General features: G+C 37.0%; 4 protein-coding genes and 1 pseudogene across 4 annotated transcripts; 4 read left to right on the top strand and 1 right to left on the bottom strand.

Annotated features, from left to right (window-relative positions):
- Positions 1-18,091: 18,091 nt before the first annotated feature.
- LOC121258783 lies at positions 18,092-21,144 on the top strand. Its single transcript, XM_041160321.1, has 4 exons — positions 18,092-18,179; positions 18,288-19,148; positions 19,235-19,904; positions 20,163-21,144. The coding sequence occupies exons 1-4, from the start codon at positions 18,092-18,094 to the stop codon at positions 21,142-21,144; spliced, it is 2,601 nt and encodes an 866-aa protein (XP_041016255.1).
- An 848-nt stretch (positions 21,145-21,992) lies between these two features.
- LOC121258782 lies at positions 21,993-22,616 on the top strand. Its single transcript, XM_041160320.1, has 2 exons — positions 21,993-22,146; positions 22,258-22,616. Exons 1-2 carry the CDS (start codon positions 21,993-21,995, stop codon positions 22,614-22,616), a joined length of 513 nt encoding a protein of 170 aa, XP_041016254.1.
- Positions 22,617-39,688: 17,072 nt separating this feature from the next.
- Positions 39,689-45,214, top strand: LOC121257309 (phosphate transporter PHO1 homolog 1). The gene is made up of 14 exons (XM_041158274.1): positions 39,689-40,008; positions 40,142-40,439; positions 40,801-41,215; positions 41,352-41,400; positions 41,494-41,565; positions 41,869-41,998; positions 42,754-42,874; positions 42,983-43,232; positions 43,346-43,450; positions 43,556-43,600; positions 43,719-43,871; positions 43,989-44,267; positions 44,626-44,762; positions 44,897-45,214. Exons 1-14 carry the CDS (start codon positions 39,784-39,786, stop codon positions 44,985-44,987), a joined length of 2,370 nt encoding a protein of 789 aa, XP_041014208.1. The 5' UTR covers positions 39,689-39,783; the 3' UTR covers positions 44,988-45,214.
- Positions 45,215-46,587: 1,373 nt separating this feature from the next.
- Positions 46,588-51,276, top strand: LOC121257308. Its single transcript, XM_041158273.1, has 4 exons — positions 46,588-46,797; positions 46,931-47,054; positions 50,088-50,216; positions 51,038-51,276. Exons 1-4 carry the CDS (start codon positions 46,643-46,645, stop codon positions 51,143-51,145), a joined length of 516 nt encoding a protein of 171 aa, XP_041014207.1. The 5' UTR covers positions 46,588-46,642; the 3' UTR covers positions 51,146-51,276.
- A 1,739-nt stretch (positions 51,277-53,015) lies between these two features.
- LOC121258780 lies at positions 53,016-69,541 on the bottom strand (annotated as a pseudogene).
- Between the last annotated feature and the right edge of the window lie 2,548 nt (positions 69,542-72,089).

Raw genomic sequence — 72,089 nt, 5'->3', positions numbered from 1 at the left:
ATCAGTGTCCTTTTACATGTTAAAACAAGAACTTTTTTGGACTTTCGCTACTTGAGGCTTGGATTAAGCATGAAGCTCTTTCACTCCACTATGCTCTATTATCACATGCATGGTTTTTTATTCAAAATAAACCAGAGTTTGTCCCAATATCTAACTCTAACACTAATTAGCTAAGAGTACTAAAGACTATGGCCATGAAAAGAAGGAAATCCCAAAAGATGAAAAAAAATTAGGAAAATGTACCTATCGGATTGGAGGTTGAACGGAAGAGAGCCGGAAGACGGCACCAGAAATGCCTTGCGAACTGGATGTCGGTGGACGTCTGATAGGTTCGTCGGAGGAAATGAAGGCACATACTTTCTTCGTGAGGGTTGGGGATTTTCGAGTTCTAACTCTGTAGAGAAAATGAGTAGTAGGGGGATGTTGGGTTGAGTAGCAGGGAAGAGAAGGGGGATGTTGGGCGGGAGATGACTTGGGTTGTTTTTTTTTTTTTTTTTTTCTTTTTTTAATACACTTGGCATGCCACGTATAGTGGAAAGAAAAAGGGGTAAAAATGAGTGATAAACGTAGCATTACTCATTGGTGAATTAATCTATTCATGTCGTCATGCATGTACAGAAACCAGCAGGCTAGGGTCGGTCCTATTGATATTACCCTTTTGGGACAGATCTATTCAGTTTTTGCCTTATCTTGATGGGTTAATGATAGCCAGCCATGCATGTATTATTGATCATCTTTTCGCCAGCTTTGACTGCAATCTTTCATTTCTGTCAATTTTGCATCATGTCTTTTATTGTGCAAGCATGTCATGTCCTCTAGAAGAAATATTGTACCAAGTTATTCACGTCTTTTTTTCCGTAGAAATTATATTATATATATATATATATATGTAATACAATCGTGGAGTACTGCATAAGCGCTGTATAATCTTTTTAAAAAAATATAGTTTATTATTAAAAAATTAATTTTTTTATGTAGATCAGTATCTACTCATATTTAAAAGGATTGTGCAGTATTTATAAACTCTACAATTATAAATATCATTTCTCATTTATAATATATATAGATTGACCTCCAACCACTAGGTCGGATATGAGGTGCCCAAAAGTCAGATTAATTGGGTTAATTAATTCAGGCATATTGATCTGAGCCCCGAGTAGTGACCGAATATGAGGAGGGATAAATATACCTTCTCTAACTAGGTATAATAATGGGCCAATGCCGGCCTCATGCATGGCGTGCGGGAACCAAAAATGCTATTATTATAACCTTTTACAACCTTTTACATAACTTTTGTCTTCAATAGAAGGTATTTTGTAAAAGAACGATTTCATAAAAATAAATTTATAAATAGATATAGTTTGATATGATACGTTAAATTAATAAGTGACTTTTATTGTAAAATAAATCTAGCATATTATATATAAAATCATGTCAGTTCAATTGGATCTCTTTGTACCTATAGAGAATGATATTTGTAGTCATAGATCAGTGTGCAAGTGTTGCACATTCCTTTTAACAAAAATGAATAAATATAGAACTCATATATATGAAAAAATTAAATTAATTTTAATGGTAGACTATATTTTTTTTAAAAAAGAGTGTAGACACTTACACAATCCATAATTGATTATTCAGTACTTCTCTTTGTAAAATATGGTATGCCTATAATTAAAGATGTCATCGGTTTTCATAAAATGAAAAAAAATTTACCTCTTCACGAAAGAATAACTGCTAGTACTCATGAAAAACTAGATCACGAAATCTTTCCATCGCGAAAAGAAATTGAAAGAAATAAAAAAAAAAAAAAAAAAAAACGCAATCTTTCTGCCCAAGGCTCTTTATATATTTCAAAAAAAAAATTATACTCATCATTATCACACACAATACTTATTTTTATTTCTTTTATTTTTTTCTCTTATCATATGTGTGGTATATAGATGATGAGTATAATAATTCAATTAATTTAAGAAGAATAAAAAAAAAGTATAATATGTGAAAATGATGAGTAGTAAAACTCATTCCAAAAACACTTTCCGTACTCACTGTACTCATAATTAGTTTTTTTAACAGGACCATAATTTTTTATCTTAGTAGAAAAAATTCAATAACCCATATTGTGTGTGGATAAAAGAATTAAAATATCTTGATTTAAAGTCTATTGATTTTAGAATTTATTATTTGGAAGGATTTTAAAATGATTAGATCATTTGGACTTCATTGTAATCTATTTGGTAGAATGATTTGAATTCTCTTTTGTAAATACAACCTGAATTAATCCAAGATTTTAATTTTATTTCAACTTAATTTATTCAAACCCAAATCCAAACTACTTAATGTTGCGTTTGATTGCAAGACTCAACTGAGTTCAATTTAATTTTAAGTTAGATCTAACATTTAACTCTCAAATTATTAAATTCATCTCAATTCAAAACCTCCTTACACATGAGATTCATAACCTTTTTTAACTTAACACATCTTTATACATGAGACCCACAACTTTTTTTTTTCAACTTTCTATAAAAAGTATTAAATTTATCTTAATATTCAAATATACTTTAAATTCAATTTAGATGGGTCTTATATAATTTTATCCACTACTCAACTTACTACTATTCATAAATAACAGAACTCAGTTCAACATTCAAACGCAGCCTTAAACTTTAGTTTATATCGGGATTTGGATTTTAAAGGCTCAAATCCAAATCTTTCCTTCGAAATCCATCTATATTCTAAATGTTAGAATGCACAGCGGAAAAGTACCTCAAGCTCAGCTTAAAGAATTGCTCCACAAGTTTTTCCAGATTGATAAACTCCAAGCGTTTCCTCTTAGTGGCGAAAGTGTACTACGTAGTATGGAACTAGAGTAACACTTACAAATCCACAGCCTAAATATTTTATCAAGAGAGAACAAAAAGAGAGAGAGTCTTTTTCTATTTTTTTTAGATGGGTACACAAAACACAATTGAGGAGGACTATATATAGTCCTCCTATGCACGGCTGGCCTTAAAGGCCAGCCTTCAATAGTCTTGTGTAACGCATGGCTTTAAGCCATGCGTTACACGAGATACGTTACAAGTAACGCATGGCTTAAAGCCATGCGTTACCTAGCAGGAGGGGTCAGCCCCACGTGGGCGCCCCCCAACTAATATCTCCCACTCGCACACAGTGGGCATGACCCCAGGTCAGCATCTCTCTAATGTTCTCAATCTTGTTCATACAAATAAATAGGCCGTGCGACCACCAAGCACAATTGTAGAAAGGAGGGAGTACATACACCAAATCTCTCCCAGAGAAGACCAGCATAGTAACATCCCTAAGTGTCTGGTCATGTCCTAGACTTATTCGATCGCATCAAGATCAAGCATTTTCGAACCCTCTTGAGTTTTTTTAAAAAAAAAAAACTCAGAACAATGCTTGACTACCTCCATATATTTCAATGTGTTCACAACCTTTAGCCGCTACCAAGATGTAGCGTCATTTGTATGACGTCAGCAAACACTATCGAAGATACGATATCGAATAGTCTTCCCTTTACACTCATATCACTCAATTTTGGTCGAACTGCTTTCCCAACAATGCCTCTTTAGACCGTATCAATCATGGCCATAGACAGCATGTCAAAGTAGCAAACATCACAACCTCCATCTCGTGACATAGTCAAAAGTAAAGGACATTTTTAAAGAAATGAGACTCACACAGTGAGAAAGAGGGAAATATTTTACTCACTTACTCATATGGTCGTATAAGCACATATAGTATGAAACACATGCTACGGTGGATTTCTCTTTCTCAAAGAGCATATGTCTATATCAACACCGTACAGATCTTAGTCTAGCCGCTCCTTAAGCGTCTAACCCGAATTCCTCAATTTGCACGTCTCCAAGGCGTCAAAGAGGAATTCGCATCTGGCTTACTACAGGTTACATGGATGGTAGGGTAACCCATGCATAGTCCTATCAATGGACCTCATCTTAGCTCCCACTAAGGCGACATAACTTTGTGTCAACCAACTTATTCCTTTGGACAAGTACCTAGGGACACAATGTCTCATCTCTACTCGCTACTTAAGCGCTAGAGGCGATCGCTCGTGTGAGTGAGCCGATCTAAGCCTGTTGACATATCTTGTGTATGTGTATTAAAAACAATACGATAAAGACAAGAACTGAATCATATTGTATTAATATCCCAAAGGAAATGTTACATATTTATGTCATTTGAAACACAAATTACATTTATAGTCTACGCAGTCCTAGATTCCTAACATGAGCCTCGAAGACATCTCTTGCTATAGGCTTCGTTAAGGGATCAGCAACCATGCGACTCGTAGAAAGATGTTTCAGAACCACTTCCTTTTGCGCTATCATGTCTCTGATGTAGTGATATCTGATATCTATGTGTTTGGTTCTTCCATGATACTTTGAGTCCTTAGCATATGCGAGAGCTGCCATGCTGTCACAGAATATTGTCACCGGATCTGAAGTATCCGTGCCAATGTCTAAATGCTTGAGGAACCTCCGTAACCAAACAGCTTCTTGAACTGCTGCAGAACAAGCTATGTATTCTGCCTCCATGGTGGATAAAGCTATACAGGGTTGTTTCTTGCTGCTCCACGTAATGGTGCCTTGGTTGAGCAGAAAGACATACCCGGTGGTTGATTTGCGCTCATCTAGGTCGCTGCCCCAATCGGCATCACTGTAACCTCTTAGCTGCAAATCTGAACCCTGATAGCACAGCACATAGTCCGCAGTTCCCTTGAGATATCGCATAATCCTTTTGACCGCTTTCCAGTGAGCTAGTCCGGGGTTTGATTGGAATCTACTCACTAAGTCAACTGCATAGCATATGTCAGATCGAGTACACATCATTGCGTACATCAGACTACCCACAGCATTAGCATAAGGGACACGAGCCATCTTTTCCTTTTCTTTTTGAGTCTTAGGATACATCACTTTAGACAAGTTCTCGCTCCTTGCAACAGGGGTGTCAATGGGTTTACATCCATTCATTAGGAAGCGCTCGAGGACTTTCTTTATGTAAGTCTGTTGAGACAAACACAAAAGTCTCTTTGAGCGATCTCTGTAGATCTTAACTCCCAAAATGTATTCTGCTTCACCCATATCCTTCATCTCAAAATTGAAGGATAACCACTCTTTTGTGGCGACTATCAACCCTTTATTATTTCCAGCTAGTAGTATGTCGTCAACATATAATGACAACATAATGAAACTCTTCTTAGACCTTTTGACATAAACACAATGATCCTCTGTGATCATCGTAAACCCATTCGAGAGAATGGCTCGATGGAATCTGAGGTACCATTGTCTAGATGATTGCTTTAGGCCATATATAGATCGTTTGAGCTTGCACACTTTGCGCTCTTGACCTTTGACCACAAAACCAGTTGGTTGATCCATATAGATCTCATCATCTAGTTCTCCATTGAGAAATACTGTCTTAACGTCCATCTGGTAGAGTTCCAAATCCATGTTTGCTACTATAGCTAGAATCAGGCGAATTGAGGCAAACCTCACCACTGGTGAAAAAGTCTCCTCATAGTCTATACCTTCCTGTTGGGTATATCCTTTCGCCACTAAGCGAGCTTTGTACTTATCTATTGATCCATCCGACTTGCGTTTGACCTTAAGAACCCATTTGTTCCCAATAGTCTTACGTCCTATTGGTAGATCAACCAGATCCCAGACCTGGTTAATCTTCATAGACTCAATCTCATCATTAAGAGCTTTCATCCACTCATCTTTTGTAGAAGATGAGAGAGCCTCATAAATTGTCCTAGGCTCGTCATCATCATGCGGAGCTACCATAAAAGCTTCCCCTTCAATCTCAAAACGACGACGGGGAATACTTTCGCGTGTGCTTCTACGCGGCTGAGGTTGTTGTGATTGATTGACAAGTGATGTGCTCCCACTCGGATTCAAATAATTTGTAGGAGCTTGAAGAATTTCTTCCTCATTCTCAACTAAATTCCTTGGAGCACTTTTTTCTTGTTCTACAATCTCATGAAGTTCTAAACTCCTATCAACCTCACCTCTACTTGGAAACTCATCTTCAATGAAATCCACATCTCGTGACTCAATCTCAGTCACACTTCCATCAGATTGTTCACCTATTAATACATACCCTTTAGAGTGTTCTGAGTACCTTATAAAGATACACTTCTTCCCTCTAGGGCCTAACTTCCCATACTTATGAGAAAGATTGTGAACAAAACCCGTTGAACCCCATGGCCGCAAGTTACTCAAATTGGGTTTCTCGCCGGTCCATAGTTCATATGGGGTGGAAGTTACTGATTTGGAGGGCACTCGGTTAAGGATGTAGGCAGCAGTCAAAAGTGCATCCCCCAAAAAGAAATTGGTAGGTTTGCTTGCGCCATCATTGACCTAACCATCTCAAGCAGTGTTCGATTTCTCCTTTCCGCCACGCCATTTTGCTGGGGCGTATTCGGCATTGTCAACTGTCTTTTGATTCCTTTTTCATCACAGAGCCTTTTAAATTGCTCAGAGAGATATTCTCGTCCTCGGTCAGTTCTTAGAGCTTTTAAACTCTTGTCTAACTGATTCTCAACCATTCTTAGATATCGCCTAAAGCATTCCAATGCTTCAGACTTATGGGAGATTAAGTAGACATGACCATAACGTGAAAAATCATCTATAAATGTGATGAAGTAGACACCTCCGTGTCTTGCCCTCACACTCATTGGACCACAAATGTCTGAGTGGACTAATTGCAGTGGAAAAGATGCCCTTGTGGCTTTTCCAAACGGTTTTCTCTTAGCTTTTCCCATTAGACAATGTTCACATGTGGGTAAGATGACCTTAGCGAGTTGCCTATAAGGCCTTCTCTAGCTAACCTAGTCATTCTATCTTGCCCTATATGGCCAAGCCTAGCATGCCATTTATATGAATCCAAATTATCAGATGTAGAAAGAAAAGCAATTGACTCATTTATATTTGAATAATCTAAATTCAATATCATAAAACCGTCTTGTAGAAAAGCATTGCCATAAAACACATGACCCAAATAAAAGGAAACATAATTGTTTTCAAATACAATACGAAAACCAAGTCTTAATAGAGTGACTACAGAAAGTAAGTTTCGTCGGATCTCGGGAGCGTATAGCACATTGTGAAGGAAAAGAGTGCGGCCACCCCGCAAGTCTAGCTTGTAGGTACCAAGTCCCAGTACCTCAACGCTAGCTCCATTCCCCACCTTGATATCACGACTCCTAGCTGGAATCCGGCGATACTCAACAAATCCAATTCTATCTCGCGCTATGTGTTCGGTCGCTCCTGAATCAACAGTCCACACAGGATAGGAGTGAGCAACCATCACATGGCTAGTTACAAAAACAATGCGAGAAAAGTCAGAGTGTACCTTCTTCGGCTCAGTGCAGTCACGAGCGAAGCGGCCATTCTTTCCACAGTTGAAGCACTCTAATTTCGACTTGTTCTTCCCGCGCTTGCCCCTCTTGCTGCGCTGAGAAGTTCCTGACACCTTCTTAATTTGTCCAGCAGCTACTCCATTCTTAGACTTCTTGCGCTTAGGCCTTGATGCCTTACGCGAACCAGAATCAGCCACATAGGCCGTGTGATTGGGCTTGGCAGCCTCTAGGCGCTCAGCCTCCAATCCCAAGTGACGCAAGACATCATCAAAGTCTTTGATATTCTCGTTATGCGTCAGGTTCTGGCTCATATTCTCCCAAGAATTCGGCAGTGATCTTATCACTGCCTGGACTTGCTGTTCATCAGTCAGGTTGTTTCCTGCCGACTTAAGTTCGCGGATCATGGTTGACATAGCCCTAAGATGCTGCTTCATCGTGTGGTCAGAGCGCATCTTATAGGAGTCAAATCTCATGGTTAACCCACGCAACCTAGTGGCTGAAGTTCCACCAAACTTCAACTTCAAAGCCTCCCATATGCTTTGGGCAGTGTCATAGATCTCGAACTCACATATTAGATCATTGTGCATGCTGCTTAACATTATTATGCGCGCGCACCGACTTTTCTTAGCCCATTGAGTATAGGCTAGTTGATCTATTTTGTGTTGTTCCGATGTCCCTTCCCCGGGCTCAGTAAGGGAGTGAGATAAGGCCTCCAAGACCTCTTGCTCATCTGAAACATATTGGATCTTGCGATGCCAAATGTCGTAGTTCTCCCCATCCAATTTCTCCCCTTTGTTTAAATCGGCAACTATACTCTTGGATGCCATTTCACTACAATACGTAAAGAAGGGATATTACACACACACCTAAGAAATCTGCTGCGTCTATCCAAGTTAAAAAAAATAATTTAGACATGTCGCAAGATCGAAAAATCGCTAGGCTTCAGAATCATCTCTTGCGCCACAATATCCAATTATTAAATTTTTAACCTAATTTCCGCGCAAATTCAAAAAAAATATGGGAGAATTAATCATAATTCTCAACCATACTCCCACTATCTTAAGTAGTCATCTAGTCCTAGTCACATGTAAAGACATAACCTACTAAAATCGCAGTAACCTTTTGGGTCAGTCTACAAGGACAGCTACTCCAACCACAGTAACTTGTTGGGCCAGTCTACAAAGATGGTTCATATAAGACCATTACAGTCCATTTTTCTTGTTCCATCAGTGCATTTACAGTTCTTACTGGGGTCACTGTGGTCTTTTGGCTATACAGTGCATTTACAGTTCTTACTGGGGTCACTGCAAATTTTTTTTCAGTCTATCATCTACACTGACATTTCTAACTAAGACTACTTAGTGGGAATTTTCTATTTTTATCAATAAAGACTAATGTATAAACATGCAAGCTTAACATTCATAGATGATAAAAATAATCACATATCCACATGTTCAATTCACATATACATGTTATCACATTTAATATAACAAATTAAATAAAAGATCACATGTAATATAACATAATAAAAAAAATAGCATGAATATAACTATATATTCACATGTGATTACATTTAATCTAAAAACAATTAAATAAAAAATCACATTTAATGTAACAAAATTTCATCCCCTCATTTTATTTTCTGTTTTAAAAAAAATGGGCTAGAACAAAGTTGGGCTTTAAAAAAAATGCCCAGTAAAAAAAATGTTGGGCCAAGCCCAGCCCATATTTAAAAAGAAGGAAAAGAAAAAAAAAAAAAAAAAAGGAAGAGTGGGCCGGGCCATGAGGGCCAAGCCCAACCCATGGAAATCAGATGACCTAATGGTCATCTTCTTCCTCCCATTCGGCTACTGTTCACGTGAACAGTAGCAGTTCGAAGCAGCACGCCCTGGAGCCTCCCACGCAGCACCGCAGGCGGCGGAAGTGATCGGTCCAAGCAGCAGGGTGCTGCCGACCACCTCGCCAGTGCGCGCTGCGCCTCCGTGGTGCGGGCAGCACCTCTCTGGTGCGCGCAGCACCGCGGGGGTGCGCGCAGCACCGCGCTGGTGCTCGCAGCACCGCGCAGGTGCGCGCAGCACCACTGCGTTGGTGCTCGCAGCACCACCTGCTGCGCCTTTTTTTTTTTTTTTTTTAACAGAAAAAAAAGGGGATAAAAAAAAAACACCATACAAATCTCAAGCATATGCGAGAAAAAAAATAAAACTGGAAGCAATTCAAAAAATAGCTCTGATACCAATGTTAGAATGCACAGCAGAAAAGTACCTCAAGCTCAGCTTAAAGAATTGCTCCACAAGTTTTTCCAGATTGATAAACTCCAAGCGTTTCCTCTTAGTGGCGAAAGTGTACTACGTAGTATGGAACTAGAGTAACACTTACAAATCCACAGCCTAAATATTTTATCAAGAGAAAACAAAAAGAGAGAGTTTTTTTCTATTTTTTTTAGATGGGTACACAAAACACAATTGAGGAGGTATAGTCCTCCTCTGCACGGCTGGCCTTAAAGGCCAGCCTTCAATAGTCTTGTGTAAGCCATGCGTTACACGAGATACGTTACAAGTAACGCATAAGCCTCTCTCTTTTCAAGATATTAGCCTAAATTTGTTTGTAATTACGTTTGAGATCCAAACAGATAGGAGCAGGGCAAACCTTTGTTATTTGACAACTGTCTTTTTCTATTGAAACCTTTTAATGGTTTGACACTGCCAAAGAATATGTGCTTTGATCATGAGAGTTTCTAGATTCAATTACATAATTCACCACCGGTATGTATGAATCGAGAAACGGGTAATCAAATTGCAGCATCAATCGGCTTTGTGAAGGAGATAGACATTAGAGATGATGGGATTGGCAGGGGTAATTTTCTCAGAGTCAAGATTGAAATTAATATTAGGAAGCCGCTGTCAAGGGGGAGAACTGTTAATCTTATGGGGAAGAGAATGTGGATTCCGATTCGGTAAGAGAAGCTTCCTCAAATGTGTTTCTCTTGTGGAAAACTAGTGCATGGTTCATCTGGGTGCAGCGGGATTGGTGTGCGAAATTCACAGAGTAGCAGTGAGAAAAATCAATTTGGAGTTTGGCTCAAAGCAAGCTCGACCCCAAGAAGAAGGTATAATGATAGTCATCACGGAGCTGACCAAAGGAAAACAGGAGATAGTAATCGGGAAGCACATCATTGGAGGTTTGATCGAGGGGGATCGGTGAATTCAGAAAATGCTCTGGTACAGGCCGGCGACACCACAAGTAGGGAGGATTCCGACAGAAGTGAAACGGAAGGTGTTAATCAAGGGAATTCAAACTTGTATTTGAAAGTGTGACATATCACAAAGTATTTGAGAAAAAAGATGAACAACAACCTTATCCTGGGCTAGGTAAAAGCACATATTTGAACTTAGCGGCAAATAAGGAAGTGGGTTTTGGTTTTTTCGCTGAAGTGGATAAAGGGGGTAAAGTGGATATGGATCAATCAAATAATATGAATAAAGGGGCTTTGGACTTATCAACTGCAATAGTGGGCTCGAGGGCCCAACAGGAAGTTGTTGATGGAAATAATAGTGTTAACTACCATGAACTACAAAACCTCATGGAAGTTAGGAAGCATATTGGCAAAGCAGATAAGGGGAAGGCTCTGCAAGGAAGTGGAAGAGGAGAGTAATAAAGGTAATAATTCTGCTAGTTTGTTGAGTTCTGGTCACAAACACAAGTTGTTGGATGTAGAGGAAGACTATTTAGAGCCTAAAGGTTCTAAAAAAGGGAAATTTGATAATGCTGAAGATGTTAACACAATAACTCATATAATAGCGGTGGCTGCAAGTCAGCCCTACCAAGTATTATGAAAACATTAAACTGGAATTGGCAGGAGCTTGGGAATCCCTAGACAGTTTATGAACTTTGTCATTTGGTAAAGGACAATAAACCCCAAATAGTTTTTCTTATAGAGACCAAATTGTTTGCTTGCAAGATGGATGGTATAAAAAATAGATTGAATTTTGATGGATGTTTCGTAGTAAATCCAGTGGGAAGAAGTTGGGGTTGGTATTACTATGGAATGCAAATGTGGATATAGAGATTGTTAACTACTCTCCGCATCACATTCACTCTAAAGTAGCTTGTCAAAAGAAAAATACACATTGGTGTCTCACGGTTTTTATGGTCACCCTAATATGAATAAGAGAAAGGAAATGTGAGGTTTATTGTTGATGCTAAAGCAACATGTTGAACAAACTTGGTGTGTGATTAAAGGTGTTCAACTAGATCCGGATCCGGATATCCGACCATAACCGGATCCGGATGCTAAAATCGGGCAGTTTTCCGTCCGGATTAATCCGGATTTAATCAGGGCGGGTAACCGGATTCAATCTGGATATCTGGATTGTAATCGAATATCCGTATAACCGGATTTAATCCGGATCTGGGTTATAACCGGATAAATCCGGTTTTAATCTTTTATTTAAAAAAAAAAAGACTTTAAAACTTAACAAAATGTTTTTATAGCACTTTTTTAAAAAAAAAAAAAATTCTGATATGCTTAAATTATCCAGATTTTTAAAAAAGATAATTTAAACACTTTTTAAAATATTTTTATAAAAAAAATAAATTAACAAACAAAATAAATAAAAATGCAAAATAAATAATATTGTTGTAACATCACAATGCAAAACATAAATTTATAAAAAATAAAATAAATAATAATACATCACAACTAATTAACTAAAACATAAATTTACAAAAAACAAAAAAATAATAATACATCACAACTAATTAAACGTAAACATAAATTTACAAAAAACAAAAGAAATAATAATACATCACAACTAATTAAACTAAAACATAAATTTATAAAGAACAAAAGAAATAAATTTACAAAGATCAAAATGCATTAGTCTTCACATCTTGAATATGGAATAGGGGGAAACATTGATTTCTTTCACCTTGACCTGGTGATGCCATTTTGGGAAATTTTCTACTAGACTGAGTCTCCATAAGCTACCAACAACATCAATTGCAACAGATAAATGAAAACTATAATGATTAGAAACAATAAGTAAAAAAAAAAAAAGAGAATAAAACAATATGTAGCCATGTTTGTTTCAGTTTCCATCCTCCCCTTTGGAAAGTCCATGCAACTCCAAACAACATGATCTTACTTTCTCTCAAAATACCGAAGTATTACAATTATTCATGCAACACAATCCCAACACCAACTAATAATCACCTGTGGAGTATTTTGTTCCTGGAATCTTTGTCCTCTGAAAGGTGCCAAGCCAGTACCAGGTCTCACCATGACAACAGGAAGTGAATGATCAGCTGGTAACTTGAAATTAGATTATCGAATAAAAATAAGAGCCCAGCTACAACCATGGCTCTTCTCCTGAGGTATTGCATTCTGTTCTCATTCAAGATGATAGATGTTAAATATTTAAACCTAAGTTGTGCTACTAGACATGATGCATGTTATACAATTAGCACATTATCAGGGAGCACAGAAGAAAGAGCCATATGACGGGTATTCACAACTAATTATCACCTTCATCTAGGTTGAACACACTCCTTTATGAATTCTACCAATGGGAGTTGGACCATAAACTAAAGCACAGGTCACATGAACTCGATGGGACATAAGTCTGGACCAAATATGGGAAGCAGTATTGTTAGTTGAAGCTCTATGTTAAGTTATAAACCAGCCTTGGAGTATCATAAGTGGGAAGACTAATATACCTAGGAGAGGATGAGATTGAATAATAACAGGGCTACAATTGAGGCGCCATTGTTGCAAAAAAAAAAAAAAAACCAAGAGGAGGCTTTGTTGATGGGAACTCAGCCATTACCTCTAGGAGACTTCTCTGACTTCCAACAACCCATTTGGAATAGTCATCCTGGAAATTAAAAGCATGTTAAGCATTGACAAGAATACAACATAAGAAAGATAGGAGACAAGAACAAAAAGGAAAAAAAGTACAACTTGCATTTTTTCATTTCATATAAACCAAACAAACAGAAGGAAAAATAATATAAGCCAAACAAACAGAGTATTGCATAAAACAATGATTAAAACTTGCCTTTTTTCATTTCATACATGAATTGAATAGAAAAAGCCTCCTCTTTCTTCTAGTACACTCTCAGATTCATGTTCCATGACTGGCTCATACTACAAATATTAAATGCACAAAGCAGTTTCATATATGTGAAAATTCTTAAGCACAATATCAATTCCAATGAATTATTACAAAAATAAAGGGAACCTTAAGAAGAGGGTTAAGTTGAAGTTGAAATTGCTTAAGTTGCTGAAGTTGAAGGAAGAGGGTTACCTTAAACAGAAAAAAATGTAGAGGTTAAGTTAAATGGATAAATTAATAATAAAAAATTAAACTTAACAAATAAAAGTGTTTACCTTTGATGTCAACCCATTCTACATGATCCTCCACCTTCCAAGAACTAAGTGGTTCACAAGTTAACCAATTTTGCGTGCAAATTAGTGCTTGGACAGTCTCCGGCGCTAATGAGTTTCGGTATGGATCTATTACATGCCCACCGGTGCTGAATGCGGACTCGAATGCGACGGTGGAAATAGGGATGCCCAATACATCACGTGCGATCTCTGCTAGGATGGGATATCTAAATGATTTCTTCTTCCACCAATCCAAAATATCAAACTCGGGTACTTTTGATTCAATCACATCCGAAAAATAACTATCCATATCCGAGCTAAGTACTGAACTGTTTTACTTCTCAAGATATTGCTCTAGAGCTGTATCAAAATCTTCACAATCCAGGTCATCACCAATAATACTTGAGGAACTTCTATGGGCCATATTTGATCTTCCACTACCTAGCCCATGAAACTTGTGGTATTGCTCAATCGATTCATGAGCAATCTTACGTTGGCCTCAATTCTATCTCCGCATTCATCCCCTTTACACATTTTTAACCAATATGACAAGGCTGTAATCTTATATCGAGGGTCAAGGACAAAATCTACATAAAAAATCATGTTCATCCTATCTATTTTCCCCCAATATTTATCAAACTTAAGTTTCATAGTAGATGTCATCCTCATCAGCATATCATCCTCACTCTGACCCATGTTATTCAAAGTGTTCTCAATTGTACAAATTTATTGAAATAACATATTAGAGGTCACATACAATGAGCCAGAGATTTTCAAAGTGGCATCATAAAAAAATTTTAGAAACTTAATAAAAATACGAGCCATTTGCCAATCTTTAAACGAAAGTGCCAAAAGCTGTGACTCCTTCACTCTCATTAGTACAAAAGCTCTTTCATATTTTTCAGCAGTACTAAGCATTAGGTATGTTAAGTTCCATCGAGTAGGAACATCTAGACATAGCATTTTTTCACACACAATATTCAGCTCATTTGCATATGTTTTAAACATATCAAGCCTTGCCCGTGAGGACCTCACAAATCTTATTGTTTCTCTAATCTTATTTACAGCATCATGAATAATTTTTAAACCATCAGATACAATGAGGTTTAAAATATGTGCAGCACATCGCACATGTATGAACTCGCCTCTCAAAATTGTGAACTCATTATCTCTTATGTTCCTCCTCACATGATCAATAGCAACATCATTAGAGGAGGCATTAGCCTTGGTGATCGTACAAAGGCGATTAATCTCCCAATCCACCAAGCAAGACTCTAATATCCAAGCAATGATCTCACTCCTGTGATTAGAAATCTTGAAAAACATTATAATTTTCTTATGTAATACCCAATTTTGATCAATATAATGGTATGTAACACAAGTATAATTCTTGTTTTGCACCGATGTCCATATATCAGTGGTCAAACAAACTCTTTGACTGCTCAATAATGCCTTCAACCTTTGCTTCTCCTCTTTGTATAAACCAATACACTCTTTTTGGAAGGTGGTTCAGGATGGCAAGGTGTGTCTAGGCTCTAAATAATCCAAAAGTTTAACAAATGCCAGATGCTCTCAAATAATTCCAAAAAGTACATAATTTCTCTTTTTTTGTTCTCTCTTATGAAAGTATTTAGGCGGTCGATTTGTTGAGTATTACTCTAGTTTATTTTACGTAGTATACTTCACCACCAAGAAGAGATGCTTGAGGTTTGTTGGATTATTTATTCAGACTAAATAAACTTGTAGAACAACTTAATAAGTTGTACTTGAGATATTCCTCTGTGTTCTCTAACATAAAGCAACTACCATTTTTGTGAGATCCATAAAATCTTGTGTTTATAATTTATTTTAAAAGTGTGTTATTTTTTTTATATTATTTATTTTGGTGTGTTTTATTATGGGTTTTTATTTTCCTTATTATTTATTTATTTAAATTTATATTATGATATTTTTGGTGTGTTTTTATTTTGGGCTTTTTAATTTGTTATTATTTTGCTGGACTCTGTGTGTGTGTGTTTTTCATTGTGGGCCGTGGGTGTGTGAGTTTGGTGAGCTGGTTCCAACCCAGCCTTGTGAGTGAAGCCCAGCCCGTGCGGCCCGTGAGAACCCAGCCCCCCGACATATCAATACGGCGCCGTTTTGGGTCAAGGAAATTTAGGGTTTTATCCTTTTCTCCTTTGGCGCCGCACTACTTCATCTTCTTCCCTCTTATTTCTTCTTCTTCCTTCTTCTATTTTCTTCTTCTTCCTCCATGCAGCAGCTGCCGACGCCATTCGGGCCTTTGTCACGCAATTCAGCCGCAAGCCACTACCTCCATCTTCCACTTTCTTCTCAGTGTTGTTCGGCTAGGGACTCCGAATGCTCGCTGTCAAGCCGTAGCTTCACACGGCCACCACTACCTTCCACCTAAAGCTTTCATGGTTGTCCCGTGTCCAGCTGTTGTCCAACCTTCATCTGCTGTCAATCCACCTTTTCTCCACGCAACCCGCACTGCCACGCAATCCCTCCATAGCTTACACTTCGGTTTTCTCTTCCGTGATGTTCCCCCCCCTTGTAACTCAAACCGCCATATTTGGTCTATAAATAGGCCACGGCTTCGGCAAATAAAATCCCCCGAGAATCCTTATCTTCCACTTGTTTCTCTTGTGTTTATTGTTTCGTGTTGTGAATTTTGGTGGTTAGATTTGAGAGTTTGAGGAGTTGTGCCGTGCTCTGTTTGTTCTTAAAATTGTGAAAAACTCAATCAGTTTGTTTTGGTAATTGTTTGGAATTTCCGTGTGTTGAGTTTCTCAAGTTTTATTTCGTAGATCGATTTCTTTTGAGAGAAAACCCACTAGATAAGCCATTGTTTGATTCTTGAAAATTCACTGTTGCCGCCGTTGAGCCGCCACTTTGAGCAAACGCTCTTTCGCTTGATCTTTTAGAATTTCCTAACTTCGTGTGTATGTAATTTCCCAATTTTTATTAATAAAGTTGTTGTAATTGTATTTTGTAAACTGTCATTTCTGTTGTAACTGTTGATTGTAATGATCTGTTGGATTTGGGCCATGGGCCGTTAAAGCGTTGGGTCATAAGTATTGTAATTGTTGGAATTGGGCCTTAGGCTGGTTTGGAGGACGGGGTTTGACTTGTTTTGTGAAATGGTGAAATTGTAAATGAAGGATTAATTTTATAAATGAATTGTATATTCCTATTAAATGATTGAACTGTATATTTATGGTTTTTATTAAAATGTGCTGTGATGTTACGTGGTCTGTTGCATTGGTTACTGAATATGTGGATGTGTGTGTATCACGACCCCAAGCAGAGATGGGGTATTATCTCGGTGGAGCTCCTCTCGTCACTCGGGAACGTAACTGACTGACGTGACATCTCCTGAGTTGTCGCAGGGTGACGACAGGAACGGACGAGACGGTAACGCTCTCGTACCGATTCCGTGACCTTTTGGCTGGTGAGGTTAGAGGATGTTTGGCCATGTACGCGCTGGGCACGGAACTGGGCATCACTCGTTACGAAGTCTCATGCACGGACGTTACCCGTGATATGACGAAGAGAGCCAGGGTGTGCAGACGGTCCATAAGGGAGATCGTAGTGCATGCGTAATTTCATAATAAATATGATTGGGACCAAAAAATAGGATTTTTGGTGTAAGTATAAAAATGGTATTTTTTGAGAAATTGAATGTGGGTTGTTATTCTGTCCGTATGGGGACGCGTGATTATATAAATATGTTTTAAATCTCTTGGATGTTGTTTTGGTTAATTACTTGCTGAGATGTCATAATCTCATTGTGATGTTTTACCCTAAGGTTCTATTTTATGGTGCCGTAGAGTTTGACGCAGAGCCCGAGTATGAACCTGAAGGACCGACTCTGCCAGAAGCTTAAGTTGCTGATATGTTGTTCAGCGTTTTGGGATTTGTTTCCCTTATGTTATTTGTTTTCTTTAAATTATTTGTTGGAAGACTGTAAAATTCTTGTAAAGTTATTTTACTACTTTTTGAACAATTCTGGTACTTAATAAAGAAAGACCTTTTTATTTTCTCCGCTGTGAATATTATTGTGTACATTTATTGCATGTTGTACTCACTTTGAGCACTGGTCGTTGGGGTGCGTGATCCGTGTGGTCATCATCCCAGTGTCACGAACTCCACAAAAATAACACGTAGGGGTCGAGGGCGCCACAGGTGGTATCAGAACGGTCTGGCTCTGGGTAAAACCGTATAAATACCTAGGTACAGTACCAGGAAATTTTATTGTAATTTAAAAATATCGAGTTTTAAAAAGACACGTTTTTATTAGAAAGATGGACCGATTAGGAATGCCACATCCGGAACCTGAGACTGACTTGTCTCGTACTGATGGGAATCTCGCCATGGCTAGAGCTTTAACCCGTATGACATAATTTCTTCAACAGAATTTTCCGCTGCAAAGGGAGCAACAAAACGGTTGTCCGTACGAACGCTTTTTAGCTCATAGGACCCCTGCTTTTTCTTGACAAGAGGATCCACTTCGTGCTGGAAGGTGGATTAGTGATCTCGAAAAGACATTTGAGATTTGTGGGTGTACTGAAACTCTGAAGGTGTTATACGCAAGTTACCTGTTGCAAGGTGACGCGATTGCTTGGTGGGGGACCAAGCGGGAGCTTCTGGAAATGGAGTTGGGATCAATTGCAGCGGTATCTTGGCCGCGGTTTAAAAAGGAATTCAATGATCATTTCTTCCCGAACACTATGAGGAAACAAAAGGCACGAGAGTTTAATAATTTAGGGCAAGGGGAGATGACGGTCGAGCAGTATGCCTGGAAGTTTATAGAACTCGGGAAGTTTGCTACACATTTGATTGCTACAGAGGAGATGCGGATCGAGCGATTTCAGGAGGGTCTACGGCGAGAGATCCGTAGACAGGTTGCTTGTTTGCAAATTCTGACTTTTCAACAATTAGTGGAGGTTGCTTCGATTGCAGAGCGGGAGTTTATTGATCCTGTTGCTGCTCCAATTGGGCAAAAGAGAAGAGTTTTTGGGGAAGGAAGTAGTTCGAGGTCTGCACCTAAGTTTATTTCCAGGACTGGGGCCCGACCGCAGATGGCCACCGGAGTACGAATGGGGGGTCGAGCGCCAGTATGTGGCAAATGCAATAGGTCGCATGTCGACGAATGCCATATGTCTGGGATTCAGTGTTTCAGATGCGGGCAAACGGGACATCTTGCTCGCAGCTGCCTTACCATGATGCAGGCGAACCGAGGCGGTTACCGTGGTGGGAGGATTACCCCAAGACCAACTGTTCAAGCTAGGGTCTACGCAGTGACACCTGGTGAGGTAGATGATGAAGCTCAGGAAACCCAAAATGCTGGAGTCATCACAGGTATAGATTTCTGTCCAATCATTTGAAGTTACTTTACTGGGTGTTTTGTTTTGTTAGATTTAATTGGTAGTTTTAAATCATTTTAGGTAGAGTTCGACTGTATGATTATTATGCTTGCACTTTGTTTGACTTGGGAGCATCTCAGTCGTTCATTTCTGCCACGTTTGCATGGATGTGCAACCTGGTCTTTAAACCTTTATCGCAGTCTTTGGTAGTGAAGTTACCAAATGGGAAAACTGTGTGGTGTTCGAAGGTTACCCTAGGTTGTCCTCTGGTTATTAATGGAATGACTCTTAAGGCAGATTTGATAAGGTTTAAATTACTTGAGTTTGACATTATTTTAGGAATAGATTGGTTATATCAGTATTTCGTCAGCATTAATTGTCGTAGTCGGATTGTTAGTTTCCAACTACCTGGGGGAAAGTATTTAGAGTTTGCAGAAAGTAAGATAAAGGCGAAACCTGCAGTTATATCTGCCATTCAAGCAAGCAGGGACTTAGCAAATGGGGCAGATGCCTTCTTGGTTCATGTGATGTCTGTAATTTCGGAGAAGAAATCTTTAGCAGATATTTTGATTGTGAGGGAGTTCTCTGATGTGTTTGTAGATGATTTGCCTAGCTTACCACCTGTTCGTGATTTGGAGTTCGCCATTGATCTAGAATCCGGTGCGGCACCACTTCATAAGGTCCCGTACCGAATGGCGCCAACGGAATTAAAAGAGCTGAAAAGTCAATTGCAGGAACTGGTAGATAAGGGGTTTATTCAGCCTAGTGTTTCACCTTGGGGAGCACCAGTGCTATTTGTTAAAAAGAAGGATGGTACCCTTAGAATGTGTATAGATTACCGAGAGCTCAATAAAGTAACCATTAAGAATAAGTACCCCCTACCTCGAATTGATGATTTATTCGATCAACTTCAAGGTGCTACTACTTTTTCAAAAATTGACTTAAAATCAGGATACTATCAATTGAGGATAAAGGATCAGGATATACCTAAGACTGCCTTTAGATCTAGGTATGGGCATTATGAGTTTAAAATGATGCCGTTTGGATTAGCAAATGCCCCTGCAGCATTTATGGATATGATGAATAGAGTATTCCGACCCTATCTAGATTCCTTTGTGATAGTTTTTATTGATGATATTTTGGTTTATTCTCGAGAACTGGAAGAGCACGCCAGTCATCTTCGATTGGTTTTGGGTAAGTTAAGAGATCATCAACTCTTTGCAAATCTGAACAATTGTGAATTTTGGTTGGATGAGATTAAATTTCTTGGTCATGTTATGTCCCGGGATGGAGTAGCAGTTGATCCAAGTAAGGTCGAAGCTGTATTGGCATGGCCACGTCCTTCAACGGTGCGCGAAATTCGAAGTTTCTTGGGACTTGCTGGTTATTATCGCAGGTTTGTGGAAGGCTTTGCTCGATTGTCTGGACCTCTCACTACTCTTACCAGAAAAAATGTGGAGTTTGTTTGGTCCAACAAATGCGAGAAGAGTTTTCAGGAGCTAAAGAAAAGGTTAACTACATCGCCTGTGTTGGCACTTTCGGAACCTCATAAGCCGTTCGTGGTTTTTAGTGATGCTTCCAAATTTGGTTTGGGATGTGTTCTTATGCAGGAGGGAAGAGTTGTGGCGTATGCATCCCACCAACTGAAGGATCATGAGAAGAATTATCCTACGCACGACTTGGAGTTAGCAGCTGTGGTTTTCGCTCTCAAAATTTGGCGGTACTATTTATATGGTGAGACTTGTGAAATTTACACTGATCATAAGAGCCTTAAACATCTTTTCTCGCAGAAAAATCTTAACATGAGACAGAGGAGATGGTTAGAGTTAATCAGTGATTATCAGTGTGAGATTAAGTACCACCAAGGAAAAGCAAATCTGGTTGCAGATGCACTAAGTCGGAAGTCTTATTCAGTTGATGAGGCTGAGTTATCAGGGTTAGACTCTCTCCTTTTTGAAATAAGGAGACTTCTTGCTGCGAGTTCACAGTAGGAAGAGGTGTTGACTTCAATTCATGATATCCGAGTTCTTGATTTTGAGGAGTTGAAGGCTCTATAGGAAAAGGACTCTAAGTTGTTAGATATTAAAGAAAGAGTCAAGAAGTCACAAGGACCCGCACATTTCAGTCTAAGCAGAGATGACATTCTTTTATTCCGTAATCGTAGGGTGATTCCTACAGATTCAGAATTTAAAGAAATAATCTTGGCTGAGGCCCATTCAGCGCCTTATTCAGTTCATCCTGGAAGTACAAAAATGTACCAAGACTTGAAGAAAAGTTTTTGGTGGGAGGGAATGAAAAGAGACATTGCTTTGTTTATTACAAAATGTACAACTTGTCGGCAGGTTAAAGCTGAGCAACAGAGGCCCGCTGGCTATCTTCAACCACTCCCTATTCCTTAGTGGAAATGGGACGACATCGCAATGGATTTTGTAATTGGTCTACCAATGACGCCTAGTGGGAAGAATTCAATCTGGATTATTATTGATCGGTTGACCAAGAGCGCCCATTTCTTACCTATTTCTAACACTGATACTTTGGGAGCTTTGACTCGGATATATGTCAAGGAAATTGTGCGTCTTCATGGAATACCCAAGAGTATAGTGTCAGATAGGGACCACGATTCACGTCTCACTTTTGGAAAAGTTTGCAGACAGCTTTAGGCACCAAGTTGAATTTCAGCAATGCTTATCATGCTCAAACTGACGGCCAATCAGAACGCACTGTTTAGACCCTTGAGGATATGTTGCGAGCTTGTGTTTTGGATTTTAAGGGAAGTTGGGAAAATCATCTGTCGCTTATAGAGTTTGCTTATAATAACAGTTTTCAAGCGACTATCCAAATGGCCCCTTATAAAGCTCTTTATGGGAGAAAGTGCAGATCTCCTTTATTTTGGGATGATGTTGGCGAAGGGAACCTACTTGGACCAGAGATTATTCAGGAAATGAGGAATCATGTTCGAGTTATAAGAGACAAGATGGCAGCTGCACAGAGTCGTTAGAAAAGCTATTCGGACACGAGGAGAAGAGATCTATTATTTGAGGAAGGTGATTGGGTGTACCTCAAAGTTTCTCTAATGAAAGGCGTTAAGCGTTTTGGTAAAAAAGGGAAACTTAGTCCGAGATATGTTGGCCCTTTTCAGATTCTGGAGAAGGTTGGACCAGTTGCTTATCGTATTACCTTGCCAGAATATTTTGGAGAGATTCATGATGTTTTCCACGTGTCGTCATTAAAGAAGAGCTTTGGTCAGCAGGAGCCACTTTTCGTTGATCCAGGGAGCATTCAACTCCGGCCTGATCTCACATATGAAGTTGTGCCAACTCAGATCTTGGACAGGAAGGAGCAACAATTGAGATCCAAGTCGATACCTCTAGTTATGGTATCTTGTGGAGATCCTTTAGCCCAGGATTTTTCGTGGGAGAGAGAGGCAGACATGAGAAAGTTCTACCCTTACTTGTTCGGGTAGTTTTGAATGTTTGTTTTCTTTCTCAAGTTTGTTTAGAGTTTTGTATTGTATTTTGTTTCGGAATCAATAAAGGAACTTGGCAATTTCTAGGACGAAATTTCTTTTAAGGGGGGAGGTTGTGAGATCCATAAAATCTTGTGTTTATAATTTATTTTAAAAGTGTGTTATTTTTTTTATATTATTTATTTTGGTGTGTTTTATTCTGGGTTTTTATTTTCCTTATTATTTATTTATTTATGTTATTTTAATTGTGTTATTTAAATTTATATTATGATATTTTTGGGGTGTTTTTATTTTGGGCTTTTTAATTTGTTATTATTTTGCTGGACTGTGTGTGTGTGTTTTTCATTGTGGGCCGTGGGTGTGTGAGTTTGGTGAGCTAGTTCCAACCCAGCCTTGTGAGTGAAGCCCAGCCCGTGCGGCCCGTGAGAACCCAGCCCCCCCACTTATCAATACGGCGCCGTTTTGGGTCAAGGAAATTTAGGGTTTTATCCTTTTCTCCTTTGGCGCCGCACTACTTCATCTTCTTCCCTCTTATTTCTTCTTCTTCCTTCTTCTATTTTCTTTTTCTTCCTCCACGCAGCAGCTGCGACGCCATTCAGCCCTTTGTCACGCAATTCAGCCGCAAGCCACTACCTCCATCTTCCACTTTCTTCTCGGTGTCGTTCGGCTAGGGACTCTGAATGCTCGCTGTCAAGCCGTAGCTTCACACGACCACCACCACCTCCCACCTCAAGCTTTCATGGTTGTCCCGTGTCCAGTTGTTGTCCAACCTTCATCTGCTGTCAATCCACCTTTTCCCCACGCAACCCGCACTGCCACGCAATCCCTCCATAGCTTATACTTCGGTTTTCTCTTCCGTGATGTTCCCCCCCGTGTGCCTCGAATCGCCATACTTGGCCTATAAATAGGCCACGGCTTCTGCAAATAAAATCCCCCCGAGAATCCTTATCTTCCTCTTGTTTCTCTTGTGTTTTTTGTTTCGTGTTGTGAATTTTGGTGGTTAGATCCGAGAGTTTGAGGAGTTGTGCCGTGCTCTGTTTGTTCTTAAAATTGTGAAAAACTCAATCGGTTTGTTTTGGTAATTGTTTGGAGTTTCCGTGTGTTGAGTTTCTCAAGTTTTATTTCGTAGATCGATTTCTTTTGAGAGAAAACCCACTAGATAAGCCATTGTTTGATTCTTGAAAATTCACTGTTGCCGCCGTTGAGCCGCCACTTTGAGCAAACGCTCTTTCGCTTGATCTTTTAGAATTTCCTAACTTCGTGTGTACGTAATTTCCCAATTTTTATTAATAAAGTTGTTGTAATTGTATTTTGTAAACTGTCATTTCTGTTGTAACTGTTGATTGTAATGATCTGTTGGATTTGGGCCATGGGCCGTTAAAGCGTTGGGTCATAAGTATTGTAATTGTTGGAATTGGGCCTTGGGCTGGTTTGGAGGACGGGATTTGACTTGTTTTGTGAAATGGTGAAATTGTAAATAAAGGATTAATTTTATAAATGAATTGTATATTCCTATTAAATGATTGAACTGTATATTTATGGTTTTTATTAAAATGTGCTGTGATGTTACGTGGTCTGTTGCATTGGTTACTGAATATGTGGATGTGTGTGTATCACGACCCCAAGCCGAGATGGGGTATTATCTCGGTGGAGCTCCTCTAGTCACTCGGGAACGTAACTGACTGACGTGACATCTCCTGAGTTGTCGCAGGGTGACGACAGGAACGGACGAGACGGTAACGCTCTCGTACCGATTCCGTGACCTTTTGGCTGGTGAGGTTAGAGGATGTTTGGCCATGTACGCGCTGGGCACGGAACTGGGCATCACTCGTTACGAAGTCTCATGCACGGACGTTACCCGTGATATGACGAAGAGAGCCAGGGTGTGCAGACGGTCCATAAGGGAGATCGTAGTGCATGCGTAATTTCATAATAAATATGATTGGGACCAAAAAATAGGATTTTTGGTGTAAGTATAAAAATGGTATTTTTTGAGAAATTGAATGTGGGTTGTTATTCTGTCCGTATGGGGACGCGTGGTTATATAAATATGTTTTAAATCTCTTGGATGTTGTTTTGGTTAATTACTTGCTGAGATGTCATAATCTCATTGTGATGTTTTACCCTAAGGTTCTATTTTATGGTGCCGTAGAGTTTGACGCAGAGCCCGAGTATGAACCTGAAGGACCGACTCTGCCAGAAGCTTAAGTTGCTGATATGTTGTTTAGCGTTTTGGGATTTGTTTCCCTTATGTTATTTGTTTTCTTTAAATTATTTGTTGGAAGACTGTAAAATTCTTGTAAAGTTATTTTACTACTTTTTGAACAATTCTGGTACTTAATAAAGAAAGACCTTTTTATTTTCTCCGCTGTGAATATTATTGTGTACATTTATTGCATGTTGTACTCACTTTGAGCACTGGTCGTTGGGGTGCGTGATCCGTGTGGTCATCATTCCAGTGTCATGAACTCCACAAAAATAACACGTAGGGGTCGAGGGCGCCACAATATTTTTGCCAATATTTTTCCAATAATCAAATCAATTAAGAGTGTCAAACAACAGATAAATAACCCAATTACCAGATAATGACAAAATAGTCCCACGTGCATGCATGCACGCACCTCCTTTGCTGAGACTATTAGACACAATATTATTATAAAATTCCCACAAGCTAATATTTAATTAAGGAAATGAAATTAAAAACAATGAAAATTAAAAGAATGCTTAATGAATAATCCAACTAGATTTGCTTAAACATGCATGATGGATTAATTAGTCCTCCTAATTAATACATATATCATTCAAGTTCATGATTCTTGTGCTTGCTCAGCCATGCATGGATAATGCAGGGGTACCTGATTTACTATTCTAGTGGATGGCTGATGCATGCTTAATCGATTATTCTCTACGTATACGCCACTAAACTAATTAATTTCTGGCTGCGATCGATCGATCGAATTATTATAGGCTCTCGAATCCATTATTTCAGACAACCCATCCAATAGGCAGCAAGATATATAAATTAATGGAGTTATGATCACGTTTTAAATTATAACATGCAATGCATCCATCAGCAAAAGCTAGCCACGTCGATCGGCTAGCTCTGTAGTGGGTGTTTTTCTAATTACACATGAGCGGTGCTACAGTCACCGAAAACATGTTCTCAATAGTTCATTTTATTTTTTTATTTTTCTGTTCATTTTTTTCGTAGATATTATTTTAATTATCATAAATATTTTTTAAAAAATAAAAAATTCACAACATCATTAAAAAAAAATTTCTTTAATCATTAAATAAAAAAAAAGAATAAAAAAAGAACAAGATTTCAGAAGAAATGTTCGGGACTCATTTTCGAGATCCCAAACATTTCTCATTATACAATCGCAAGAGATTTAAGATTAAAGATCACGCAAGATAATTAACCTCATTAGAACATGCTCAAATAGATGGCAATCTGCAAGAGATCAAGCTGATTCTTATCCAGCTGATTATTTTTTGTCTGATAATTCGTACGTACGTACACGAAACCATTACATGATGAAGCATGCACCACGCATGCATGCAGATAAACATAATCTTTCTGCAGATTATAATTAATTAATGTTGTCATTTGCCGATTGATCATGCAGTATACGATCGAGAAAGAGTCAAAGTTGCCAACCCCATTTTCCAAGATGAGGCTATTCATTTTAGAAAATACTAAACGTAGTTAAGAAAAAATTTATAAAAAATTTATTTTTCTACGTGTCAATTATTGATATACTGAAAATTATAAAATTTAAAATTTTAATTTTAAAAGAAAACTAACGAAATAAGTTTTGTAAATAAAAGTATAAGTAAAACTGTAAGTACATGTAACACTACTTATTCATTTTTAATCCGTCTAGCTATTCCTATATATATATATAGCCGTATTGGAAAGTGTTTATTAACCAAGATGCATGGAAATTTTTCACCAAACTATGTACACATGATCTGTTTACAAGGTTGGATTAATATTCCGGTTTTTTTATGTTAGTGTTTGAGAATTTCTTTTTCTAATTTGAGATTATTTAAGAAAATTTTTAAGTCATATTTAGACTTTATAGCACAGTTTTAAATTTCGTACCGTACCGGCCGGTACGGCCGAAATTTTTCGTTTCGGCCGTCCGGCCGGTACAGGTACTATACCTGTTCCGTACCGGCCAAAATACCGGCCGTACCGGCCGGTACCGGTCATACCGGCCTAAATTTCGGCCTGTACCGGCCTATATTTCGGCCGGTACCGGCCGATATTTCGGCCTGTGTTTTTTTTTTTTTTTTTTTTCGTTTTTTCAAACTACAAACTTATTTTTTAACCCTCAATTCAGACTAGACTATTTATAATTTATATATATATGTATTTGTATATAATTTATTTATATATAGACTATTATTTTAGAATATAATTTATATATATATTTATATATATAATTTATTTATAGATCGACTATCCCGAAATATTATCCCGAAACGCTACCCCGAAACGGTACCGGTACCGAAATATTTCGTTCCAGTGCCTTGACCGGTACGGTGTCCGGTACGGTATTCAAAACATTGCTTTATAGTACTTTAAAAAGCGCCGGAAGTTGAGGATCAGATGCATGCTGGCCGTCATGATTCTCCTGTTCCCAGCAAGAACTTATTGTGACAAACATGCTGCATGCATATAATATACTATACTTCAGAGTGCCACGAGATCATGATCATTATCCTTTTTCCTTCATGACCAACAATATTCATGATCCGGCCTATAAGGTGGTGAGTTTAAAGTTTTTGTATTCATTGTCCTCTAAAAGCTTATCATGTTACATGGACTCAGTACTTTATATATCTATCATTCTTCCGATTTTGAAATATTTTAAGATCAGAAATCTTTGATCGTGAATCTTTATATATATAAATACATATATATTATTCTAAAGGGTGTGATCACCAAACAGTGTACCATTTGAAATGTTATCCTCTAACATGGTGATGATTCCCATGAGGGGTGATGTTTAAGGAAGTGTCAATGGACATAACATTTTGATTTAATCAAAGGTTGTGTCACTTCTTAAAGTTGTGACATTTGGGTTACATTGGTTTACCAATGGTTGTGCCCTTTTACAATAAGATGTGTCACTCCTTAAGGTTGTGACCTTTGGGTTACCATTGGTTAATCAATAGATGCGTCATTTGCCAACCGGTGCATGATGGCCTATAAATAGGAGTCATTGGTGCACAAATGAAAGTACTCAATTCCCTTTGTTCATTACCAACTTGTGGGACAAATACCCTCACGAGAGTGTCACCATATTCTCATAATTCCGCTTCCGTTTGTTATTTATTTCTCTTCAGTAGTATCGGAGCTTGGTCATGTCAGAGAGAATTTTATCACGCATTACGAAGACGATAAATAGGCAAGTGCTTAGTTTGGCAACCACACTTGCATATTTTAATCATATTCGTTTGCTTGAAAATCTTAGAGAGAAACTTTTTCAGATCACGGTGGGGGGTCTAGAGTACACTGGTAATCTTCAAAATCTTGTAAATTGTTACTGTTTTGAAGAAAATTATTGGCATTATTTTACACAAAGAAATAGTGATTTAAATAGCCCATTTACACACACTGTCACTGTTTCGGCCGGTCGCCGGGGCCCCTCACCGCCGACGGACTTCGTGGACCTCGGGAGCATGTCGGAGTCTTCGTCACCGGCCACCAACTGGTCGGACAGAAGTGAAGACACGAGCTTCATTGTCTTTGGAACGCTCCTGCGCAAGGTTGAAGACAACCCAGGATGAAACGGTACCGTTTCGTCCAACTGTCATCAAATTCAAAACGGTGGGGGACTAAACGATAGTGTCGTTCAGCCAAGGGAGGATAAAACAGACAAAAATGACATTGTCGTTTTGCCCGTTTCTGAAGAAAGATCTCTGGAGCCAAGCCACCAAGCCGTTCTCTGAGTTGAGATTCAAGCCGATTCCTGAGCCGAGTCGCGGACCGAGCTGTTGACCAAGCTGTTGACCGAGCCGTTGACCAAGCTGTCGACTCTCAATTTTCTCCAGAACCCGGTTTGAACCGGTTTACTCGGTTTCCCTGAACCGGTTCGTGACAGATTTGCTCAATCGGGCCGTTCGAGATCATTTCAAGCTCGATTTGGTCCGTTCAAAAGCCGTTGTGCTCCAAATTTCAAGCCAAAACATTACAAAGCACCTGTTGATCGAAATTATCGCAAAAAATTATTTGAAAAAGGTGAAACGTCAAGAAAAGGTCGTGGATATCCTCTATCGGGGCGTCAATTTCATTATTCTCCTTATATAAAATATAATAGGAGAATTTCTAAGCTGCCACCTTGGATTAAATCCAAGGGTTATTATTACTATTAAGTTTGTAATAGTTTTAATTTTTCATAGTTGAATTATAGTATTTAAATAGTACACATTTATTATTTCTACATTCTTCTTGTTGATTAATTTTTTAAGGTTTATTATTTATGGCATCGAAAAAAAGTATTGATCCCTTGGGGATAGAAAAACTGAATGGAAGAAATTTTCGGGTCTGGAAAAAGGCATATAACTTTTCTTCTAACCCATGAAAAGACCTTATATACATTAACAACACCAAAGCCATGCGAAGAAATTGTAAAAAATGATGAAAGTGAAAGTGGGAGTGGCGTTTCAAATAAAGATAAATGGATAGAACACAATGCATGGGCAAAAGCTTTAATTTTGCATTTCATAAGTGATCACATTATTCCTCTATTTGAAGACTATGAAACTGCTAAAGAAATTATGGATATAGTTGAAGCAAAATATGGTTTAAGGTTGGATACTTTTATACAGTTATTATTGGATAAGTATAACTGGACTTTCATGAAAGAGAATGATGATATTGGCGATCATGTATTTCAAATGGAGTTAATTGCAAAAGAATTACATGATGCTAGTCATCCTCTCAATGATAAAATGCTAGTTACAACAATACTAAATAGTCTTCCTTCATCTTGGGATCACATTGTTACTTCTTTGACACACAGTGAAAATGAAGTAACAATGATATCGCTTCCAGTACTTTTAGTACTTGAATGAGAAATAATGAAAAGAAGGAATAAAAATAGTGAATCATTTAATTTATTGATGGTTCAGGACAAACGTTCTACACAGAACAAAATGAAGTCAAAACAGTTTAAGAAAAAGAAATGGTTAAAAAGGAAACAGAATAAACCATTTTCTGGAAACTGTTTTAAGTGTGGAAAAAATGGGCATTACAAATCACAATGTCCTTATAAAGGAAAAGCACAAGAAAGTAAGGAAATTGTGATGACAGTTTCAGAAGTAATACTAGTGGAACCAGCATCAGATTCATGGTGGGTTAACTTAGCTACAACAAGATATATATGCAAGAACAAAGACATGTTTGTCAAACTTGAAGATAAACAAACAGGAAAGCACAGAGTGTACATGGGCAACAATACATACTGCGATGTCTCATGTAAATTCAAAGTAAATGATTCTGTTATTTTACTTAGTGATATTTTATATGTTCCTAGTATTCGTAGGAATTTAGTATCAGTGCCTGTACTATATCAGAAAGGCTACACAGTTGAGTTTAAGTCTGGAACCATTGTAATAAGTAAGGGCAATGTATCAGTGAAAGGTGTGAAAGATCACAATATATATGTACTGAATGTTAATATTAATAAAGTACCTATTTCTGAGTATTTAAATGTGTCTAGAGATTGTGCATATTTATGGCATTTAAGATTAGGTCATATAAATAAAAATAAAATGCTCAGAATGTGTAAAAGTAGATTAATACCACAAATAAACTCAGATAAATTTGATATATGTGAACCATGTATCAAAGGAAAAATGAGTAGTAAATCTTTTTCAAAAAGTTAGAAATCCATGGATTTACTAGAAATTATACATTCTGATGTTTGTGGACCTTTTAAAACGAAAACCCATAGAGGAATTGAGTACTTTATTACTTTCACTGATGATTATAAGATATGGGCATATCTACTTACTCAAGCATAAATCTAAAGCAATTGAGAAGTTTAAAGAATTTAAATTAGAAGTAGAAACCCAGTTGGGTAGACCCATTAAAAGTTTGAATAGTGATAGAGGAGAAGAATTTGAAGCTTTAGATAATTTCTACAAATTGAATGGTATAAGACACATTTATACTATGCCATATAAACCTCAACAGAATGACATTGCAGAAAGGAGAAATAGAACTCTATTGGATATGGTGTGATCGATGATGGCATATGCTGAACTACCAATACATTTTTGGGGTGAAACATTATCGACTGCTATATATATATTGAATAGAGTTGAAACTAAAGCAAAACCTCTTACACCTTACGAGTTTTGGACGTGACATAAACTAGACTTAAGTAAGCTCAAAGTGTGGGGTTGTAAGGCACAAGTGCTTATCACAAGGTCACTAAGGGATAAATTAAAAAGTAAAACCTGAGAATGCAGATTTATTGGGTATGTAGAAAATAGAAGTGACTACAGATTTTATCATTCTGAAAGAGGATTGATAGAAAGTAGGGATGCCGTTTTCTTAAAAAATACGAACCTTATTACTCCGGTTGATCAGATAGATTTATTAAATGATTTAGAGAATCAACAGATCTCCATAGAGTCTGACAATGAAAATTTTGATATTATTCAAATCCAGAATAATAAAAATAAAAGAAAGTCAGATGAAAATCAATCTTCAGATATTGATGTTGGAGACAGTGGGAGTAAAAGATCCAGAAGACCATCAATATTATTTCAAGATCATTATGCACTAAATACCAGTTTGAAAAATTTAGATAATGATCTTGAAAATTTTTCTGAGGCCGTCAATAATATTGATTCAGATAAATGGTTTGAGGTCATGAAAGATGAAATAGAATCAATAAACAAAAATAATGTTTGGGAGTTAACAGATCTTCTAAAAGATAGAAAAGCTATTGGCTGTAAATGGATTCTCAGAATAAAATTTAAAATTGATGGTAGTTTGGAAAGGTACAAATCAAGGTTAGTGGCCAAGGGATATACTCAACAACCACGTGTAAACTTTGTGGATACATATTTGCCTGTGGCGAAGTTCACATCCGTAAGGATCATCATGTCCATTGTTGCCAGTATGAATTTGGAATTACATCAGTTAGATGTAAAAACAACTTTTTCTCAATAGTGAATTAAAAGAAGATATATTTATGATTCAACTAGAAGGATTCCAAATTAAAGGACATGAAGAGAAAGTCTACAGGTTGAGGAAGTCACTGTATGGACTTAAGCAATCTTCAAGACAATGGTACTTGAAATTTCACCAAGCCATTTTGGAAATGGGATATGAAATGAGTCCACTAGATCATTGTGTATACATATGGAAAAATGATAATAAATTCACATTATTATCATTATATGTTGATAATATATTACTAGCAGATAATTGTCTAGATATGATGCATGAAATAAAAGAATTCTTGAAATGAAAGACATGGGTGAAACCGCCTATGTTCTTGGTATAAGAATTTCTAGAAATAGAAATTCAAATCTATTGTATTTAGATCAAGAAAAATATCTAGAAAAAGTGCTTAAAAGATTTGGTATTATAAATTATAAATCTTTAAGTACGTCTGTTTGCACAGCTCATACTTTAAATAAAAGTATGTGCCCAAAAGATAAGGAGGAAATAAGTAAAATGCTTAAAGTTCCCTATGCTCAAGCTGTAGGAAGCCTCATGTATGCAATGACAAGTACCAGACCAGATATTTTTCATGTAGTAGGATTGGTAAGTAGATTTCAATCCAATCGAGGTAAAGAACATTGGCAAGCAGTGAAGCGTATATTAAGATATTTACAAGGTACTAAAAATTTGAAATTATGCTTTGGAAATAGTGATCTAGAATTAATCGGCTATAGTGATGCTGATTTTAAAAGTGATATAGATGATAGAAAATCTATAACTGGATATATATTTCTATTTGGTGGAACAACAGTTTTTTGGTTAAGTAAGAAATAAGGCTGTGTTGCTAAGTCTACTATGGAAGCAGAGTATATTGCTTGTAGTACTGCAGTGAGTAATGCGGTGTGGATAAAACGCTTTGTTGAAAGCTTGAATTTGGGTACATCCACAGAACCAATCAATGTGTTTTGTGATAATCAGTCTGCCATTTTTTTGATAAAAAGTGGAACACAGAGTTTCAAGGGAAAACACATTGATGTGCATTATCACTATATTTTAGATATAGTGAAAATATGTGAGGTCAATGTTAATTTTATTTTCTCGACTGAAATGGTAGCAGATCCGATGACCAAAGGTTTATCTCTGGAGAAATTTAGAGAATATGTGACTAGAATAGGATTGAGAGAAACCTAGGTGAAGCAATCTCATGGTCGACATACATAACTTAGCAAATTCTAGGCGTAGAAAATTGGAGTTATGGTAATACTCAAATGAAAATTTTGGTCATTTGTAAAGTCATTGATAAGGTGATCAAGAAAAACCTCAGGAATGGCCTTAGGGTGAGTACTTGACAAAATTTCAGTGCAGGATGATTAACCAAGTAAAAGGTTGATCATGGCAAAGTCGCTGATAAGGTGATTAAGAAAAGACTCAGGTGAGTAAGTACTTAACGAAAATTCAGTGCCACTCACTAAAATTTTAGTGAAGTGTGATTTGATTACCCAAATAAATGGCTAATCATTTGCAAAGTTGTTGATAAGGTAATTAGGGAAAACCTCAGGAATAGCCTCTAGAGGAAGTACTTAACAAAAATTCAGCGCAAGTCGATACATGTGTTATGTATTCGACTGAAGTCGTCAATTGTGACAGAGGAATGAATAATTGATCCAATCACGAGATATGGATCAATTAATCTAGTCATGGAGAATTGATGCCATTCACTAATTTTTTTTTAGTGAAATGAAGTCACCCTAATATGTGATCATTGGGAGCACATATGGTAAAAGGTGCAGTCAGATAAGATAATGACAAAAAAGGTGTGCACGTAGAGACTTGTCATACTCTGACGCCGATCTGCAAGAGTAGCAGATGAGAGTTGAGTTGTGGAAAGCTTATATTGGTATCAAGGTAAAATACTCAACTGGATCATCACCGTTTTGTGTGATCAAGTGGGAGATATTATTCTAAGGGGTGTGATCACCAAACAGTGTACCCCTTGGAATGATATCCTCTAACATAGTGATGGTTTCCATGAGGGGTGGTGTTTAAGGAAGTGTCAATAGACACAACCTTTTGATTTAGTCAAAAGGTTGTGTCACTTCTTAAGGTTGTGATATTTAGATTACCATTAGTTTACCAATAGTTGTGCCATTTCACAATAGAATGTGTCACTCCTTAAGATTGTGACTTTTGAGTTACCATTAGTTAATCAATAGATGTACCCTTTGCCAATCGGTGCATGATGGCTTATAAATAGGGGTCATTGGTGCACAAATGAAAGCACTCAATTTCCTTTATTCATCACCAACTTGTGAGATAAATACCTTCACAGGAGTGTCACCATATTCTCATAATTCCGCTTCCGTTTATTATTTATTTCTCTTCAATATATGCATTGGTTATGTCCAGCCAGCCCTTGATGATCTTTACCTAATAATCTACAGTAGATTCTTGTCGTTTAAATAGAAAACAAGAACAGAAGATGACGAAACAAATCTAAGTGACTGTTCATATCAAAAACATTTATTCTGATTCGCTTGACCATACTGTGTTTTAATTAATAAAGTCCTAGACTAGTCTTAGTATAGATGCATGAGACATATTATTTAAGTGATCACTGTTCCCTAGTATTTTAAACATGAATTAATTTCTTGGAGACTAGGAACCTAGCTAGCTACCATGAAAGCTACAGGCATGATTTAAGGGAATTTTCGAATTAAAAAGTATACAACTTTAAGAACGTACAAGAGAATAATCCATATACTATATACCTGTATTAGTAGCTTTAATTAAATGGTCGACATCATGTGGTGCAATCAACACAACCCAATTGACCGTTTTCATTATCTTCTACTCCAAGAAAATTGAGATTCTTAATCAACACGGTGCAAAAGAATAAATCCTTTTCTTTAATACCTAAAACTAAGGCTTGAAATATTTCAAAATTTTTGTGAATAATACTGTTAATAATAGTAAAATTATTTGAATTAAAATGTTTTATTGGGTTTTGATAAATGAGACTAGAGAAAAAGTTGAATAAGTACTTAAAAATTTGTTTGAATATTATTTTTATTTTGAAGTTTGAAAAAGTTGTATGAATTTTTGTGTTTTGTATAAAAGTTCTAATGATTGGATGAGAAAGTTGAAAATTTGGAAGTGAAAAGTGTTCATGTTTGAGTGATATATTTTAGGAAGGATATTGCGAGAAGTTTTAAGAATTTCTCATCTTATCTCCTATTCTTGTGCGCAAACGCACCCCTATCATGTTAGAATATAAATTATATGACGAAATTTATCTCTTTTTATCAACTTAATTTTTTTAAATAATTAATTTGTTATTATTTAATATGATATCAGAGCAAATATTTATCTGATACAATTCATATATTCCTCCATTATACTCAAACCCGACATGTGGTACTAATTGATCATTCACTAACATATCCATTCAAATATACCTTTCCCATTTTATCTATTTCTCTAAAACTCTTTAGAAAACTCACGTGTACAGTTGCAAGAACCAGAATACCTTATCGGCCTTTTACCAATTAGCAATTAGGGGGTATATATGATCCTTCAAGTAAGATGCAAAGTAGAGCATATGCCTGCCTGCTGATCGAAGATCCAAGATGACTACAAATATGCCACCCCTCCATATTAGAGATATAAGATCAGTACTTACTCAGTATATGCCCTAGCTATAGCTTAATTTACATGATATATATATATATATATATATATATATATATATATAAGAGAATATATATTAATGAAGGGATTTGCATGTTTTCCGTCCAATTAATATCCAAGGAGCTAGCTAGCTATAGGCAGGCTGCATGCATGCATTTTCATAAACTAAAGCCATGGGATAGCCTCCTTTGATATATATATGATATCAGCTAGGAATTAATTTCCTGGATATCCTAGGGAATATAAAATATTTCAGGGCATTTTTTGTGAATGATGTCATGATCATGATCAATTAATTAGACCCATATATATGCTCGAGATCAGAATTATAATCTGATGGCCGATGTTTGTTTCATTTTGATTAACCCAGTTCACATCACATGAATAAATGTGCGTGCATGCATGGGGAATGGTATATATATTATCTTGGCCGAAGAGTGTATGTATGGCTCAAGAGTGGAATCTCATTCTAAATAATAATTAGTTTTGTCAGTATTTTTTTGGGAGTTATTGTTATTTTAAGGTTTTTACATCTCACACAATACTACTAATTACATGATATATTGATTTGATTTAAAAGATAAATTTTGAATTTTGAATTTTATAAATTAAATCTTTATATTTAAATTATGTAGATTGTATATTCTATACACATGCTTGAGAATAGAATAATTCCTTTTTTAGATGGCATCATGATACCAACCCCTATCTGTTGGTCAAATTTTAGAAACATGATGATGCAATATATATATGCATGTAGGGGGTCAAACCAAAATGAAACAAAATGTTGAATCCGAAGAGTTAAAAGTACTATAGAAAAGTGTAGCATTTGCTAGTGATTTAACTATAACACTCTCCTAAATATACAGAGGATTGTTACATCTATAAAAAAAAAAATTATATAAAAATAATCTTATAAATTGAAGTAATTTTATCTAATCCATTAGATTTATTTTATAATAAATATAATTTTATAATCTGATAAATTACATCAAGTTACGTCAGCTTGTAAGATTATTTTTGTGTAATTACTTTGTAGTTAGAATATTTTCTATATAATTAATCTAAAAAGAAGAGAGAGAGAGAGAGAGAGAGAGGTGGGTATGGCGGGTCGCTGTGCAAGCTGGGCGCACCCAAAATGTGCTTTCCGAATCAGATCATCATTTTCTTGGCGTGTGATTGGTTCCAGGCCGGTAAACTTTTCTTCTCCCTTTGAAGTACTGTAGTTATACGTGGAAATACATACATGTTTCTTTACTGACTCGTGCCATTTTGTAATTTCTATTACTATATATATATATATATTTTTTTTAAATTATCAATTATATTAATTAATGTTAACCCTAGCTACTTAGTTATACGTACGTACACAAATTTAGACCACATTTATATGCATGTCAACTGATTTAATTCAAAGTTATGGTCAATATTAACTAATTTAATTAGTTGATAAATTATTTTGATATTTTATAAGATATTTAAGATAATTTTATCTTCCGTACATCTTCAAAAATATAGAATGAATTAATTAAATAAAAAAGAAACTTCAACGGATAAAAATTTGAGAGGAATATCATGATTATCCAATTATTTAAGATTCTTTATTCCTCTGATACGGGGCATATATACTTTTAACAGTTTTTTTTTTTAAATAAAGTGTAGGATGTGAGGGTGAATAGTAGTTAATGTATAGCAAAATTCATACTTTTAATTCCAAAATAGGCTCTGTAACTATATCTGTTCAGCTTGTGTGGGTCATGAAATATGAAAGAGAATCATTACAGACAAAAAGAGATTATATGAAAATAACCTCACAAACTGACGTAAGTTTATAAAATTTATTAAATCTATTTTATAATAAAAATAACTTTTAAATTTAAGTATTACATCAAGTTATATTAGTTTGTGATCTCCTTTTATGTAATACAGTTATTTTTTCAATATAATATAGGTGGGACCAGACGTGTAGAGATCGATCCAGAACAAACAAAAACAAATAATGGCGTATCTTTGAGTCAGCCACCTTAGGCACGCTGTCAATTTTCCACAGTTGTGAAGCTGATCATGTCATGTTGCAATTTATGCCTATAGAGAGAGAGAGAGAGAGAGAGAGATTTTGAAATTTTGATATAGCTTTGGTGGAAGCTATGATCATGTTGATCGACAAGTTGGCAATAGAGATTTAGAACAAAGGAAATTAAGGAACATGGAACCTTTTCTAAGAACCACAACTATATACATTGCTACTAGAACTACTAGCTAGCATCACTTACTATATACGTATTTCTTTTTTCCTTTTCTTTTTCTATGATGTTTTTACTTATCCTAAGTACTTTTGGTATTATGGAGTTATATCCACTTGCTTTTTTAACCATATATAGGAATAATCCATTAAATTATATGGCAACCGCGTATTTAAAGTAGATTGGAATCATATCATGTCCTTACTTTGAGTTCAAGCTTTAACTTAGATAAAAACAAAAAAAAAAAAAAAAAAATGATGTAATTGTATATGGTTTTTTGCACATTATGAAATCTATACGTGAAGAATATTAAATTATTGAAAAATTCTATTTATAAACTGGGGTGTATAATGCACCTAATAAAAGACTTAGTTAAAACAATTTGATTTGAAAGAAAATTTTCAAAATTTGAATTTGACAAATGAAATAGTACCATTTAAATGATGTAGATGGTATGTTCTACATACCGACTTAGTAGAAACTCTCTAAGTTATACATCACACTTAGCGTTTAATTATAAAAGAAATGAGAGTACGTTTCCTCTCATATGCATGCTTTCTCAAAAGGCAAAGCACGTAAAAGTAGAGCTTAAATTTCCATTTCCCCATGATGTTTGTCTATGGACCAATGTCAAACACTGATGTGGGTAATATATGGCCACATTATATGGGGTATGATTACTACCGTTAAGGGATGGATCCGGAATTTTCCTCTGGACTAGCAATGTTTGTATATAGAATAATTCTTCTTATCAGTCATTATTTACTATCCTACACCTTATACCTTATGAAAAATATCACACACTCTGAAAAAAATAAGAGAACAGATATTTGCAACCGCCGCGTAATCTTTTTGAAAAAAGTTAATAAAACATGAGACATACATGAAAAAAATTATTTTTTTTACTAGTGGATCTCACTCTTTTTTAAAGCGATTACGCGGCGTTTATGCATTTCACAGTTGTATGTAGAATTACTCAAAAAATAAAGAAAAAACTGTCAGACGTGGGGTGTAGAGGTAAATAGTGACTGATGTATAACAAAATCTTTGTACATAATAATATTTTATTTCTCGAATTCCCCCATTTCAACTTTGTTTTTTCCCAATATTTTGGTTGTCGTGGATGTACTATATATTCTAATGTATCGTTTAGACACTGATGAACTACCAATGATATGCAGCATGATAACTAGTAATCTTGAACTAGCCAAACACATAACATAACATTCCTACTTATACTTCAAAAGAAAGGGCATGGTGCATGGCTAATGAATGTTTTGATGAAAAATAATTGAGTCATCTATCCTCTTTTAGTGGAAGTCTGGCTGGTCTAATTAGAGCATTGTTTAGAGTTCGGGTACTAAAGAATTTTCAGAATACCTCACTACTATTCATTATTTTATTATTACTTTTCACTTACTTTTTATTACTATTCACTACTATTTAATATTCTATTATTATTTTTTCATTATTATTCATGAAATACCTGAGAATACCTCACTACCCAAACGTTATAGCTCCTCAAATGGGCAGCTCTTGAGACTTATAGGGCATTGCTTGCTTATCAAGTGTCTAAACTGCCCTTGATCTGATGCTTAATACATGTGGAACAGAAGGCCTTGGTAGTAAATCAATTAGGCAAACACAGAGTTCGGCCAAAATGACCAAATATGCCTAAGAGGTCATTCTTATTAGTGCATATTGAATTAGGCTTGACCCCACTCAAAACCGCTTTAAATTCATTCCTTTCAAAATCTAAATAAGAACATGTGGCCGAGAAGTCACATCCGGTGGAGGCTCAGTCATATTCCGGCGAAGCTGATCATTAATATGCCATTCAAGTGGGTGGAGCATAGAACAGTATAAGTGCAAAGGATATTTTGGAATGTGCTGTCGAGCATCGTTACACATCATATAAATATTTATATATATATAATGTCATCATGGGGTTCCATTGAAACACACTCACAATTAAGGCTATACACATAATAGAGACCCACTTCCTTTTCTCTCAGAGATCAGGGCATTGAGAGAGAAGATGGTGAAGTTCTCTAAGCAGTTTGAAGGTCAGCTTGTTCCTGAATGGAAAGAAGCTTTTGTTGATTATTGGCAACTCAAGAAAGACCTCAAAAAAATCCATCTTCTTAACAGTGACAACATACCCAACAAGCAACAAAGTAACTCTTTACCCAACAAACTCTTGTCCTCTCTTAGGAACTTCTCTTTATTTGGCCACCAACATAGAAACCATGAGGCAATTCAAGTATTATTTCTCTCTTATCTCTTCTTACTCTACTTAGCAAACAAACATATTATATATATATATATATATATTTCACAATATTTTGTATGCTCATTTTGATTGATATGTATGGACTAATGTGATCTACCATCAGGTTCATAAGAAACTCTCTTCATCAGCAAGCAAGGGGGATATGTATGAGACTGAACTCCTTGACCAGTTTGCAGATACTGATGCTACCAAAGAATTTTTTGCATGCTTGGACTTCCAACTTAACAAAGCGAATCAGTTCTACAAAACTAAGGAAAAAGAGTTCATGGATAGAGGGGAGTCTTTGAAGAAACAATTGGGGATCCTGATTGAGCTCAAAACAGCATTGCAACAACGAGGCAAAGGAGCTACTTCCCAGGAATCCTTCGAGGATGCCTCTATTTCATACACAATATCATGTGGTACATAATCAACTCTTTTTCAGTAGCCATCAAAATTATTTTTAAAGTGTTTCGACCTTGACCTTTGGTAATCATTTCAAAGGGATTTTCAGATAATCCATTCCTGTCGTTTACTTGTCATGCATGAAAACGCACTCCATTTTCAAATAAACATGCACATATGCATGCATCTCTATAATACGTTCCCTCTTTCATGCAGAGCCCACATTTTGTAAACTATTTCTTACTTATAGTAATTTGAACCAAGAGTTCTGTTATGATAAGCTCTTTTTGCCTAGAAATATAACAAAACAGTCGAGTACGTATGAGTATGATTAATGGTCAATATTCTGTGTCTTAATTTTTTGTCACTTGGCTGCAGATGAGGAATCTGTCAAGGACAGAATAGAAGAAGAAGAACAGCTGCAAGACAACAGAGCAGATGACACGGAACAAAATGACGTGCCATTTACAGATTCTCTTAGATCAGATGACCTGAGTAAATCGATGCGGATGAAAAGAGAAGATGGGAAAATGAGGACACTCTCTGGACGTGTTTTCAATTACCAAGGAAAGAACTTGAAGATAAACATTCCTCTGACAACACCCTCTCGCACCTTCTCGGCAATTAGTTATTTAATCTGGGAAGATTTGGTGAATCCATCTGCCAAAAAATGCGGTCCAGAAGGCAGTAGTAATCTGCATATTAACCGAACAAAGTTGCATCACGCAGAGAAGATGATTAGAGGAGCTTTTGTTGAGATCTACAAGGGATTGGGCTATCTACAAACCTACAGGTATAATAATCAAACCTCCAAGGCTAAAAAAGTGTTCAAAAGTTGCAAAAAAAAAAAAAAAAAACCAGAGCTACACTGTTTGATTTTGATTTGAGTGAAGATCTTACGTGTTATCCACAATCAAAATGATTTTCAGGAAGTTGAACATGCTTGCTTTTATAAAGATCTTAAAGAAGTTCGACAAGGTAAGTAAATGGTCGACATTAAAGTCCCTTCAAATCTTCCATTTTGGTGGACATATGCGAAGGACAAGTGATTTTCTTGGTTTTATTTTTCAGGTCACTGGAAAAGAAGTTCTTCCCATTTATCTCAAAGTAGTTGAGAGCTCTTATTTTGACAGTTCAGACAAGGTAAATCATTAGGCCAAATAAAAGACTACCAACTGAAATATCTAATTCCTCATCATGATTTCTACAGTAAAGAAAAAAATATTTGGATGATATTATGAATGGATCATGTTAAGGTGTTGGCCACCATCCATCCTTTCATCTGAAAATTTGCCCGACAATGCCAAGTGGCCATTGATCCTATAATCCATATGTGCATGACGAATGGTCTTAGATTCTTATAAATCAAACTCAGATATGCTTGTCTGACACTTACAGTCTGCGAGTGAAGATGTTCAATTTGCTCATTAGTCTCAGAAATGACAGGTGATGAAGTTGGAGGATGAAGTTGAGGAGCTGTTTATCAAACACTTTGCTGAAGAAGACCGTAGAAAGGCCATGAAATACCTTAAGCCACAACAGCATAAAGACTCGCACTCTGTTACCTTCTTCATTGGTAAGTTACTTGCCAAATTTTAGAAATAGAATAAAAGAAAACAAAAATATTTATTTGAATAATCAGCCAATGGGTGGAGAGCTTTAAGCCTTTAAGCTTGTTCACTTTTGTAACCAAGTAGGGCTTAAAGAAACCAAAACATGGACCCATCAGGCCACTAAACTTTGAAATGAAGGCCAGTGCCTGGTCCACTTTTTTGGGTGGATGACAAAGCACCTGTCCTATGATAGCCATTGTTATGTTTGAGACAAATCTGAGTGTACAAGATTGAACCTTAAAAAGCCCAACAACAACAACTATAGGGAGGTACTACTTAGCTTCCTAACATGACTGCTAGTACCTGTGCATGACGCTTTAGACACTCGGATTCCATGACTTCCTATCAAACACCCTAAACTATTCAAACTTTCATTATTGTAATCCACCATAGGTTTGCACTATGATCCTGTACACATAAAGCTTGTTGAAGTGTGTTGGGGTGTGCCCTTTGCGACTGCTTTAAAAAACAGGCTTGCAGGCTGCGATGTTGAACGTCATAAAAATATCGATGGTCTCCCTAACAACGATTAGTTTTATGTGGATTGATAGCTCACGGTCTGACAAAGTAAACGGCTTAACATATGTGGCCATGACCCTTTGGTGTCTTGTAATTGACCCTTGCATAGCTCCATTGTTGTAAATCATTATCTATTAACGGATTAAAAGGTAAAATTCCATCGTTATCAATCTCACTTAATCTCTTCAAATATAATCAGGGCTATTCACTGGATGTTTCCTAGCACTTTTTGTCGGATATGTTATCATGGCTCATACCATGGATGTGTACAGAAGGCAGCCACAATCAGTTTACATGGAAACAGTCTATCCTGTATTCAGGCGAGTGCCCAAACATAAGATTTTTCTCAAAACACCATCTTTTATGCGTAATCAGATTTGCATTATTTTTTAAACACGGCTAATAAAACAAACTAATCATTTTTGCAGCATGTTCAGCCTACTGTTTTTACATTTCTTTCTGTATGGATGCAATGTTTTTGCGTGGAGAAAGACTCGTATAAACTACAGCTTCATCTTCGAGCTAAGCCCGACCAAGGAGCTCAAGTACAAAGATGTGTTCTTGATCTGTACCACCTCATTGACTGTTGTCATGGGGGTCATGTTTGCTCATTTGTCACTACTAACGAAAGGGTATTCTTATGGCCAAGTCCAAGCTATACCTGGCCTGCTCGTATTGGTAAATTTTTTTTTTTTCTCTCTCAACCCGTAGTTGGATAGGCCTTTATGATCTGGTCAATACACTTCCTTACAGATAATAGACTATTAACTTGACCTTTTTCTACATGTCAGATCTTCTTGCTATTACTCGTGTGCCCTTTCAATATCTTTTATCGATCAAGCCGTTATCGTTTCCTTCGGGTGATTCGGAACATCATTTTATCCCCTCTCTACAAGGTACTGCAGTACTTTTAGACTCCAGCTATAGTTGAAATCGCGATTACTATAAACATTCTCTTTCAAAAAGCCATTATTCTAATTCATTTATCTTATGTTCTGCAGGTTGTCATGCTGGACTTCTTCATGGCTGATCAACTCTGTAGTCAGGTTGGCTTCAGATCTAAATGAAAGCAACAAAAGTCATGAACCTTAAATAATATAATTACTCATCAGACGCATTATATCCCACAGATCTATATTGAAATGCCTTTATTTTTCTGAACAGGTCCCAATGCTTAGGAATCTAGAATATGTGGCATGTTACTATATAACTGCTAGCTATAAGACTGGGGACTATGGATATTGCATGAAGGCCAGGCATTACCGGGATCTTGCTTATGCAGTTTCCTTCCTGCCATATTACTGGAGGGCAATGCAGGTACAGTATTGACTCTTCCAGTTTCATTTCCTAAATTAGTTTCTTGATTTTCACAACTTGTATCAAACTATCTGTTAATCTCCTTTTTTTAAAACAATTATTGAATTAAACTTGCAGTGTGCTCGGCGGTGGTTTGATGAGGGACAGACAAGCCACCTTGTCAACCTAGGCAAATATGTATCAGCAATGTTAGCAGCAGGGGCCAAGGTAGCCTTTGAGAAAGAAAAAAGTGTCGGATGGCTGTGTCTTGTTGTGGTCATGTCCAGTGCTGCAACAGTGTACCAGTTGTATTGGGACTTTGTAAAGGACTGGGGTCTGCTCCAAATGAATTCCAAGAACCCCTGGCTCAGGAATGAATTAATGCTTCGGCGAAAGATCATTTACTACTTCTCTATGGTATATGCTGTGGCCCTTTTCTCTCATCTCTTTGTAATTTTAGAAATATTAGTCACTGCCTATGGGCCATTGGCATGCAATTGGGACCTCCATCTCCTAGATATCAGCACCTACCAAGTGATTCTGATTTGGCAATCCACTCGGATAGTTTAGACGATCAAGATCAGACATCACAAGGTGGACAGTGAACATATTTTAAACATATAACAAAGATTTTACAATTGAAAGTAATATTCTCACAACAGTCCCCTGAAGACAAGGATAAGAACAGACAATAGAAATTTTGACTACTTTCTGGGTTCAGTCCCTTTCATTTTCAAAGACATATTTGAATGAAACTTTGGTGTATGTGATGCAGGGATTAAACCTTATTCTCAGGCTTGCTTGGTTGCAAACTGTTCTCCACTCAAGTTTTGAACATGTTGACTACAGAGTCACTACCCTGTTTTTAGCAGCCCTTGAAGTCACTAGGAGAGGGCTGTGGAATTTTTTCAGGTAATATGACCTTCAGATTTTCATTAATCAGTACTTTGTCACTACAGCCTTTTGTGCACAGTGACACTAAAATTGAAATTATAAAACTCACGTCATTTTCAGTGCACTAATGAACAACTGTTCAAATGGTCCAGGTTGGAGAATGAGCATCTAAATAATGCAGGCAAGTTTAGAGCAGTTAAGACAATACCCTTGCCTTTTCATGAAGTGGATGAGCAAGATTGATGCCCGTTGGCAACATTTCCTTATGGAATTCGATTCGGGGTCATAGATGCTTTTCTGCACACCAAAAAAAAAAAAAAAAAACATCAGAGTCTTAACCTTGTCGTCCTCACTCAAGTTGATGGAAAAAGACATCAGCTTTCTTCATATTCTTCATTGGATTAGGGGAACAAGGTTCATACTTGTATACAAAATTCTTATCCAACAATGAAGATGAAATTAATGCAAAAGCGCAGCCGTGTTAATATCTAGTTGACACATAAATTCATACACGTATATGTTTCTCTGCTGCTGACTCTATGCATGATTGAAACTGCATTGTTTTGTGAAGATAAATTTGGCACCCTGCTAATAGATTTTCGGAAATAATTTGCAACAAAAAGCCACATTATTAGTGATAATGCAGTATGCTGAACTAAGATCAGTACTGCAATGAAAAAAAAAAAAAAACAACAAATCAGATAATGGAACTTCCTTTGAATTTAACTATTAAGTTTTCAATTTGGAAGTGTTTGGCTTGAATTCATCAATAGTCACCATTCTACGTTTCATGTCTTGTCTGACACAAAATACAGAAAGTAATCGATCTTCAACCAAGAGAAATGTAAGCTTTTGATAACGTTCTGCCATTCTGAAAATAGGAATATCCTCAAAATTAATAGACAGAAATAATCAGTCATCAGCCGAAAAGAGTGAGGGGGAAACAAGAAAAGGAAAAAGAGAGAAGAAAGATCAAAACTAGTTGATCAAATAGTCAGTCTCGTCGATGCAGGCCAGCATGCGATTCACAACAAAGCGCCCTGCATTGTTTGCCAACCTGCTTTTTTCTAGTTTTTAATGGCTGAACCAAAATACACTTTATTTAGAGCATTTCACTTTTTTTTTTCTTTTTTTTTTTCATGTATTTTTTAATCATCATAAATATTTTTTAAAAAAAATAAAAAATTCACCCTATGATTAAAAAACACTTAAAAAAAAAACACTTTTTAAGTCGTATCCCAAATTCGAGATCCAAAACATTTCTACTTTATTTATTTTACACCAGTTGTGGGAAATGCAATGATGATTGATTAAGAATTGCAGCACTGATCCACTATATACAGATCTGTGACAGAGCAATCGTTTCATACCCTATTTCGAATTTACATCATCTGTTAGATATAAAGATTATATCAATTTATCTCATTTAATCATTACAATTTTTTTAAATTTTTAAACAGAATATAATAAATAATTTAATTTTTTTAAATTTTAAAATAATATTATAATAATATTTCATTCAATTTTTAACTTTTAATTTTCATCTCATCTCAACTCAATATCTAAATCTCACCTTACCTTTTCAATTAAAATAATACAAATAATAGCAAAATCTTAATATTCAAGTGTCAATAAAAGTTTAAATTACCAAGTTATGATAATTGTAGATGTCAATTACCAGTTTTATTAATTTAAGGTATAAATTGGAAAAATGGTGATGATTTGAAATTGTAGAAAATAATTTTCCTTGTATAAAAAATAATCACTAGTTACATTTCCTAATCATCTCATCTTTTTCAACTTACATTTAAAAATACTTAAAAAAGAGTGTACAATGATAAGCTTAAAACTGGCTAAGACCAAAATTGACTCCAACAGCTACAAAATCTAGACCATCAATGGCGGTAACAACTGGGTGCCGTTTCACTCCCGCCCTTCCTCGTCTCTCCTCTCCTGTACAGAACCCTCAAAAATCCGTTCATTGCCTTCTGTGTCCCAGCTCCTTCAAACCCATTTCACCGTCCAAGCCAAACCCTTCTTTTGCACTATACAGGTCACCTACCCGAAACCCTTTGTGGGGTTTTACCTTTTTCTTGGTTCCTTTTCAATTTCTATTCTTTTTTGTTTTGGGTCTTTCCCTTCAACTTTAAGCTTCCCTGAATCTTTGTAACATACTATAAACTCAGGTCCAGGACTTCTCGGACAACAGTGGTGGCACCGAAGCGAGCGTACCGGATATTGGCGGATTCTGGATTGGTTGAAGATAGTTCTGAGAAACAACCGGAGTCGGAACCGGAAGTCTCGGGCACGGTATGAAAAATTCACATTCTTTTGTTATCTGTTGCTCCTTGTCATAACTTATTAAATAGCTGAATTTCAAATTAGATAAAAGTTGGGTAAAATCTTCCTTTTGGATTTGGGTATTGGTCGAAGGAGAAGTTCATGATTTCGATAATTTACTATCGATGGAAATGGCATTAATCATGGAATCAAAGAATTGTTGCGGTTAATGTTTTTTTTTTTTATTTTTTTGGCTAATCAAGAATTTTATTCATAACAACAGGTGGCATAACCCAAGTACACAAGAAGTATACATGAGAAAGTAACTAATTAGGGTTTACAACTGAAAGTAGAAATCATGGACATCTAGAGTAGACCATTAAAATCAAGGACCCCCGCCCATAAGAACAAAGTTTTAAAGAAGAGAACTTTAAGCTCATCCATTGTCCTCTCATGATCCTCAAAACTTCTATCATTACGCACCCGTCAAATACACCAACACATACATATAGGGCCATCTTCCATATTGCTACCACTTGAGGATTGCCTTGGAGTCCAGCTTGCTAAAAAATCCACCAGCCTACTAGGCATGACCTAGGATAATCTTATTCTTGCAAAAAAAACCATCCCACAAGGTCCTGGCCACCTCACAACGTAGATGCAGGTGATCAACTAATTCCCCATTCTTCTTACACATTTAGCACCAGTCCAACACCATTACTCAACGTTTCCTTAATAGTAAAAATCTTGTCTAGGAAGGCTGTCCAAAAAAAAAAAAGACTGCTTTTAGAGGGGCTTTCGTCTTCCAGATATTCTTCCATGGAAAAGGTGTCATGCCTTGGCTAGTTAGAACTTGGTAGAACGATCTAACTATGGTTAATGTTTTAATTTTAGTTTGACAATGAGAATAGTGATGCATGTTTAGGGTGGCTATATAAGTATTAGGGAAATGATTGTACAGTCCTAAGGTGTGCAAGGCTCACACATTCCCTTTGAAAAAAGTGGACAAATATGAGATTCACACGAAGAAATCCATTTTTAATAGTGCGTCTATTTTTTTCAAAGGGAGTACGAATAACTTGCACACCCTAAGATGTATCTAGCATTACTCTAAGTATTGATATGACATGACTGGCACTTGAAGTCATGAACTGCCCAGGAAACGGGATTCAACTCATTTTGCACTTCTGTCGGAGCAACCATTATGAGCACTCCGAAGAATTTATTATTTATTTATTTTTAATTTAGGGAATGGGGGTGGGGGATTCAAACCCCATATCTCAATCTCAAATGAGGTCCGGGGTTCGGTACCATTTGGGTCAAATGCCACTGGCAGTTTATTATTTCTTTCATGATTGCTTTTGTGAAGAAACTGAAATTTCACTCTTGTTGCTTGATTTAATTGCCACGTGTTCTGTTTATGCTCAAACAGAATGACTAAAAGTGGCAGAAAACCAAAACTAATGAACAAACTGATGCCAAACTAAACTATCTGCTACAAAGAATGACATGTATGAATATGTAAGGTATCTGCCATGCGGGACCATTGTCTAACTGTAGAGCTGCAGAGCTGGAAGTCTTGACCAAGAGCTGAGCTGAATAACGTAAAAACAATTCTGCTAACCCTGCTGACTAAAGAAGATTGAGGTTGAACAATTGATCCTATAGTAGGCCCTCTCAAGATGGAGTGTACCAATTATGAACACCAATCTTGCAAAAAGCAAATTGAACTGTTGAGAGCCAAGAGCCTTGGTCAAAATATCAGCTACTTGATGAGAAGTACTAACATGGAAAGTTTGTATCTTCTCCTTCACAATATGTCAATCTATCTCTATGTGCTTGGCATGCTCATGAAATACAGATTTGTGGCAATGTGAAGTGCTGCAGGCATGCTGTCACAAAATGACTGAGCAGGTTGAGGTAAAACATGAAAACCTTGAAGCAACGACATAAGCCTGCTCAATCCACAAACTGTGGAAGCCATCGATCTATACATGGCTTTTGCAGAATACCAAGAAACTGTGGCCAGCTTCTTAGATTTCCAAGACACAAGAGAATAAAAACACAACTCCTTGTATTGGACTTTCTAGTATCAGAACAGCTTGCACAATCAAAGTTTGGGAATGCCTTTAGAGACAAAAGTTGAAGAGAAGAAAAACAACCCTTGACCAAGAGCCCCCTTGATGTTTTGGAGAACTCTATGTGCAGCATTCAAATATGGTAAACGAGGCTGATCCATAAGCAGACTCAAAGTTTGCATTGAATAAGCTGCGTCTGTTCAAGTGACTCTGCGATAAATGTGTCTACCAATGAGCCCGTATAAACTGTTGGATCTTCAATCAAGGACCATTGGTTCTACTTAGTTTAAGATGTTGTTCCACAGGAGATTTCACTGTTTTACTACCTAGTAGCACACTCAAAAGTGGAAGAGATTTACTTTCGAGTGACCTAAATTATGCTAAAGAGTTGAGATTATATGTAAAACAGGATGTAGACCATTAACCTTAATGGCTCGCCATCTTATCATAGTTCAATTATATATTGTTTAGTTTTTTGGTCAGGTGCAGAACTTAAACACCTAATTCTGATGCACTTGGAATATTTGGCTGTGCATATTGAAAATAATTCGAATATGACAGCACTTAGAACACAATTTTGTTTCAGTCTTTCCCCACTTGTTTTGTTCTCGTCTGATAATTTACACCTCAACATGAATGATTGTGTAGGTCTCCACGACTCAAGTTAGCAATCTCTCCAGCTCTCTGTATCTCTTCCTTGTTTTACTCTTAATATTTAATTTAAATATTATTAGTCCATTACACATGAACCATTTGGGTCTTAAACCCACTACTTCACCCTCCACATCATTCTTGAAGGGGTAGGATGTGCCTACAATTCTTTGGCTTGCTTTTGTGAAACTAGTTGCTCTTATTTGAAAATATACACTCCCTTTCTCACTTCATTTTATGTTTTTGTCCCTTGAAACCAAGCAGCATGCACTCGTTATGTTTTTTTGTTAATTTTTATTTTGGCCCATTTTAGTTCCCGAAGTCCTCCATGCAGGGTGCACATATTGACATAAAACTTCCAAGAAGAAGCTTGCTTGTACAATTTACTTGTGATTTGTGTGGTGAAAGAACAAAGAGGCTTGTTAATCGATTGGCCTATGAGCGGGGCCTTATTTATGTACAGGTATTATCTATTTTCCTTTTTAGTTCTATCATGGAAGAATTTATGTGGTATGTTTCTCGTTGATGGTGAAGCGAATGTTCATTTCCTTGAATTGTTTTCCTTTCATTGAATTATTCTTTTCAGGGCTGTATTATCATTATGATACTTGTGCTTCTAATAAGTTGTAATAAGAAAATGGGTTCGTAAGAACTGATCAAAATCTGATTTGATATTTGCTATGTTTTGGGAAGGCATCAAATAAGATTTTGAGTGAACATTCATTTATGTTCCTCTTCCAGCGCAGCCAAACTTGATATGACTTTAAGTTAGAAGACAGTACTGTGAATAGAGATGCAGTGTTGTCACCTTATTACAAGTAACGTTTTTCAATAGGATTTGGGTACAGTGCATTTTCATGAAACTTATAGATTATGATCAACTTGAATAGTAATACAAATGAAGTCAGATATTATTTGTGCCTGGTTACAGGCCAGCATCAAGACCCCAATGGAATCTAAAAGAGCAACTTTGAAAATAATAATGAAAGCAGATTGCAACAAACTAGGTTCTTCCTGATCTTTGATTTGGGTCATGCCATTTCTATTATCTGAGATGGCGTTGAGTTTTTTTCTAGTTGCATAATTCATCTAAGGACTAAGTCTTACATAAAATCAATGTTTAATATTTTATGAAATCTGTGATGAATTTTAATGTGCACTGTGTATATTGTTCACTGGATACTTTCGAGTCTTAAAAAAGGCTGGTTGACTAATGATATCTCCATACTTTAGAACATAGGATCTTTTGTGTTCATTTGACCAACTGGGAATGCTTTTCATCAGTGTGCAGGGTGTCTTCGTTATCACAAATTAGTTGACAACATCGGCCTCATAGTTGAGTATGACTTACAGGAGAAAATCAATATGGACTCAGATACCGATCAACTTTGATATGTGGCATTCAGCTCATTAAGCTCGATTAAGTTCTCTGTTCAACAGTTCCATGTCTGTGTTACAAATCAAAGCATGTTTTCATTAAAAATTAACCGTTTAAAATTTGGAACTACAAAAACCTTGCAATTTGGTTCAGTCTCCTTATTATTCATTCCTATATGTTTTCTTATAATGAAATAATCATCTCTCCAGTATAACAACAAATCTTCATCATGCAAGATTTCCAGGAATTGTATCATGTAAGAGCTAGCAGAATGGCAACTACGACCCCTGTACTCATCCACCTTCCAGACCTTCCTCCCTGCTGATGTAGTGCAAGCCCTCCATTCTGTAAATCAAGAAAAAAAAATGAGGATGATTACTAAAAACATTTTGATGTGATCAATAACACTGTAGCTTAGTGGTTCTTTTCTCTCATTTTGAGAGGAGATTCAGAATTCAACTCGCTGGGGGTGTGGATTAAGGTATTTTTTATTGATTATGAATTTAGAAAAAATATATATGTGAGATGTAACATCATCAATGTTGAACTATCCTGTTCATTAAGAATTTTATATTTGGTTGTAGAAATTAGTTTGCCAGCAAGCCAAGGAAAATGGTAGTTAGAGCAATTTAATAGACTAAAGGCATTACCAAATTTGGTGATGGTGCCGGTGATGTTTCCTCTGTGTCTACCACTGTAGGAGGTGCTGGGGGCTCCGAATAGTTGGTGCTGGTGCTGGGGCATGATGATGTCTCTTGTGCCTGTGCCGCCTCCTCCTCCTCTTGTGCTTTGTGGGAGCTGGAGCAGGTGAGGGCACTAAGATGGGTGCTGGAACTGGTGCCTCTTTAACTGGCGCTGGTGCTGGTGCTGGTGGTGATGGCAGTGGTGCTGGTGTCGGTGCCTCCTTTGCAGGGGCAGGCACTGGTGGTGCTTGGCTTGGTACTGGAGATACCTGTGGTGGGGGTAAAGCTGGTGGTAGAGGTAGAGGTGGTGGTGAAGTAGCTGGTGGCGGTGGCAATGCTGGTGGCTGTGATGGGGTCGAGACAGGTGGAGTTTGTGGCGGTTGTGGTGGTGGAATTTGAGGGGGCGGGACTGTTGGGCTTACAGTTGGTGGAACTTTAGGAGGCGGTGATGAGACAGGAGCTGTGGCAGGTGGGGTGTTGCTGCACTTACCGGTGGTTGTGTTGCTGATGATGGCGTGCTAGAAGCCGGTGGTGTTGCAGTAGGCAACTTAGATGGTGCAGCCGGTGTTGTAGTTGGCAAGTTAGCCGGTGCGGCCACTGGTGCTTGTGCAGTGCCAAGAAATGGTGGAAAGCTAAGAAAAACTAGAAAGAAAGCACACAACATTGAAGCCATTTCTGTGAAGATGAGAACTGATGAGACATAGTGGTGGTTTGATATATACAACAGAGAGGGAGTTGGAGGAGTAAAAAACGGGCTGTGTAATGTTGGGAGGGAGAGATGTAGTCTTCATGTGATTGCTACGTCCCTTCTAATGATTTGGAAAACGAGGTTGTTAAGGCTTTTAGATCCTTCAAGGCTGAGCTTAGTAATTGTGGTTCAACCTCACAATATGGCAGAAGCTTTTATTTCTTTACTTCCAAGTTTCATTATGCCTACTGAAATCTTTTAATCAATCTTTTCCAAATTTCCATCGTTTCTGATACTGTTTCTTTGTTGTCACTGTGATGATTAGGACTGAGTATGACAACTTAAGACCTCTTATGTATGAAAGAAACTTTCTAGTCATCTGAATTTTGTACATTTTCTATTAAGAACACGAAATTCTCATTTCCTAGGGCGCTTTTGGCAAAAGGAAGGGACATTAAAATGATATAGCGAAAGCTAATAAACCCCTACCAACCATTTTTTATATGTACGTATTACCATATAGATCCCAACATCTAACCTAGACACTGGTGACCAGTCCCTATCCAATAGTTGGGTGAAAGCAAGGCTGTAGAACTCCTTCCTGGCTTCACCAAAAATTTCTGATGACCCAGATTTGATATAGAAGTTGAAAAAACTCATCTTCGCTGTAAACAAACAGCCATTTTCTGTTTCACGACTGCTGCCAACCATGAAAATATCAGAAAGAGAAACCCTTATTCGGTTCGATATCATAAACTCATCGGGTTCTTTGCTTGATATCATAAACCCTTGTCTCTGGTTTGGCAACTCTAACGCTAGCATTATGTTTGCCACTAACGTGCAAAAGAAACCCAAGAAATAGATAAAAGTCTAGAATCGTATACCATGTAAGGAAAGCTCATACTGTGGAATCAAATCCAAGATGTTCGAGTCTACAACTCATCCCAAACTCGCCTTTCAACCACTAGGCTGCACCATTTTTACAACTTGAGTCGGATTTATGACGTTTTAATTATTTAATAAAGCCATTCAACATCAGATAATGTTCGGTCTAGCGATTTAGCCAACCCACAACAATAGCAACTTTATTTCGTTTGAAGGACAGAAGCTTTTCAATATAATTTTTACCAGTTGAAGAAATACGGTGTCCAGTATCATCCTTATAAACAGAAAATATGGAAGATATCATGCCTCTTTGTACGGAGTTTCGATGGATGGTGCAAAAGAGAAAGATGTGAAGGTTGGGGAGGGGGCTCTTCTTTCTTCTCTTTCTTCCTTCTCCTCAGCTGGAAGAATTGCAGCATTAAACTCTGATGCCAACACACCTCGTCGGATTGTCATTCTGGGGTAGAGTGGGTGGACAGGAGCAGCTGGCTTATCTGAAACTTCCGTCCCATTCCCAACTCCATCCGGAAAAAGTCTGTAAAAAAACAAATAAATAATTTACAGTGCACATGCAGAGGATAGACGAGGTTCAGAAAATAAAATCATGATTACTAGGTTGTACAGGATTTGACTGTAGAAGATAACAAGTATGCTGATTCATAGGCATAGCGTGTGCTTAAGGGAGACTAATAGTGGAAAACTTCTTCCTTCAATTTTGGATCTCAATGTATTTTGTCCATGCCTTTGTTACGAAATCGGGAATTCTGAGTTTTTTTCAGTGAAGTAAATAGATATAGTCCAGATAAAATATCCCAAAAAAAGCTGCAAGTTCTTTTAATTAAGCAGAACTCTTATTACATGATATTACAAAAAAAACAACGGCTGACTGATTTAAATATCATTTTAACACCCATGGGATTTAAAAAAAAGAAAAAAAAAAAACAGCATGACATACCTAATCCAGTTGCCATCAGCTCCAAGAAGCTTATTGGTTGCTCCCCATACGAGTGTGTTGATTCGTGCTAGAAGTATTGCTCCAGCACACATGGGACATGGTTCTAGTGTTACGTAAAGCATTGTCTCCTGAGAACGGACAACATTATCAAGCTGAAGCAAAGTGAAGTCAAACAGTTTCACAGGGAAAGTACATTCCATATAAAATAACCTAATCGATATTATGTGCTCTAAGAGCATTGGCAATGGCCTAGTTATTAGCCAATGCAAGTTCAAATTAGAAGAAAATGTGTGAAAAAACTCCAGCATTGGCCTAGCTAAACTTCATAAGTTTAACATTTCTGCTACAGTAAATGTTAGCAGCTCTCCATACTTGGTGAGGGGCTGTACACAGACCAAGTATTTTTTTATCATTTCTCTACCTCCCGCTCTTTCTTTCCCTCGGTTTTATTCTTCTTTATCCCAAAACTCTCATTTCATCTATCTTGATTTTCTTTCTCCCGAAACTCTGTTTTCGCCCTTTTTCTCCCAAAGCTCCCTTCTCTTTTTTGCCTATTTCTTTTTCAACCCGCAAGCCATAATCTCCCTTTTCTTCTTCAACCCGCGAGCCATAATCTTCTAGCCCCATTCTTGCTGAGACGTCGCTCTTCCCCAGCCCGCAAGCGTCCCCTTCTCTCCAACAGTCGCATTCTCCAGCGGTTGCCGTTGTCTTCGTTCTCTCCAACGTAAGACCCTCTTCCTCGTTCTTCTCTCTGATTTCTTTTCCGTTTTTTGCCCTTCTCTCTATTCCTTCTTCTTGTTTTGTGCTTTTGATTTGTGGGTTTTGTTTTGATTGTATGCGTTTTGTTGGAAATACTGCTCCTGCTTGGTTTGTCAAGAAAACACAAAAAAATAGTGAAGTTTCGTGGTGCTTTCCCAATTCAAATTAGTAAAGGGATGGGCTAGATGGCCTTTCTTTCTATATGCATTCTGGTTTGTTGGAGATTTGTCGATTTCTATGACTTTTTTGGATATTGTATGGTGTATTGCATTTCATATTGGGTATTGATTCATATTGGGTATTGATTTCTATGACTTTCTTGGTATGGTGTATTGCATTTCATATTGGGTATTGATTCTCTACCATCTCTGTTTTGACATATTGTTTGTCTATTGTTTGTTGATTTTGGCATATCTACAATTAAGTACAATTAACAAATTAAAAAGAATGTTAAAGAAGCTTAACTCATGTGTAAGTATGGCTGGATCTTTGACAATTAAGTGATTGCTAAGATTAATATGTATAACTACTGGCTAGGTTGCATATATATGTGCATATGGGTTAAGAACAATGTCGTGATCAGGGTACGCCCATAAATTAATGCCATGATCAGCTCGATCGAGCTGTAATCTGCCATCAAGTTGTATATATAGTCTTTGGACCACCAGATTAAATTAATTGAGAGCTAGTTAATCAAACAGAAGATCAGAGGCCTCTTACTTGATGTTCATGCTCATTGCTCATGAATTTTTGGTGATCTTTCAACATCATCACACACACACACACACACACACACACACACACACACACACACACACACATATATATATATGAAATATCCATCTCCAAAGTTTTAATACTCTGATGAACTATATACACCGCACATATATACAAATAAAAAATTATATTTTGCAAGTCAGTATATAAGATATATAGATTAACTTAAATACCAATTTACAACTAAAATGACTCGCACAAAATACACATGAAACTAAAACAGTCTATCATGTTAACTAAATAACTATCATCAACTTAATTATAAAAATATCTAGCATTAAATCTTCCTCATCATCATGGTATAACTTTAAGCACTACAAGACTAGTCACATGACCTCTTCATCTCTCTCCCTCTATCTCTCTCTCCACACACATGTATATATGTACATATTTTTAAATATAAAGACAAACACATACACACACAGAGGTTATATTGCTTTTAATTTTGAGAAGTTGCTCCTATGATTCTCAGTATGCATCAAACCTCAATTGAACGTGATGTGCTTTGTGACTCTTAAAGAAAAACTAGATTCCTTTTTCAAAATTCAATCTAGGTCCATAATGAAGTCATGAAGTAGAACTACACAAATGCATGTTCTACTAATTGACAGTGTAACTGTGTTACACCCATTAGGTCTCCCATTCTTAAAACCATGATGTGTGGAAGCTTTTGCACTTAAACATGGAGTTTGTAATGCAACCATTTTGTTGGAGAGGCTAACAAGTGGCGTTTCATTGATTTTGTGACAGGAAATTATGTTATGGAGCATCTCTTGGCAGTTCCTCACGGTTTCGAGGAGTTTTGTAAAACATTAATTAGTAATTTGACTAGCTACTGCTACTGAAGTTGGTGAAAATCTGTATAGATTTTTGTTTTATTGGTGGAATTTAATGTTGGGTAGCAACTGATTTATGAACTGTTTTTATGGCTGGGTAGCAATAGGTTTTGTTTTGTTGGTTTGGTAGTTGTTGAAGTTGGTGGATTTCTCAACTTTTGGATTAAATGTTGGTGGAAATGTTACTGAATTTGATCTGTGATGGGCATTTTGTGGAGATTAAATGTGTGTTTACAAAATATTTAAAAAAATTTTAAAAATTAAAAAAAATTAATATTAAAATATATAATATTTTATTATTATTTGGATTTTGGGATAGCTAGTCCAATGTGGACTAATCTAGCTAGAAGTCTATGTTATGGTCAAAAGATAACATTCTAACTAAATTTTATACTTCATTGCCAATGCTCTAAAGAGATTGTAGAGAGGCCTCTGCATGTTCACACTACTACTCCCATCATACTCTTGTTAACTTGGTAACCGGGATGGGGGTTACATAACAAAACATAAGACACTAATACGTATAATGGCCAGTACTGCAGTGCATACATCGATTTCTTCTTTAATTTTATTTTATTTTGTTCGTCTCTATTTTTTTCTTTCTAAGTATGATGCAGGGAGTTACAGCGTCTTTTTTCGACAATCAACTATAATACTAAGGTTGGTAGCTCAACTAGAGGGAAGTCTAAAGGGAGGGCATTGTGAAGATGGGAATCAAGGTGTTGGGGTTGATGTTCGGGTAGAGTTTTAGTTCTACGGGAAACAATGGTTGGGGTCGGGTCTGGTGTATTTTGGATTTTTTTTTTTATAGACTTTTTGGGTCATTAGGGGCTTGTTGGGTCATTTTGGGCAAAGAGTTTTCTTATATATATTCAGTGTACTTAGTTTATCCTTTTGATATATACAATATTTTTACTAATAAAAAAAAAAAGTATGATTCAAGTATAATGCAAATGTTCCTACCCATTGTACGTCAACCCATCAAGGAACTGACATTTTTCTCATACTGCCCTAGTTTAGCAGCAGCTCCATTTTGCACTCTAACTAGCAGTGTAAAGACGGTCAATATGACATATATGTTTTTCAATGTAAATGTAGCAATTAATCCAAGTCCTCGATTCTATTCCACATGAGTTGAATAAAGTGCGAGGCTTTCAATCTTTAGGCACAGTTGCATCTAACCATACATAAATTTAGATGAGATTTAAGATTTTAGAAACAAAAGCTAAAAACAGGTTCAAAAACATAGGAAAGTACCTCAAGCCTCCAAGTCCGAAGCGAATTTTAAGCCTCACGTATGCAAATCATTTCCGCATGGGCGGCGGAGTCCCGTAACTCTTCCACACTGAATACATATCTCCATATAAATACCCAAAATCCAACCAAACAAGAGACAAATAAGCTCCCACAACTTACAGGTTGCATCCATGAGCAATAATCTTTCCATGCTTCACAAGTACATCCCCAACAGGCACCTCTCAAGCATCAGCAGCCTTCTTGGCTTCCAACAGCACCTCCCTCGTAAGCATTTCATCAATTCTCTGCTGCTCACTTTCAAGTTTATATGCTTTTGGTTGATAAGTCTCACACAATTTAGGAATAAACTCATCCTGGTCTTTATAAGGAATTACTTCACTCTTTCTATTAGGCCTTTTATGGGGAGAAATGAGTATTTCTATATGGTATCAGAGCAAGCTAACCTATGATCGATGATGGGCTCCTGTGACCTACCCACAATGATGGTACCAGAAAGACTGGCCTACACGTGAGGGAGCGTGTTGAGAAGTCTCACACGGCTTAAGAACAAACTCATTCTGGTTTTTATAAAGACTAAAGATTTACTCCACTCCTCCTATTAGGCTTTTTATGGGGAGAAATTGGTGTTTCTATACTTCTTCCCTTTCATCAAATCTATCTCTTGGAACTTGCTTGTTCCGCTGAAGTCTCCTTTGTTTCAATTCCTCGTCTATTCCCTCAGACCCTGAGATTTCAGTCAATCTTGCACTAATAGGTTCTTTCCGAGGCAGGTCCAGGTTAATTAGTTTGACTAGTTTCTAAAAACACTTCTACAATGGGAGATCTGCATATGCCTCTAGAAGGTGAAGGTAAAGATAAACCCACTACTCCAATGCCAGAATGAGGTCCATGAAAATGTTTTGTATCTTTATTGAAACCTAGATTTTCCTTTCCAAAAGCCAAGGAAGTGCCTTTTGATGCTGACCCACTTTTTGATAAAATTAAAGATGATTTATCTGCTTCATTTTTTTTTATAAGGAAAAATCTTGGGTGAAGCCACTGTTTGCTACATCCAAGTTGCACACATGACGTGTCGACGTAGGAAGGCACGGGAGATTTGCAACACATTTTAAAAATTCATTTCGTCCCTCCCCCCCCCAACCCCGGAACCCCCTTGAAAATTCATTTTGTCTCTCCCCCCGCCCCTGCGTTTGCTTCCTTCTTCTCCCTCCAACCCCCAAGCTCCCAAGCTGCTCTGCACTGTGATTTCCCGAGTTTCTCTGCACTGCGATTTCGAGTTCCTCTGCACTGAGATTTCGAGTGCCTCCCCCGAAGCCCCAGCTCCTCTGCACAACGATTTCGAGTTCACAGTTTATCCTTGAGACTACTTCTTCTTCTTCTATTCTGAGATTTCTTCTTCTTCTCTAAGGTTTCTTCTTCTTCTTCTCTGCGAGCTCGACACACTCAGATTGAAGCCCTCAATCCACCAACGTGAAGCCCTCAGATCTGCAGGAGGGGTAATGTATCGTTTCTTGTAAATAATCTTCTTCAAGTTTTTCCATGTATTACTCATTTTTTCTCTGTGATTCTAGGGTTTAGTCATACATTTCTTTTTTTTTTTTTTTCTCCATGTTTCTAGGGTTTAGTCATACATTTTTTTTCTCTATGTTTACAGCATCTCTTTTTTCCTCTAGGGTTTAGTTATATGAGCTGTAAATTAATGGTATTTTGTTAGAAATTAATGGGTTGTTTCTGGATGATGCATATCTAGGATTAGCTAGAGATTGGTGGTTGCATTCCATCCTGGCACAATTTTAGTTTATTATTGAAGGTGGAAATAGCTAAAGCTAAAACGAATCAGATTTTAGTGGAGGGTGGTGCAATGTAACCTCTTGGGTATGTTGTATATCTTTGATTTTGGTCATGTATATAGATATATATGTGCCGTACTGGACATATATTGCTTTGAATCACGAACGTAGGATGGGACTCTAGTTGGGTTTGTTCAAAACTTTGTGTTGATGGCATTACTTTGGTTCTCCCTTGGTATGGTAGAAACGATGGATCCCCCATACTTGTTTTTATTTCTCACTTGTGGCGGTGTGGAAGAAAACAGTGCGTACAAAACTTGAAGTACCTTGAAACACTCAAGGTGCACCTAACCTAACCTAACCTATACATCCTTCCTTTACACCTTCTTCTTCTTCTTCTATATATTTTTTTTCTTTCAAACTATGAGATCTTCATTCAAAAATTGTAAATTAAGTTCAGTTACAGAAAAATGATCTAGACTATTACAACCATTCAAATCTTAACCAGAAAATTAAACCTAGGCTATTACATAAGTTGATGGTGGGTCTTTCCCAATATGACGCTGATTTTATTTGAAATTAGCAACCAAAATCAGCTATTTCCACCTCCAATAATAAACTAAAACTAGCCAGGATAGAATCCAACCAATATTTCCAACGCTCATTAGAATAGAATGCGTGTTCTCTTCACTTACCTAGGTTGGGTTTGATTACTTTGAAATAGACCATTCATGTGGTTGTACTTTATTCACACTAGTTAATAGAAAATTAGACTGCATGGCTTTCTATTATCAGTTAAACCCCCTGCTTTTGACTAGCAATGCCAAATTTTCTCCAATTGCAGTGAAAGCAGCCTAGAAATGAGATATGAGTAAAACTCTTCTTCTTAAATTTTGTCTCTTTAACCAAATTTATTAAATGGCACATTTTAAATGTATGTCTATTTATGTGGTTGGCATACGAAACTATTTAAAAAGGTAGACAGATATCAATTGGTGACAATGATTGGAGTATGATTATGTCTTATTTTTTATTTTTTAATCTTGGGTATGTGTTAATTTTTAGTCCTCTTAGTAGTGATTTTTTTAATCTTGGTTTGGGTACTTTAATTTAATTGCATTGGGCGAAGCATTTGTAACCTATGTTGTAAAGGCATAGGATAAGCTTGCACTAAAGTGGGTTGCGGATGAAAATCAAGTGCAGTTCGACTACTGTCAATCTGGTTTACTTTTTTTTATTCAATCAGCTAATTACTGGTAAGTTTTCAAGCATATATATATACACATGAAATATGGTCAAGTTTTGGTAGATTTATTCATAAACATGGATGCAAATGGTCAACCAATCTGTATTCTAATGCATACAGAGCCAAAACCCTATTGATGCAAATGCCCTCTCTCTCTAGATCTCTCTCTGGTTTAGTCATGAGTGGACCGAATGGTCAATATTATCTGAGGACAGATTTAGACTCACCTTTCTTTTATTGTCTTGTGATTGTTCTTTTCCTGTTCCATTTTTTCTTTCTCCATTACCCAAAATTTCTTTTTGCTTGTGGTTGGAGGCTTACATCGCTACTTGTTCTTGTCTACTTGTACTTGTATATAGAACCATACAAATAAATCATAATAAACGGCCAATCACGTTGCACTTAACTAGACTTCCCAAGCTGAAAACTGACCCCTGCCACTTGAATATCTTCTTTTCTTTATAAATAAACTACCTAGTTGATCCAAATCTATATTCTTATTGGCATCTTTATCCATTTGGGAACACTAATTTATGTTTGTTTAGTTTGATTTGATTTGCCATATCAGATAGTAAAAATGGAATCTGACCTCACCCTTCCTACCACTATTGTGTACTTAGATATAAATTTACCATCACTAACTACATCATTAACTATTGTAACTTTATAAGTATTGTATCCTTTAATGGAAGCGTGTTGTTATTGTCATAAATAGATTGATGGAATGATCATTGTTAGGTTAACTTGTACATTTGAAGTCTGTATGCACTAAATACCATCTACAAATTAATGATTAATAAAGATTGAGATGCTAAAGATTTTTTTAGTGAGCTAAAAGATTGGCATGATAATGAGCTACTGGTGTTGGGTTACTTGAAATAAAGTTATGTTTAAATTTGATAATGGTCTTAGTTAATCGGGCATTCACTAGGCAATATTATTATGTATTCAATTATGTAAACGAGATAGACTGTTGTACTCAAAGTTGTCTTTCCTTTTTTCAGAATCATGTATGGCGTCTTCTCAATCATTATCTTTGCCTAATGATTTTGTGATGGAGTCACCAACTTGTTGGTATGGTTTGAAAACCAAACTAAAGATGTCCTGCACTAACAAAAATCCTAGAAGGAGATTTTTTGCCTGCCCCAAGTATAATACGGTAAAAGCAACTTTATTCTTATCATATTAAAGTAATCGATTTGCTGTTGCGGGGTGTACTTTTTATCATATTAATTTGGGAGTTTGTACTGTATGCAGGGAGATACAAAATGTGAATTCTTCGTATGGATGGATATATTGCAATTGCTAGAGGATAACATGTTATTAAAAGAGAATAAGGCTTGGAAGAGGTGGGATGATGTATTACAGTGCAAGTATGCTGTTTGAAAAAGGGAAGAAAAAGTGAGAGAGATAGCAAAGAATTTGAAGAAAGAAAAACGAAAGTTATTGTGTTTGTACTAGATTATCACCTTTGTAATAGTGTTTGCTTGGTTCGGATAAATTTAATGTAAAAAGCAAGTTGTATAGATTATATAATTTTTGAGTAGAAACGGCTTGTTCAGGAATGGTTGAAAGTGGAAACCATGTTTGTAAATTGTATTTTGTTAAATCAACCTCTGAAATGGAAATGTCTTTTGCCTATTCTATTGTTGCTAATGGTGCCTATTCTCAAGAAGTTTTTCAGTTTTTATTCCATTGTTACTGATGGTGCAAAGTGAACCTAACTTCACTTGCTTTCTCAGGTTGATGGCTACATCAAGATTGCAACACAGTTTGTATCTCTAATCTTCGAGTTCATGCTCACTGAATTTCACAACCAGAAAATAGAAAGACTAAAATCTAAGGACAATTTCACAACTCTAAGCACAAGTCCACATTTTATTATATATAGCATGGATTCACAAACACATGCATGCATGTTCTGGTTAAAGATTATAGCTGTTGTATTTTTTCGCCAAACAAATAGTCAGTTTATAGCAATGCAAGTATTGACCATTGTGATTGTATGCTCCATCATAGCCTGATCAGCCATTCATTAGTTATAGAATATGATAAAAATAAATAAAAATAAAAGCAAACTAAAGCCTATACCTATATACGTTTTGCTTTGTGCCAGAGAAACAGGATTCTTTATTCCAAATATAATTAATTATATACAAATAAAAATAGAAACATGGTTTTATTTTAAAGACAGACAAGTGTGGAATCTTTTCCATCAACCACTATAATTAAACCCGATCATTTCAATGTCTTCTTCCAATCTCTTTTTTTTTTTTTTTTTTTTTTTTTTTTGAGTAACAGTGGCATATATAGGTGTCTAAGACTAATAATAATAATAATAATTTTCCGACAACAATATTCGAAAAACTTTTTGGTGATCAATTCCTCGATTCTGTTGTGATCGCAGCGTTGCGAAAAAGCAAACATGAGCTATAGCTTCTCTCGTGAACGCTCCTTGCGTACCACAACTTTTAACCATTTGGAATTATATCCATCATGATTCATGAGTTGCCGCTGGTGACTCTACTTCCCACTCCTCAGCGGGTGCAGCCTCTTTTTCCTCCTCAACGCTCCTCTCTTCTCTTCCCTGCCAACCATTTGAAAGATATTAAGTTTCCATGTTCCAACGGGATCTATAGATGCAATTCTTTAAATAGACACAAAGAGGTTGATCAATTATTGAGACAGCTTTTACCTTGCTCTTGATATCTCCTCTCTTGATGGGAATTTCCTTTTTCTCCCCTTCTCCTCTCTTGATGGGAACTTCCTTTTCTTCCCCTCGTTGGCAGTTGCCCATGATTCTTCTTTATAATTTTCAACAACACCATTTCCCAAAACCTCAATTTCTTTAGAAGTGCCAACCGTTAATTCGTCGGTATTCTTTCCACTGCTGCTCTCATTTGTCCTTGAACCTTGCTCCATCATTTCGGATCGTTCAGAAGGTTCTGCAACTGGCTTTGAGTTGCTTATTTTTTTCAACTGCAGGATATTTTTGTAACCAGTAATAAGTTAAAATTACCTATATGACTTAAAGAGCATCACACTGCATAAAATATCCAGATGTACGATAAACTAATAAATTTGGACAACTTTTCAAGAAAACTCATTCTGGTAGAAGTTGCCATTGAGAAACTAAAAGGTTTGAGTATTCTCAGAAGCACCTGAAGGATGCTTGGTACAAAAAATACAACTCCATTTGCCGGGTATGACAAATTTAAGCGCACATGAAATGGGCAGATGCATTTGAAAGAAAAATGTTGGCTATCTAATTAAAAAATCATATCATAGATCAATACCTACTTTCGCCACAAAAAATCCGTCCATATTTTGAACGTGAGGATAGAAACGCCTTGTGTTTTCCAAGGATGGGTGAAAGCATTGTTCCCTAAAGCAGATAAACCTGTATAACCTCTGCGACACCACTTTTCCAGAAAAGTGATAGTCGCCACCCAATTATTACTCCCAACATGATGTTCTACAGTCTCAGTGGATTAGAACACATCTCAATGACCATAAAATATCAGAGTTTTTTAAGATCTATGCATAAAGATAAATAAATTGTGCTGCCAAGCGCAATGAGGTTTGAGACCTGAGAGCTGTCACTGCATGCAAAAATGCTGAAATGGTAGGACAGTTTCAAAGCCATCCCTCCCAACAGAGATCACACTTAAGTGAGACTAATATTGGGACCCTTAAGTACAGAGAGTGGATTGGCATGGATAATCCTCAAATTAAACTAACCACAACTTCTCACAGAATCCTAAAATAGATATGTATATACCTAGTAATAGTATGGTATCGATGTTTTATTTAAGAAAAGAAAATGGCTACGCTCCACACCATTATTTTGAATTAAAATTGTGACCACATCAACTTCTCTAAGTTGAAAACAAATTAAGATTCATCCTCTGAAATATCTGCTATCTAAAAAACCAGTTAAATGACATTCTGTAGTCACACGGGGGCAAATGAATAATCAGCATAATGTTTCTCGAGCGTTACTTCAAAGGTACACCTGTAAGCAAATATTCAACCAAAGGCAAACTTCTTATTTGTGGAAGAGAAATTACAAACCATTTTCCAAACCAAGTCTTCTGCACCCAAAGGTTGAGCTGGACTGGAATACAGAAAATGTCTTGCATACTGCAAAAATGAAGATTCATGAGTAACCTCAAAGAAATGGCTCAATTACCACCCTTATTTAAAAGAATAATGTTCAAGACTAAATTCTTTTCAAGCTAGAGGTAAACTGTCAATCAAAGTATAAATGTAGTATGTCTATTTAATCCATTGCATAAAATAAAAACAGAAGAGCTCGAGCTCTAACAAGCAAAGCACAACTTTACACTCAGTAAAGCCTTTGGTCTAGGAAAGAAAAGAAAAGAAAAATATATAAAAAAAAATCCACGAAACGGTGGAACCAGAGTGCTTGGAAAAAAAGTCATAAACCTTGACTACATTTTGTTGCATTTCTCTGATATGAGTAGGGCTAACAGTTTTTAGAAATGTTAAAAGCCATCCTGGTTGTACAGCATCACTGGACGAAACAAATAAAGCTATCTGCATAGGAGGATAAAGACATCAAAAGCCTCAAGAAATTGCTCTGTCATATTTAAACAACGGCTCATGGTACAATTTTCAGCTCTTACCTGCCATGTAAAATGGACAAGGCACACCTTTTTTTTTTTTTTTTATATATAGGTAAAATAAGATTTTATTTGATCAAGTAAACAAGCAAAATCCAAGTACACAAGAAGTATACATGGAGAACACCTAATTACAAGTTATGATCTAGAAATGGATATGTGGAGAAAACCTAGTCCCATTGAGGACAATGACAGAAACCCACAAGAATAAAGTAAGGAAGAACAAGTGTCTAAGATCATACAGTGAGCATTCTCAATCTTCTCCAAGTGACTCTGATTCCTCTGTTTCAGGGTGAGAGAAAGAGAGAGAGAATAAAGCAGTTAAGGATCCTAACTTTCTGGAAATTTCTCCATACCCTAAGCATACCCATCTCAGAAAACACAAAAATCACATATCGATATACACATGAAGAACATAGCATGTATGGATGGGAAAATGGTAATACAATATTTACCTACCAAACCATTTGGCGAAACAGAGCACTCGGTCCCGTCGTTGGTTTGGTCCGTTCGATCAGCTCGCGGGGAGTGGCGGCGCTGGGCAGACGTACGAGCGTTTCGAGGTGGGGCTGGCAAGAGGAAGCCGACGAACGCGGGTTAGTGGCGAGGAAGGGGGATTCGCGGGATTCAAATATGTTTGCTCCGTTCAACGAGCTCGTGGGACAGTGGAGGCGCTGGGCAGATGGAGGAGTGTCGCTTGGTGGCACTGACGAGAGAGACGGCGTCGCCGGGAGGTGCTGGGTTGTGGAAGGAGACGCGGGTTGCGATAGAGCAGAGGTTTCGCGGCATGAATTCGAATGGGAAGAAACAAATTTTCAAATTCGTCTTCAATCAAAACGCACGTTAAGATTTAAAAAAAAAAAAAAAAAAAAAACAGATACATCCCCTTACACCGCTACAGTAGATTCCATACAGTAGTACTCTTTTTATAAGTGATGATTTATCTGCTTCGTGATAACTTATTTTATCCTTCGATCTCATTGTGTCAGTCTCCGTATTAAAGTCTTGAATTTCTGATGTCTCAAAGGTTTTGGTGGGAGTTTCTTTTTTTGTAAGAAAGTTGTCTTGACATTGCTGGCACGGAACTCGGGAAATTCTGTAGGTTGCTGGTGTTTTCTTCTGGGTTTTAATACTTCAAAGACTTGATTCTCCGTTTAATCATATTGCTTTCTTGTTCCCTTGTCCAGATTGGTCACCAATTTTAAATTTTCTTCCTCATCCTTGATTTTCTTGTGGGAGCTGGATGTCTTTCCATTATTACTTCCAGAGGTTCTTGATACTCATGAATGCATTTGTGAGGATTTGTCCCGACTCTGTTTCTTCATCTGAGATTTCAGTAAGCTTCTTCTCCGACTTCTACATCCGCTCCCACTCAACACCATTCCTCACGGCAGTATTTCTCTGTTCTGAGGTTGCTCCCTGTCCACCTGCATCATCTTTATGCCTCTTATGCTGTCTAACCACTTCCATTTCCCCCTCCAGTTTATCTTTCCCACTATTTCTTGAATCCCTAAACCCACTTGATGATTCTTCCATGAATCTCACCTGCTTATTCTGAACTTCCATATCACTCTCAAAACCCCCAGAAGACGAATATGAGTAATAGGATGAACTAGAACCATCTTCTCTTCTTCTATGATTCTCGCTCTTCAAAAATTGTTTTCCTTTCCTCGTTTTGTCCACAATCCCCCTTCCTCAATTCAAGTGGGTCTGACTGCAGTTCATGCCTTGAACTACATTCTAGGGAAGACGAGCTAAGATTTTTCTTCTTCCCAATATGAAATTCACTACCATGACTACTACTCTTCTCCAGCTCCACTTGTTTAGATGAACTCACGATTCTCTCTTCGCCACCAATGTCCCACCTCTGCTGCGCGTCCACTCTCTTCAATGAACACGCATCTCTCTCTCTACCGCCAATATTTCTTCCCTGTGCCACCTCCACACTCCTAGATGAACTCGCATTTCTCTCTCTACCTCCAACTTCCACTCTCTTGCAAAAGAAAAATACCCACTTCTCCCAACGCCACCTAAATATCCCTCACCCACTTCCTCACTTGACAAACTCAACACTGCTTCTGTGTCTTCAAAACGACCCGGATGGCACTCTCCTCCTCGAAAAAAAAAACAAAACTACATCTTCCATTTCTTCTCCTCCTACTCCTATTACACACCCTAAAATCCTTGAGGGAACAAGAACCCCCATAATAAATCCGTTCAAGGCTATGAACTGGTAGCCGGTAGGTAGCCGGTAATAGTACTGGTCTCCACCACCCAATATCAGCCTTCTAGAAGCTGACCATTGAAGCAGGGTGGCCTGCCTCGACCCATATAAGAAGCCAGGACTTGAGGGCAGCCTATGGGTAGAAAATGCACAACACCCACAACACGATGATGATTGTAATGGGGTTCTACCAAACCTTCCATTCAAGAAGCAGGAAGAGTCGTTGAAGAAAAAAGGAGTTCCTTCACTCTAGAGTCCACAGAGAGGCACAAGGATTTAGCGGGTGTCCGGCTCGGTTGGGGAAGGCGAAACTCGGGTTCTCCGTTTTTTTTTTTTTTTTTTTAGTGCGGTTTAGATAGTGTGATAAATCATTTTAAATAAAATTTGAAAGTTTTATAAAATATTTTTAAGATATTATTTTTTAATATTTTTATTATTTTAAAATTTTAAAAAATTAAATTTTTTATTATATTTATATATAAATTTAAAAAAATTATAATAATAAGAGAAAATGCAATGAAACATTTTTATTATTGAAACTGGGCTTAATATCTCTCCTTTCCATATGTTGAGCTTAAAGACGTAATGGGCTTGGGCTTGAACTTTAGATAAACATTAGTATCTCCGGTTAAAGAATCTTTCCAATTTCTAGATTTATTGACCGAAGCTCACATTTACATTTAATTGAGATTTAGATAGTAAATTGAGATAATATAAAAGTTAAAAGTTAATTAAAATATTTTTAGAATATTATTTTTTTAATATTATTATTATTTTGAGATTTGAAAAAGTTAAATTATTTATTATATTTTATGTAAAAATTTAAAAAAATTGTAATAATTAGATAATATGAGATAAGAATAGTTAATCTAGATGAGTTGAGATCATCTCTAAATTCAAAAAGGGTTATTATTTGGGTTAAATATAAAATTAATTTATTTGGTTTACGTACAATTTTTTATTCTCAAGCGACATCTTAATTTCTCGTCGACATTTTTAAAAGGAAAAAAAAAAGAGTTAGTGGCGCAATATACATTTTTCTAGCATGCAAAATGCACGTGTCTAATTTTAATACAATTAAAATTATTAAATTAAAAGACACATGAAAATTAAATAGATAATATTGAGAAGAGTAATATTATATATAGTCACGAGGTGTGCAAGTCTTGCATAGCCATTTTTAAAAAAATGTAACCTATTATTATAAAATGATTTTTTTCATGTGTGTTCCAAACTTGCTCATTTTTCTCAAAATGAGTGAGCGAGATTTGTACACCTTATGACTGCATAAATAATTTTATTATTGAAAAATAGTTATTATATTTTCAAGTCGGTGTGTAGATCACATTATCCATATCGCTTAAATGGTAATATTTAATTTATAAGATTCAAATTTTTAAATTTATCTTTTAAATCAAATTTTATCATTATGCATTTTACTATTTCAATCTCAATTGATCGAAAACTTGATCATTTAGGGCTCGTTTGGACACTTAGTGGAAGGGATATTCTCAATGCCCCATTAAGTCAGGCCTGGTCCACTCCCGAAGGCCCAACAGCCAGAACGTAACTAGCCCACCAATCGAAACAGGTGAAAGAGGGCCCAAAGCCAACATGAGAAAAGGATCAATGTGGAAGATGGGACAGCATTCACTCTGACACATCTCTGCCCACATAAACTGCAGGGAGCCATGCAACAAATGGTGAGATACAGAATGAAGGCAAGGGATCCCTGCATGAGGCTCTATTTATGACAGAGTGCCCAAACATTGGTCACACTCACCCACTTGCCACAGGAGACAAAACCCAAAGGAGCCACGCCGCATTAAATGCGACGACTTGGTACCTAGTATAATGGAGGACACCCCTGGCACTGGAATGAAAGGGCCCACATCGACAAGGAGTCTAAAAGCCTAATTTTATGTTAGAATTGGGGTCACATACTCTTACATAAAAATTTTCTCCAACGACAAGAGAATTGACTTAGGCATCGAATGTGTTTAACCACCCACCGAACATTCACATTTCTTGTGTTGTAGGCCCATCGAGCCCATTGTCCGATGTGCGAAACACATCATTAACACTTAGAATATATCATAATATATGTGAATATTAGTGAAATAGTTTGAGTTAAGATGTTTTATTGAATTTTGAGAAAAAAAATAGAGAAAAAGTTGAATAAAAATATTATAAGATTAACAAATTGTTTGAATATAATTTTTGTTTTGAAATTTAAAAAAGTTATATTATTTTTGTGCTTTATTTAGGAGTTTGAGAAAATTATAAAGATTAGATAATAATTAAATGAAAAAGTTAAAAATTTGAAATTGAAAAGTGTTTTGTATTTAAATAATGTTTATGAATGAAATATCTTAAAAACTTGTATTCCCAAATTAGTCCTTATACTATCTAAACAAATCCTTTGTTCTGGTCCACTCTCATTAAATTTATGTTAGATGTCTATCTCTCCATGGATGGAAAATGTATGAATTATAATTATAAGGGAATTTTCCTCACTTCTCAAAGCCCACTGGGCCTCGGTCCAATAGCTAGCCCGAAGGCCCCCAGGTCCGCTTAGGGGGCAAAACATTTACCAGGGAGAAGCGTTGAATAGTCGATAAGACAGATCAGCCTAACAGTCTGCAGCTACCTTCAGAACCCAGAAACTTGCACAGAGCGCAGCGGGAAATGTGGAGGGCTCTCGATCCATCGGCATCAAATCATCTATGGCCCGTATAGACCAAACGCGAAGTCAGAAAATCACACCTCATTAATGACACCGCTGCCAAGCTACACGCTACATTTATGGAGTTGTAGCAAAGACATGCCGCATTAAAGAAGTTCTGACAACAGAAACATAAAGGAAGGCACGAACTTTGTGGAAACAAAGACAATTTGCACCCCCCGAACCCACAATATAAATAGCCAGCTCCAAGTACGAAGAAAGCTCTCTGATCCTTAAACTCCTTTACTTATTTACAAATTTCCAAGAATATTTAATAAATTTGGCAACGAAGGTTCCCCGGCCCCAAGACCACCCTTTCCTAGTTGCACTACTCTCCATCTTTTGCAAGCTCATTTCTGATGACCTGAGTTGTCGGAGCTTAGCCCAAAGGTACACAAAACACGACGTTAATAGTTGTGCCGTCTATGGGATCGTTATAGATCTTATGTGTACTTCACACGCCTGAGATAACCCGTTCAAGGCAACTTGGGAGTGTACCAATGCCACCAGTGACATGGAAATAAACCAGGCAGGAGTCCGAGTACATGAGAGTGAGAAGGGAGTAATAGAAGGAAGCAACGCACCCGCCTATAACAAGATGCCAACGAATGGCGGGGTGGGCAAGGCATATCCTACAGAGAGTGCCTGCACCTTACCCCCAGCTCCAGACTACGCAGAGGTCAAAGCGAAGTCCGAGATGAACAAGAGCTCCGGAAAGCAGAACCAATCGGACCATTGGAGCTTGTTACCCTTTACCCAGATCGACAAGAAGTCAGGGTAACAATTAGTAGCGAAATTACACCTAAAGCCCGAAGTGCCATGCGGCAACTTCTTGCTGAGCACTAGGATGCATTCGCTTGGAGCCATGGGGATATGCCAAGAATCGCGTCTGAAATCATGCAACACAGCCTTAGTGTAGACCGGAAAGCTAAAGGAGTAAGGCAGAAACGTCGAAGCATCAGTGCAGAGATAAACATCTCCATAGCTGAGGAAGTGGACCGGTTGCTGAGTGTGGGATTCATTCGAGAAGCTCACTACCCAGAGTGGCTATCTAATGTAGTGCTCGTAAAGAAGCTGAGCGGTAAATGGAGAATGTGTGTCGACTTTTCCGACCTCAACAAAGCTTGCCCAAAGGACAGCTTCCCGCTTCCTCACATTGACCTCATTATCGACTCGACAGCAGGCCATCTCATGCTCAGCTTCATGGATGCCTACTCTGAATTTAATCAAATCCGTATGAATCCCGAGGATGCAGAGAAAACTTCATTCATCACCGACCAAGGTTTGTACTGTTACAGGGCGATGCCCTCGAGCTTAAGAATGCAGGAGCCATCTACCAACGGCTGGTCAACCGTATGTTCAAAGGCTAGATAGGAAGAAATATGGAGGTCTACGTGGATGACCTGCGGGTTAAAAGTAGAACATTAGAATAGCATTTAAACGACTTAAGGGAGGCTTTCGCAATACTACGACGTTACCAAATGAAG

The sequence above is a fragment of the Juglans microcarpa x Juglans regia genome, chromosome 3S, assembly GCF_004785595.1.
Source record: "Juglans microcarpa x Juglans regia isolate MS1-56 chromosome 3S, Jm3101_v1.0, whole genome shotgun sequence".
NCBI lineage: Eukaryota > Viridiplantae > Streptophyta > Magnoliopsida > Fagales > Juglandaceae > Juglans > Juglans microcarpa x Juglans regia.
This window is presented reverse-complemented; position numbering and strand designations above follow the sequence as displayed.

Coding starts and splice junctions, on each gene's coding strand:
- LOC121258782 (XM_041160320.1), top strand. CDS start 21,993: ATGGCCCCTTATAAAGCTCTTTATGGGAGAAAGTGCAGATCTCCTTTA. Junction 22,147..22,257: donor GATGGCAGCTGCACAGAGTC/GTTAGAAAAGCT, acceptor TTGGTAAAAAAG/GGAAACTTAGTCCGAGATAT.
- LOC121257309 (XM_041158274.1), top strand. CDS start 39,784: ATGGTGAAGTTCTCTAAGCAGTTTGAAGGTCAGCTTGTTCCTGAATGG. Junction 43,233..43,345: donor TACCTGGCCTGCTCGTATTG/GTAAATTTTTTT, acceptor TCTACATGTCAG/ATCTTCTTGCTATTACTCGT. Junction 43,872..43,988: donor ATTACTGGAGGGCAATGCAG/GTACAGTATTGA, acceptor TTAAACTTGCAG/TGTGCTCGGCGGTGGTTTGA.
- LOC121257308 (XM_041158273.1), top strand. CDS start 46,643: ATGGCGGTAACAACTGGGTGCCGTTTCACTCCCGCCCTTCCTCGTCTC. Junction 46,798..46,930: donor CCTTCTTTTGCACTATACAG/GTCACCTACCCG, acceptor CTATAAACTCAG/GTCCAGGACTTCTCGGACAA. Junction 50,217..51,037: donor GGGGCCTTATTTATGTACAG/GTATTATCTATT, acceptor GCTTTTCATCAG/TGTGCAGGGTGTCTTCGTTA.
- LOC121258783 (XM_041160321.1), top strand. CDS start 18,092: ATGGACCGATTAGGAATGCCACATCCGGAACCTGAGACTGACTTGTCT. Junction 18,180..18,287: donor CATGGCTAGAGCTTTAACCC/GTATGACATAAT, acceptor TTTCTTGACAAG/AGGATCCACTTCGTGCTGGA. Junction 19,905..20,162: donor CAGGAACTGGTAGATAAGGG/GTTTATTCAGCC, acceptor CTTTAGATCTAG/GTATGGGCATTATGAGTTTA.